This window comes from Malania oleifera, chromosome 8 (assembly GCF_029873635.1).
Source record: "Malania oleifera isolate guangnan ecotype guangnan chromosome 8, ASM2987363v1, whole genome shotgun sequence".
NCBI lineage: Eukaryota > Viridiplantae > Streptophyta > Magnoliopsida > Santalales > Ximeniaceae > Malania > Malania oleifera.
The window spans coordinates 31,321,693-31,393,781 of record NC_080424.1 but is presented as its reverse complement, the minus strand read 5'-3'; the positions used below and the strand labels follow the sequence as shown (position 1 = coordinate 31,393,781).

Here is a 72,089-nt window from a genome sequence, read left to right as displayed (position 1 = left end):
TACTGACAATAGGCGATCGTCACCGGTCCAGTCGAGTGTGGATCGATTCGCCCGTTGATGTGTTATATTGCCGACGGGGCACTCAGAGTGTACACGACAGGATAGGCGCGGACCCCCGCATTGTTAATTAGATACGAGAGGCGGGATTTTATAGGATATATCAGATTGGCCATATCCAGTTGGATTGGCATCTCGTGACCGCCTTGGTGGAGCGATGAAAGCCGAAGACACACACGTTCCACTTACTGCACGGGGAGGCGACTATCACCCTATAGGATGTGGCGGTGTTGTTCAGGCTGCCGATTGATGGGATGCCCATCACTAGTCGTACTGTTGGACCAGTACAGGAGGGAGGCGCCGGTCAGGGGGGAGCATTGCGCCGGATGTGCGAGAGATTGTTAGGAGTGGTGCCTTTTAAGGGTGAGCTGGTTGTTGCCCGTATTGGCATGCGATTTCTCGAGGGCGAGATGTTTCGCCAACTCCTGGTAGCTGCTGCCGATGATCACACCGTAGCATGCCACACACATGCCCACTTGCTGCGATTGATATTTGGGACGCTGTTCTGCGACCTCTCAGGGAGTTATGTGCACTTGATGTTCCTTCAACTCTTCGTGGAGCGAGTAAAGATACGACAGTACAGTTGGGGCTCTGCGACGTTAGCATGACTTTACCGAGAGATGTACCGTGTTGCTGACGTTTCCCACTCCTAAATCGAAGGAGCACTCTGCTTATTGTAGGTTTGGGTGTGGGAGAGATTCACGTCCTTAGCTCCTATGTGCCGCGGTCTCCGGTGTCTTATTCAGAGGGACCAGGACGAACGTCCGATTGACCCAGCTCCACTCGCATGGAGGTTAGTAACTCCACTCACAATTCATTCATGGTATGAGCGCTACGAATATTGATTCGTAGTATGTACTAGTCATTACACCTTTTTCACTTACGATTTATTTTGTATAGGTGGATGCGCCGGATGTGCGAGAGATTGTTAGGAGTGGTGCCTTTTGAGGGTGAGCTGGTTGTTGCCTGTATTGGCATGCGATTTCTCGAGGGCGAGATGTTTCGCCAACTCCTGGTAGCTGCTGCCGATGATCACACCGTAGCATGCCACACACATGCCCACTTGCTGCGATTGATATTTGGGACGCTGTTCTGCGACCTCTCAGGGAGTTATGTGCACTTGATGTTCCTTCAACTCTTCGTGGAGCGAGTAAAGATACGACAGTACAGTTGGGGCTCTGCGACGTTAGCATGACTTTACCGAGAGATGTACCGTGTTGCTGACGTTTCCCACTCCTAAATCGAAGGAGCACTCTGCTTATTGTAGGTTTGGGTGTGGGAGAGATTCACGTCCTTAGCTCCTATGTGCCGCGGTCTCCGGTGTCTTATTCAGAGGGACCAGGACGAACGTCCGATTGACCCAGCTCCACTCGCATGGAGGTTAGTAACTCCACTCACAATTCATTCATGGTATGAGCGCTACGAATATTGATTCGTAGTATGTACTAGTCATTACACCTTTTTCACTTACGATTTATTTTGTATAGGTGGAGGGATCATTGCCTTGGTACAGATTTGAGATGGACATGCACTGGGAGCATGAGGTATAGTCTCATTTATGTGTATTGACCGTATTGCATATTTTACAGATATCCCTACCCACCTCTTACATTTACAATATGTTTATGCGCAGTTCATATGAGCGCCATATACGAATGACATTTTAACCGACCTACCGACTGATTATGTAGTTGGGAGGGACATCTGAGTTGCTTGAGTGCCACTCATATGTTTTCATATTATTGAGTGGCATCTCTCAGACCGAGTGATGCGTCAGTTCGGCTTTCAACAGGGTATCTTAGACCGCTTCTCTATGTCGAGGATCGATGTATATGGGAACGACCTACACGAGATTGATGGTCGCAGTCGAGGAAACACGGATTGGACTGCCAAGCACGCGATGTACGTGAGTATGTGGGGACATAGGCGGGACTACATGGTACAGGGAGTGGAGGCGGATGACCCGATGGGTCTGGAGGATTCGTATTACACGTGGTACAGGTCGATCACACGTCGCTTCGTAGATAGGACCGCGACGGTCCACATAAGCCTCATAAGAATACTCAAATGCATACTTAATTTGTTACTGTTTACATTAACAGTTCAATGTCGTAACCACTCTTTTCGTATGCTGCTGGCGGACGTACTACACCAGATTGACGTACTATCATCAGACCCCACTATGAGCGATTTAGCTAGAGTAGGTTTGGACGTGGTCTATGAGGATGGGCGACAGATCCCTACCCCACGTCGGGCCTAGGCACCACAAGGAGGTCTAGCAACTCCAGTACGAGGCAGTCGAGCAGCTTCCTCCAGTCGTCCATCAAGTCTGAACTTCTCGTCGCCCATTGTACAAGCGGAGTATGTATTCAGGCCATTCGCACCGTATGAACCATCAATAGCCGCCAGACGGGTGACAGATCCCTACCCCACGTCGGGCCTCGGCACCATGAGGAGGTCTAGCAACTCCAGTACGAGGCGGTTGAGCAGCTTCCTCCAGTCGTCCATCAAGTCCGAACTTCTCGTCGCCTGTTGTACAAGCGGAGTATGTATTCGGGCCGTTCGCACCGTATGCCCCATCAACAGCCGCCATTGCGGGCACCTCCAGTAGATAGGAGGATTATCCATCTGACTCTGCTGCTAGCCCATCGATGTTGTACCTACTTGACGACCCTCTCGATGCAAAGGTGGACGCACCCACGTAGCCACCTCAGACTTGTCCAGAGACTTCATATGACATAGTTCCCTGTACGCTTCACATAGAGATAGATGATCCAGTACCTATGGGCGGAGACGATGAACATGTAGCACATCGACGTGTTCGGACGCCAGACGCGGATGAGCAGCCAAGTGAGGGCAGACGCAGACGGTAGCCACCCTGATACCGGAGACGACCTCCCTGCGACACCGAGTAGGAGATGATCGTTGTATTATTTCACTTGTATGGGATGTATATGTTCATTTTTTCATTTGTATATCATATATATGTTCATTACTTCATTTGTACATAATGTATTTGTTTATTACTTCATTTGAACATCATGTATTTGTTCATTACTTCATTCGTACATCATGTAATTGTTCATTACTTCATTTGTACATAATGTATTTGTTCTTAATTCTGAATGTGTAGAGGACCCATATGTAAAGTGGCAAGCATGTTAATTTGTTCATTTGAAGAATGTTTTCTTTGCACAGGTGTGTGGATGGATATGCTCAATTTGTAAATAGGACTTTGCTGAAATTATTATAGTATTTTGATAAGTTAAAATGTATATGAAACTTGTGAATGTAACGTTGTGAACATATTGATATCAATTGTATTTGAAGAATGTTTTCCTTGCACAGGTGCGTGGATGGATATGCTCAATTTGTAAATATGACTCTGCTGAAATTATTATAGTATTTTGATAGGTTGAATGTATACGAAACTTGTGAATGTTATGTTGTGAACATACTGGTATCAATTGTATTTGAAGAATGTTTTCTTTGCATAGGTGCATGGATGGATATGCTTAATTTGTAAACAGGACTCTGCCGAAATTATTATAGTATTTTGATAGATTGAATGTATACGAAACTTGTGAATGTAACGTTGTGAACATATTTGTATTAATTGTATTTGAAGAATGTTTTCTTTGCATAGGTGCGTGGATGGATATGCTCAATTGGTAAATAGGACTCTACCAAAATTATTATAGTATTTTGATAGGTTGAATGTATACGAAACTTGTGAATGTAACATTGTGAACATACTGGTATCAATTGTATTTGAAGAATGTTTTCTTTGCACATGTGTGTGGATGGATATGTTCAATTTGTAAATAGGACTCTGCCAAAATTATTATAGTATTTTGATAGGTTTAATGTATAAGCAAATTGTGAATTGAATTTCAATCTTATTAGAAGATATATTACTTTTGTAATAGAACTCCTAAGTATAAAACTAAATTGATTTTTTGAAACCTTAGCTTCTAACCTTAATGCTAGTTCCACTATCCTTTACTGTAGTTCCATTCCATGACTCATAAGCATAATTGCAAAGTAATTAGTACATTTGTAAATATATTTTTTATTTTTGTTTATAGGGATTAAAGTGTTTTTCCTCTATTCGTTTGACATTTTCTTGATTTTTATAATTATGTTAAATTAATTAGTTAACATATAATTTCGTATCATTTAGGCATTTCCAAACTTCGATGTCTTCATAATTAATAATCTTAGGTACCAAGTCCATCTGCTTCCGATGTCTTCATGATTCTAAGCCTTTTCACTGTGTTGAGAAACATCCTATATACAAACCAACAAACATATGTTTAGCATATATATTGTCAGCATTTACATAACATCTAAATTTCCAAAGACAATATTGTCTTTTCCAACGACATAGGCCTCTGCCTGTCCAAAGTACCTAGGAACTTGAATGAAACATGTCTTAAAAGCATGGTTCAAAATGTTTAATATTACGTTACTAGTAGTGCAGCTATTGCTCCTACACCTTAAAATGTTGCTCGAAATAGACCAGCTAGTCTTCCACAAGGCTAGCCTTGTCATTTGATGGGATGCCATTTGGGGCTTATTAGTGCATATACAAACATCAGGCATAAATATGTGCATATATACACACAAAGACTCATTCACAAAAACATATATACATAAGTATAAATATATTGCACTAGTATAATCATTTAAAATGAAATAAAAGGTGCATACTCCCAAGGAACATCTCGTACGAGCATCAAGTCCCCCTCCTTATCTTCATAAGTGAGCAAAAATTTGGATGATCCATTTAAAAGCTTGGTGGCCTTTCTTAATTGCTTACTCTCTCACTCGAACCTAGTTACACAATCATAATTACATTTTAAAACTAGAAAGGAATTATCTGTGCAACTCATTACTGTCCTAGTCCTACTAATTTGACTTTGATTATCAAAATGTTTATGTCATCTTAAACCACTTGGTTCTAAAAGTTAGTTGTTAGATTGAGGTGCAACAATGATTTAACAATAGTTTCACATCAAAACATTTAAGATCGAATTGATAGAAAATAAGTAAATTATACATTACTGATAAAAAATATAAAAAATAACGATTACACTCACGAATGGAAGTGATGCCTGATTCTTCACTCAAACATGTCCTCCCGTGCTTGGGCTAAAGTCTCATATATAGAAGAACCATTTAGATCCACTTTCCTCCCTATTGGCAATCCATCCATGTTAACCTCAACAAACCCAAGATGTTTTTTTCCCATAGCAACAATATTGTTCTTTTTGCTACCATTGTACACTTTTTTCTTTGAAGTTTGCTTCAATTTATCATCCTCGTATGTCTCATCTTCTTTAGAGGTCAGAATCTTTACCTAGTTAGCCAAGTTGTTCATCCTATAAACCATATAGGCGGTGACCTTACCTGGTTAGCCAAACTGTTCATCCTATAAGCCAAATAGGTAGTCATCCCACAACCTGACTGCTTCCAAGGAACAAAATTAATTATTGTAATGACTAATGAGTAATATATTAGTTGACACGTGGAGAGAGATAATAATGGAGGCAACCATAATCCCAATCTTTTAACAATCCAAATTAATGGAGGCAGATCCCAATCTTTTAGTTATCCTCATGATCAACATTTTATTCTCTACTCTTTATCATTCCAATTTTCTCTGTAATTTAAAAAAAAAAAAAACGGTTAACCCTTAACAGAAGAAAATCGAAACACCCATATCAGAAAAATAAAAATGACGGTATAATTTATAGGGAAAATGGTGGAACAGAAACAGAGAGAGAGAGAGAGAGAGAGAGAGAGAGAGAGAGAGAGAGAGAGAGAGAGAGAGAGAGAGGATAATAGAGGAACAAACTAAAATACAAAATGCTCGAAATGCGAATATTAAAATCCTAACTCCATCAAAAGGAACAGTATGATAAATTGATGGATCAGCAGCTCTCTTTGTGCCAGAGATAGCGGCAACAAGTGGAACATGTTTATATTTAAATATTTCATACTCAATAAAATATATGAAGATTTCCCTATTTAATTAGATATAATTAGTGTATATTTATAGTGTATGATTGTTATATTAATTTTTGATAAAAAAATATTTTTAACTAAATTACAAACTGTAAATTATTATAAGTGAAAATTTAAATTAATAATTGATTCTTCACTCAAATAATTCAGAAAATAATTTAATTAATAATGAAAACTTGGTGCACAGAAAATCTCGCTACTCCAAGTAGCGAGATTTAAATGCCAAGCCCATTTTGGCAAAGACGCATGACAACGAAATCTTGCTACTTGGAGTAGCGAGATTTGCTTAAGGTTAACACATGGAAAATCTCGTTACTTGGAGTAGCGAGATTACGCCAAAGTCATTCTGGGAAATACTTCCCCAAAAGGGGTATTATTTAATATATATATATTTTTAAAAAAGTTAATGCGGGAAAAAACTCTTAAGGTTAGAGTTTTTTTCTATTTGAATTATATTTTTTATGATACTATCCAAACAAAAACGTGCATGAAATTTATTTGTTTGGATTATATAATCGTTTTTGTATTTCTATGTTCTTTAGCATATTTATGGAATCATGTTGGTTTGATATATTTGCATTTTTATTTCTAAATGCATGTTGTTTATTATCTTAATTTATTTCATCTAAATTGAGTGGAAGAGTATCATTTTATTAAGTTTAATAGTTTAGTGAACGTAATTGTTGACTAACTGAAATTTCATGTTATCAATAAAATTAAACATCAGCTGGGTTTTGTGATTTGATTTTGCGTTAAGTATTTTAAATTTAGTAGCATACGAATTTTAAATTAATTTTTATGCTGAAGTGTAATTAGCATGCAATTGAACTTGCTTATTAGGCAGCCAAACTAATCTCACATAATGAAATCACTACAAAATAAATTTATTTTGCTTTCCCTTATCTCTCTTTTAATATTATATGTATGTAATGTCATTGCCTACACACATTATTTTGATATATATATATAAAATATAGGGATTCTCTAGTACTTTTAGATTTAACTAAAGTGACAATAATAATTGAATAAAATCAGTAAATAGAAATCCTTAATTTTACTAATTAAAAATATATGGATTAAAATATATTTGGATTAGTAGTATTAAAACTATCAAATAATTTCAGTTTATATATATTAGAGAGCTCGGTTAGCTTTGAGGCCCTTTAATTTTGAATTTGAATTCTAATATTACATTTTGGTAACATTCATTTTTAGTAGAATCATGAATATTAAATATGAATGTTTATTTTAAATTTTTTTTAAGACCAATTTCCTTTAAAATGATGATTTAATCATATGTGTTATTGTATTTTGCATAACCAAAACTATATTTTGTATAGCATTTATCGATTTACTAATTGAAATATGAAACTAAACATTATCTTAAAAGTGCATGTTATCAATAAAATTAAACCTTGTTGATTGAATGGTGGAAAATTAACTATTATGATTGGGCGTTATGGGCTTTTGAATTGAGATTAAAACCTTTATATTTATGTGGAGAAGGGGTAGAGGGACAAACTTGTTAACTTGGTGTATTAGTCAAACGAATTTGGGCACCACTTTATTAAGTTTTCAAATATATAATTTTTCATTTAAGATGTTAATAATTTATTATAATTTTTTTAAAAGGTAATATTTAAATTGTATATATATTTGTAATTATTTTTTTAAATACATTTAAAAGAATAAAAAAAAGTAGACTACTATGTAAAAGAAAAAAGTAATGATAATGCTGAGAATCATGTATGCATGCAACTGTACCTAGACATATAATATTGTTAATTAAATATAATAATGTTATTGTTGCGGGGTGAAAATTTGCAAGGATGCTCCTTCGACTTTCGCTAACCTGAAAGGAGAAAAAAAGAAAGGCTTGGAAGACCCGGGGTGTACTCCGGGGGATCACTTTGATGCTTAAGTAAGAGGAATGCTTTTAGAGAGGCTAAATGCAACAGTATAATAGTGCTGAATGACTTACCTTGGCCTCTTCTCCAGATCCCTTCTTATAGGGGCTCGAGTTGACCGTAGGTTGGTTCGTATTCATTGCGCGGGGGCGTGAATCGCTCCCCAGTCATAAAGTGCTTACGCTTATTACTCGGCTATTTAAGCCGCTGGCGTGGATCTCTCCTCCTTTTTATTGGGTTGGAGCTGATCACTAGTCAGAATGTCTGAATCGGAGAAGGCGCGAGACAGGTGTTGACCTGCCCTCACTGGCTAGATTATTTTGGGTGTATTAGTTGTCCCCCGCCTTAGTTTCAAATTTTTGGATGGAACTTTGAATAATTGCTTTGTCAGCATCTTTCCCCTTAGAAGGTTTAATGCTCCCTCTTTTTTTTTTGGGCATGGTTTACCAAACGAGTTGCCATGCAGCTCGTGTCGAGCTATTTTGTCGAGTTGTACGAGCTGCTCCATGAAGGAAATTTTTGCCGACCTGTCAAACCTGCTTCATGAAGGGAAGTTGGCAGACCTGTCAGACTTGCTCTATGAAGGGGAGTTGGCCGACCTATCCGACCTGTTCCATGGAGGGAAATTGGCCGACCTGTCAGACCTGCTCCATGAATGGAAGTTGGCCGACCTATCAGACTTGCTCCATGAAGGGGAGTTGGCCGACCTGTCTGACCTGTTCCATGAAGGGAATTTTCGCCGACCTGTCAGACTTGCTTCATGAAGGGAAGTTGGCTGACCTGTCAGACCTACTCCATGAAGGGGAGTTGGCCGACCTGTTCCATGAAGGGAAATTGGCCGAGCTGTCTGAGCTGCTCCATGAAGGAAATTTGTGCAGACCTATTAGACCTGCTCCATGAAGGGAAGTTGGCCGACCTGTCCGACCTGTTCCATGGAGGGAAATTCATCGACCTGTCCGAGCTGCTCCATGAAGGAAATTTTTTTCGACTTGTCAGACCTGCTCCGTGAAGGGAAGTTGGCCGACTTGTCCGACCTGTTCCATGGAGGGAAATTGGCCGAGCTGATGTTCTAAGCTAATATTTCGAGCTGGGCAGAATTTTTCGAACTAATGTTCTGAACTAATATTCTGACTTGGGGAGAATTTTCCAAGCTGGTGTTCCGAGCTGATTTTGCCGAATTGATCTTACTGAACAGCTTCGTGGAGCAATTTCTTATAATAGGGCTTTCCGAATAAGTTCTCCGAGCAGTTCGTGCCGAGCTGTTTCTTGGAGCAAATTTTGTCGAACTAATTTTACTGAGCAGCCTCATGGTCTTTTATGCCTACTGAGTCGTGCTCATCTGTCGATATGTTTTTGGCCTTCTGAGTCGTGCTCGTTAGTTTGACATCTACGCCTAATGAGTCGTGCTCATTTGCTGGGCTGCTTTTGGCCTTCCGAGTCGTGCTCATCAGTTTGGCCTCTGTGCCTAATGAGTCGTGCTTATCCGTTGGGCTGTTTTTGGCCTTCCGAGTCATGCTCGTCAGTTTGGCCTCTTTGCCTAATGAGTCGTGCTCATTTGCTGGGCTGTTTTTGGCCTTACGAGTCATGCTCGTCAGTTTGGCCTCTGCGCCTAATGAGTCGTGCTCATCTAATGGGCTGTTTTTGGCCTTATGAGTCATGCTTGTCATCTGGGCCTTTGATGCTTAATGAGTCGTGCTCATCTGCTAGGCTATTTTTTGGCCTTCTGAGTCATCCTCGTCAGTTTGACCTCTTTGCTTAATGAGTCGTGCTCATCTGTTGGGCTGTTTTTGGCCTTATGAGTCATGCTCGTCATCTGGGCCTTTGATGCTTAATGAGTTGTGCTCATCTGCTGGGCCGTTTTTGGCCTTCCGAGTCGAGCTCACCATTTGGCCTCTATGTCTAATGAGTCGTGCTCATCTGTTGGGCTGTTTTTGGCTTTCTGAGTTGCAGTGAAGGAGAGTCTAAGGACTCCACACAGTTCGTTATGAACACCTCCAAAGCTTATAGGGTGGGGTTCAGGAGGTGCCGGGAACAGGTCAAAACTAAGCACCCTAACCTTCCCCTGGATGGTGTGAGCTCACACGGATATGGCAACGAGAGTCCCGAATCTAGGGAAGATCTGGGCGAGGAAGAAGATGGGGAGGAAGAGGAAGCTGGAGAGGGGAGCAAGGCAAGCTAGTCGGTTGAAACTTCATTTGTAATATATATATTCTTAAACTTTATTGATGTAATACAATTGCTGTAATCGGAACTTTTATTATCATGTTGCAAGAAACACTCAAGAACTTTTATTTCGTTTGCTACTTGTTTCCCCCTTCTCCATCGCGAGCACCTGTTTAGCATATCTTTTTGCGAGTACCCCCACTATCTCCTCCGCTAGCGGATCCTTCAAAGATCACCGCAATTTCCCCTACGACCTGCTCTTCCTTCTCTTGTATGTTGAGCCTCCTCTGCTTGAGAGGTTCCCTTTGTAGATTTTCTTTCTTTATAAACTTTGATAGGTATCCCATTCTTATTAGGGCCTCGATTTCTTTCTTCGACTGGATGCATTCCTCTATTTCATGGCCATGATCCCTATGGAATGCGCAGAACTTGGACATGTTTCGCTCGTGAAGAGGTGTTCGCATGGGTTCAAGTCACAAGACATAATCCTTCTTTCTGATTTGCATCAGTAATTCAGAGTGCGGTACATTCAGGGGTGTGTAGGTGGAGAACTTACTGGGTTGCCCTCTTATCTTTGGGCTTGCATGTAGTGCACTAGTCTCGTGTCTTTTCGCGGATCTATAGGATTCTCCCATCTCCCTACTACTACTTTTCCTTTTCCGTTCTATGCGACTTCCTCTTGTGCCCATTATCTCCTCCAGGTTGATGTATTTCTGTGCTCGAGCCATCAGCTCCCCCATATCCATGGGCGGCTTTTTCCCTAGAGAGTATAAGAAACTTTCAGGCTGAAGAGCCATTGTCAAGGCTGCTAAGCCACCCCCATGTCTAGGTTGTGGATTTCTAGGGTTGCTTTGTTGAAGCGGTGCATGAATTTCTTTAGAGTCTTCTGCTCTCCTTGTGCCATACTTATGAGATGGCTCATTGTTTTAGAAAATTTTTGGCTACTAAGGAAGTGGTCGGTGAATAGTTGTTCCATCTCTAAGAAGGAATCGATGGATCCGGGTCGCAAAGTTCGGTACCAATCTCTGGCAGTACCCTTCTGGGTAGTTGCAAAAGCTCGACACATGGTGGCGTTTGGAGCCCCTTGCAACTGCATCAACATTTTAAAGTTATCCAGGTGATCAATTGGGTCAGACAAACCTTCATACCTTTCAAAGGTGGGCATCTTGAATCTACTTGGCAATGGAGCCTCCATGATTTCTTTATTGAATGGCGGCTCTGAGGACCTCAGGGAAGCTTCCCCGTAGTTGGGTTTGGTTTTGTCCTCTTTCATCATCTTCTCTATGATCTATCTTCTTGATTCTTTCTTCGAGTTTTGTGGATCATTGTTGGTTGACGTCCACGCTGTTTACATCTTCTACCTTTTTGTTGAGGTAGGTTTTCTCCTTGTTCTCCATTGGTTTGTTAGCTTTCTTGTCTGCATTGGGGTTCTCTTGCGGTTGGTGGAGGATGTGCCCTTCTTGACTCTTTTTTTGTAAGAGTTGGTTGAGCATATCCTTCATTTCCTTTTGGAAAGCGAGGAACTCCTTCCTGCTGACACCTAATGGTTGCGCGGGTGTGGAGTGGATGGACCGGGACGATTCTTTTTTCGCGGCAGGGATGGAAGTAGAACTGTGTGAGGTCGGCATTGCCTGAATGTCGAATGTCGAGAGCAAGATATGATCGCCTCTCAAAAGCAGGTTCCCACAGACGGCGCCAACTGTTGCGGGGTGAAAATTTGCAAGGATGCTCCTTTGACTTCCACTGACCTGAAAAGAGAAGAAAAGAAAGGCTTGGAGGACCCGAGGTGTACTCCGGGGGATCACTTTGATGCCTAAGTAAGAGGAATGCTTTTAGAGAGGCTAAATGCAACAGTAGAATAGTGCTGAATGACTTACCTTGGCCTCTTCTCCAGATCCCTTCTTATAGGGGCTCGAGTTGACCGTAGGTTGGTTCGTATTCATTGCGCGGGGGCATGAATCGCTCCCCAGTCATAAAGTGCTTACGCCAATTACTCGGCTATTTAAGCCGCTGGCGTGGATCTCTCCTCCTTTTTATTGGGTTGGAGCTGATCACTCGTTAGAATGTCTAACCCGAAGAAGGCGCGAGACAGGTGTTGACCTGCCCTCATTGGCTAGATTATTTTGGGCGTATTAGTTATATTATTTAGTAACATATTAATTATTAATAAAATATAATTAAATTATGGAACGAATAAAAAGAACCATCTATAAATTTAAATTTACATTTAATAAATGAAAAAAATTAATTTAGTTATAGATACTATTTTTAACATAAATTAATGTCATAATAAAATGTTATAAGTATATATTAATAATAAGATTATTGTTAATTAATAAAATCTATATACTAAAAAATTTAAAAGCTATAAGAGAGTTTAATGAGCATAATAGGGTTATAAGATGACTAAACGTGGTTTTGGTTAATCTCCAAGAAGGATTTATATAATTTTTCTTTAAAAGAAAATATTACCAAAAAAAAAAACACACACAAATCTCTTGCAATGTTAAAAAATATAACACTAACCTCTCATTGACCTTACATATATCGACACTAATCCTATGATCTCCTTATTTAAATGTTGAGTATTCATATTGTTAACCTAAAAATCACCACAACTTATGAAGTTAAAAAAAATTTCAGGTATATTTTAAAAGTTCAAAAATTTTCCTAACCTATGAAGTGATTTGTACTTAATTAAATAACATTCTGATATGCATATATAAATTATATATTTTTATGATAAAAAATATTATTACCTTATCTTTGGAGAGACCTCGTATTTGAATGTGAATTTTCATTGGATTTAAATAAAATGTAATGGAAAATTATATTAAAAATTATTCAAATACATCCAAATCCAAATTAAAGGTCTAAATTTTTTTTAACAAAATAAAGACACTCTAAAATCTATATACTCAAAAATTTAAAAGCTATAAGAGAATTTAATGATCATAATAGAGTTATAAGATGACTAAACTTAGTGAAATTAATTATTGATTACTATAAGTAACACATATAACTTATACATACAATTTTGTTTTGCATAGATCTTTTTTATTTCTTAAGCGCCGATCCAAATAGCAGGAAGCTCAAGCAATGTTTCGGTGACGGTATTGTTGTATATAGGGGGGACATCATAACCGGAGTAGATGGTGTTAGTTATAGTAGTCCGCTAGTACGACCAATTCGAATTGGCCATAGGTGTAAATTAAATAAATTATATACAAAGATATATAAATATTTGCATGTTGATCTAGATCAATATACATTGTGGGTGACCGCAAGATACCGTTTGCGAGGGTTCAATAATACAGTCCTCTACGAGGCTGTTCCCATATCTGATGATTATGGTCTACGCATTGTGTTGGATGCATACTGCGCAGGTTCGACATATTTAACTGTGCAATTATATGTCGAATCATTCCTCACTTTGGTGTAATTGTGGCTAGACAACCAGAGGCGCCTGCCGAGCATTTGAATGAAGTCGAGGAAGGCACCCAACAAACTCGTCATCTCGATGTGAGTGCGGAGGTTGGTGGTATGTCTACTGTTGATTTTAATGAATATCTAGGATCGTTATTCGAGTTGTCGGCATACGAAGCACGTGTTCCTGACACGTATCCATGGGGAAGTTGTGAAGAAGTCCCGACAGAGGGTCCAACATTGTTGTTCGCCATTGCGAACGACGCATTGGATGAGGGCATGAACATTAGGAATGATGTTCATCTTGAAAATGAAGACCCGTACGAGCAGGAAATGGGTGAAAGGTTAAATGAGCTCCCCAATGATTTGAACCCACCTCCCGTGACATGGATGATGCAACGTTCGACGCCCAATTGATGGATGAGCGTCTGATGTACGATTATATTGACCTAGATGCTGCAGATTTAATTGCGGTGGATGAGCTTCCTATACGTATGACTCATTGAGATGAATCCTCTGAGCTGAGTAGGGGGATGCTCTCAGGTCAAAGGATTAGTTGTTCACGGCAGTACGAATGTATCACACTCGAACCCACCATGACTTCCACGTCGTGTGATCTACCCCAGATTTATGGGTTGTTAGGTGTAAGGACCACGATTGTAGATGGAGATTGTGTGCAATATATCAGATGAAACACCGATTATTTGAAATCACCCAATATGGTGATCCGCACATGTGTCTGAACGAATTTCTCTTGTAGGACCATAACCAAATCACAACGTCTCTCATTATTAGGGAGATAGTGAATATGATAAGGAGAGATGTGTTGACGTCGATCGCCACATTGAAGGAGTTCATAGATCGTTGTTTTGGCTATTCGATCTCGTATAAGAAGGTTTGGTTGGGCAAACATAAGGGAATGACCCAAGTATTCGGTGATTGGGAGAAATCTTGTCAAACGTTGTCGAAGTGGATGGAAACGATGTGCGTGTACAATCCTGAGACAATATTTATGTGGGGGTGGACTCCTGTTCCAGGTAGCAAGAACACTGCAACCTTTGTATTCGTATTTTGATCATTTACAGCATCTATTCAGGGTTTTCGTCACTGCCCTCCCGTAATATGTGTGGACGGGACACACTTGTATGGTAAGTACAAGGGCAAACTCCTAATTACGACGAGTCGGATGCAAATAGGAAAATATTTCCCCTTGCATTCTTTATTGTGCAAGAGGAAACCCTGGACACATGGAATTGGTTTCTGTGTTGCCTTCATTCCATTATTGATAGAGATGACATTTGCCTTATATCAGATCGGCATCTAGGAATTCTTGTTGCAGTGCAACGCAATCCTGATTGGCAACCACCACGTGCCCACCACTGATTCTACGTGGTGAGCAACTTTAATACGAAAATACGGAGTGTCAATCTTAAGCGAATGGCAAAGCGAGCGGGAAGGGAGCATCGGTGAGAAAATTTGACGTGTGGATGGAGAGGATATTCGATGAGGGTGGGGAGCTAGTGAAGTCGTTCTTCGATTAGATCCCTTCTCATATGTGGATTCAGTGCCTCAATGGTAGAAAAAGGTATGGGAACATGACCACTAACTTTGTCGAATATTTCAACGCCGTCTTGAAAGGCGCTCGTAGTTTTCCCATAATAGCTCTTGTGCAATTAACATTTTATTGCGTTGCACATTATTTCAATAGCCGATGATGGGAGACTTCCCGTAACTCAATATCTGGAGGAAATGCATTCACTTCGCATATATTGCTAGCGAGGGATAGTTTTAGCATCACAATTGCACAGTTGGGGCGACATAAAGGGAATAACGTCCAAACTTTGAGCATCCAGAGATGTGAATGCTCGTGCGGGAAGTGGCAAGTTTTACACTTTCCCTACTCCCACCTTCTCGCCGCCCGTGCGGAGACATGACTAAACGCAAACCACTATGTTGAGCCATGTTGGAGCACTGCCGAACACTATGCGACATATGTTGCAGATTTTCATCTAATTATGCACAAGGCATATTGGCCAGCATCCTCATTGCCGAATTTGCAGGCAGATCCTGCATATGCTCAACATAAAGGTCGGTCTAGGAGCTCACGTATACACAACGAGATGGACGCACGGGAAGGTATGAGGAATATCACGTGCAACATATGTCATCAAGAAGGATATAATCGCATGAGGTGTTCGAGAAGGAAACAACCCGGGGTTGCAGTTGGACCTTCGCACTGACCTATCACTTATAGGTTAATGTAGAGTCCTATTATTACCTTTAATTTCCATAAAAAGGGCAAAGGAATGATTCGGGGTGCTACCACACGTCCACACTTCATGCCTTGTTGCGTCCCACATATTGAGCCCATTCAGAAAAAAAATAAATAAAGATTCTGAATCTTTCAAAGACCCCTTGTGATTAAGGCTATGTTCAAAGGATAATAATTTCCTTTATTCGACCAATTCGATGTGGCCAAAGGGAAGTTTTAGCATCACAATATGGACAGTCCATAATCTGAAACTTAGTAATCTCTCTGAGTTCCCTCATGTCCCTATTATTATTATAGTGACTATTTAACACCGCTGCCTTTTTATATTATCGATCCAGGGCCATCCGACTCTAGTGTATTGATGATGGGCGATCGTCACTGGTCCAGTCGTGCGTGGACTGATTCGCACACTAACGTCTTATATTGCCAAAGGGGCACACAGGTCGTACACAATAGGATAGGCGCGGACCCCCACATTATTGATTGGATAGGAGAGGCGAGCTTTTATACGATATACCAGATTGGCCATATCCACTTAGATTGGCATCTGGTGACCGCCTTGGTGGAGCGATGGAGGTCGGAGACACACATTCCACCTACCGCACGGGGATGCGACTATCACCATCTAGGATGTGGCAGTGTTGTTTGGGTTGCCGATTGATGGGAATGCCATCACTAGTCGTACTACTAAACTAGTATAGGAGGGGGGCGCCGGTCAGGGGGCAGCATTGTGCCATATGTGCGAGAGATTGTTAGGGGTGGTGCCTCCTGAGGGTGAGTTGGTTGGTGCCAGCATCTATATGCGGTTTCTTGAGGGCGAGATGTTTCTCCAACTCTTGGTAGCTGCAGATGATGATGCAGTAGCATGCCACGCACATGCTCACTTGCTGTGGTTGATATGTGGGACGCTGTTCTGTGACCTCTTGGGGAGTTATGCACATTTGATATTCCTTCCACTCCTTGTGGAGTGAGCAGAGATACGCTAGTACAGTTGGGGCTCCGTGACGTTAGCGTGGCTTTACCGGGAGATGTGTCGCACTGCTGACATGTCCCACTTATAGATCAGAGGAGCACTCCACTTATTATAGGTTTGGGTGTGGGAGAGATTCATGTCCTTAGCTCCTATGCACTGGGGTGTCTGGCATCTTATTGAGAGGGACTAGGACAGTCGCCTGATTGACCCAGTCCCACTCGCATGAAGGTTAGTAACTTCATTCACAATACATTCTTCATATGAGTACTACGAATTTTAATTCGTAATATTTATTAGTCATTACACCTGTTCACTTACGTATTATTTTGTACAGGTAGAGAGATCAGTTGTTGGTGCCAAATTTTGCGCAACATACGCTACCCTAGTACAGGTTCGAATTGGACCTGCACTGGGAACATGAGGTATAGTCTCATTCAAGTTTATTCACCGTATTGTATATTTATTAGACATCCCTACACACCTCTTACATTTTGCATACGTTTATGCACAGTTCATATGGGCGCCCTACACGGATGACATTCTAGCCGACCTACTGGCTGATTATGCAGTTGGGAGGGAACTCTGGGTAGCCTGAGTGCACTCATATGTTTTCATATTATCGAGTGGCATATTTTTGACTGAGTGATGCGTCAGTTCAGCTTTCGATAGGGCATTTCAGACCGCTTTTCGACGTTGGGGGTCGATGTACGTGGGGACGACCTACACGAGATTGATGGCCGTAGTCATGGGAACACGGATTGGGCTGCCAAGCACACGATGTACGTGACAATGTGGGGGCATTGGTGGGAGTATATCATATAGGGAGTGGAGGCAGACGGTCCGATGGGTCCAGAGGACCCTCATTATAGGTGGTATAGGTCCGTCAAACGATGCTTCGTAGATAGGACCGCGACGGTCTACATGAGCCTCGTAAGAATACTCTAATACATACCTATTTTTTTACCGTTTACGTTAGGTTGTTAATGTGGTAACCACTTTTTTCGTATGCTACAGGCGAACGTACTACACAGGTCGACCTACTCTCTTCGAATCCCGCTGTGAGCGATTTAGCGAGAGCAGGTTTGGACATTGTCTACTACGATGGGTGACGGATCACTACACCACGCCGGGCCCTAGCACCATGAGGAGGTCGAGCAGCTCCAATACGAGGAGGTCGAGCAACTTTCTCCAGTCGTCTTTCGAGTCCGGCCTTCTCGCCACCCATTGTACAGGCGGAGTACATATTTGGGCTGTCAGCACCGTATGCCCTATCGATAGCCACCGATATTGCGGGCCCGTCTAGTAGATAAGAGGATGCCCCGTATGACTCTGCCGCCACCCTATCGATGTCATACTTGCTAGACGATCCTCTTGATGCAGAGGAGGTGGATGCACGCACATTGCCACCTCAAACTCGTCCAGAGACTTCATACGACTTAGCTCCCCGTCTGCTTCGCTTGGAGATAGATGATACAATACCTATGGGTGGAGATGACGAACATGTAACACATCGACAAGCCCAGAAGCCAGATATGGAGGAGCAACCAGGAGAGGGTAGACGCAGACAACAACCACCCTGACACTGGAGACAACCTCCCTATGGTACTGAGTAGGAGATCGTCGTCGTATTATTTCACTTGTAGAACATGTGTTTGTTCATTCTTTCATTTGTACATGAAGTATTTGTTCATTATTTCATTTGTACATCATGTATTTGTTCATTATTTCAATTGTATAAATGACCCATATGTAAAGTGGCAAGCATCTATTTGTTCATTTTTTAACTTGTATAGATCATTGTATTAATTCTTCTGTACAACATCAGGATGTCCATTATTTTAAATGTATAGATGATCGTTCTTTTATTTCATTTGTACAACATTATATTTTCTCCTTTTCTTCCAATTTAAAAAGCATCGTTGTATTATTTATCTATAATTACAAATACTTATTCATTTCCCACAGTATGAATATGTGAATGAAAATTGGTTATGACTGGTGTGAATGAGTGTTTCGTATTGTTTCCCACGGATGTATTCATGAAACTGGTGATGTAATGTTGTGAACATACTGGTATCAATTGTGTTTGATGAATGTTTTCTTTGAACAACTGCGTGGATGGATATGCACAATTTTTAAAGGGGACTCTGCCCAAATTTTTTATAGTAATTTGATAGGTTGGATTTGTACAAAACTGGTGAATGTAACATTGTGAACATACTAATATCAATTGTGTTTGATGAATGTTTTCTTTGAACAGGTGCGTGGATGGATATGCTCAATTTTTAAAGGGGACTCTATCGAAATTTTCATAGTAATTTTGATAGGTTGGATGTATACATGAAATTGATGAATGTAACGTTGTGAACATATTGGTATTAATTGTGTTTGATGAATGTTTTCTTTGAACAGGTGCATGGATGGATATGCTCAATTTTTAAAGGGGATTTTGTTGAAATTTTTATAGTAATTTGATAGGTTGGATGCATACATGAAACTGTTGAATGTAACATTGTGAACATACTGGTATCAATTATGTTTGATGAATATTTTCTTTGAACAGGTGCGTGGATGGATATGCTCAATAATGTGGGTAACAATTGTAAAAAAAAAAGGACTTGGATAAGTATAAACACCTCTATAATTTGATTCAGCTCAATGTTCAAAATATGGTTGAACTGAGACTTGCTAACCCTATCCCTAAAGCAAATAGTTAAGTAAGTAATCAGTGAAAATTATCCTAAGTTAATTAACTAATGGATCCAAAGGATATGGATACTTGATGTTATCAAATATTAAAAACCATATTTTAGTTTCCATTTAGGTGAATGATTCAAGCAAGAAAAAGGGATTTTTTGGGGGGGGGGGGGGTTTGAACATGATAGTAAGGCCAAAATATTATGTCATACACACATGGAGTACAAATCTAGAAGACCACCTCAAATGAGAGATGTCGTTTCGCGACATGTGGAAAATCTCGCTAGACCAAGTAGCGATATTACGTCAGAGTCATTTTGGGAATTATTTATCCAAAAAAGGTATTATTTAATATATTTTCTTAAAAAAAAAGATAAACCGGGAAACAAGTCCTGCAAGATGGGCATTTGTATTACTTAATACTTTCAACCTTAGCGGGGGTAATCTTCACACACTTTACATGGAACCACTTCTCACAAATGTTGCAATCAATCCAAAATTCATCAGCATTATAGTTTCCACCAAAGTTTCGACAAAGGGTTTCACTATGTTCATTTTCATCTTCCTCGTAATTTTCATCTGCAAGTCTCGAGTTGCCTTTAACTTGTCCATCATTAATCCTAAGTGCAGGTTTAGGAAGTGGAACTTCCTCTACCAGAAGAGTAACTTCCCAAGTTTCATTTGGTTGTATATACAGACACAAGTTCTCCTCCTTTAGATCACAGAGGCCATAACAATCATCAACAACATAGGTTAAGGCATAAACAAGCCAGCTCGACTACTGTTGTAATTCTTAAAGATCTCTTCTGAAGTTCAAGGACTGGAAGCCATTTCCATGGCATATGAGATTAAAGTGATTCAATAGAGCTTGAATTTAGACAGAATGCCGAAACCTTTTGGGCATATTCAATGAATAGAGAGCGGCTTGTCAAGGTCCCGACCATGGTCATAGATCGAACTCTGCCAAAGAGGTTTGGGATTGATACCCTCCCCGTAACACTAACAAAGCACACCTATAAATAGGGCAACAGACAAGCCCATCTTCTCCATTCTTCAATTCAATCTCACTTCCCAATCTCTCCCTGAGCCCTTTGCATCACTTCCCATTCTCTCTCTTTTGCCGGTAATTTCATTTCTTTATCTGTCGATTTCTTTTGAGCTTCGATCTTTGCTTTTTCTTTTTGTTGGGAGGGTTTTGTGGTTCTAATTTATGTTCTGATCAGTGTCTGCATGGCTCTGCTGTTTTTGTTTTGTTATTTTGGGGAACTCGAATACCTGTTCCGTAATGCGAATCGGTGTTCATTTCTTGGTGGGTTTTTTTTTTTTTTTTGTGGAAAAGGTGGTGAAATGGCTTGCAAGAAGATTCCCTCCCTAGAAGGTTGCTGAAGGAGCATTTCAAAAGGTTGTCTTGTGCCTATTTGACTATCAAATCAACCTAAGTAATTGTGATTTACTGTGGAATCGGGTTTTACTTCTTTGGATTGAGCTCGTTGATCTCCAGTACATGGGTATGCTTTCATATTCATTTCAATGAAAGATTTGGTATTAAAAAAGAAAACTCATGTAAAAAATGATAACTTATTTTATACGATTAATAATGCAGAAAACTCAAATGTTGATCATTTCTAAAATTATATTTTCATGCATTCTTTTGCAATATTTTTTTTCCCTCAATTTTCTTGATATGAAATATGAAAATTAAATTCTCTTATATTTCTTTACTTTTTTGCCCAATTTTTCATTTTCAAAATAGGACCTAAACAGAAGGTTGCTGTTATCAATTAATTAGTTTATCTAATTGATTAACAATTTCAATAATAATTATTTTCAATTAATATTTGAATATATCTTAGTCAATAAAATAATAGAAGATTTTCCTATTTAATTGAATATAATTAGTGTATATTTATATAGTGTATGACTGTTATATTAATTTATGATAAAAAAATATTTTTAACTAAATTACGAAATGTAATTTATTATATGTGAAAATTTAAATTAATAAATGATTTTTCACTCTAATAATTCAGAAAATAATTTAATTAATCATTATTATAATAAATTAATAATAAAGGGAAAACACAATTGCCTTCTTGGTGTACAGAAAATCTCGCTACTCCAAGTAGCGAGATTTAAATAAATGTCGTTACTTGGAGTAGCAAGATTTAAGCAAATCTCGCTACACGAAGTAGTGAGATTTAAATGACATCCCCAATCTGGTATAGACGCATGGCAACCAAATCTCGCTACTCCAAGTAGCGAGATTTGCATAACATCATACGCATGGGAAATTTCGCTACTCCAACTAGCGAGATTTATTTAAATCTCGCTACTCCAAGTAGCGAGATTTGCATAACATCATACACATGGGAAATTTCGTTACTTCGACTAGCGAGATTTATTTAAATGTCGCTACTTGGAGTAGCAAGATAACGTCAGAGTCAATCTGGGAAATACTTCTCAGAATGGGGTATTATTTAATATATTTTTTTTAAAAAAAGTTAAACCGGGAAAAAACTCCCTTCACGTGTTTGTTGTCTATTTCTGACATGTGCTAAATTGTTTCTATATTCATTAAAACCTATTTTTAGTAATTGTATAGTTAAAGAAACAAACATACAAACATGCGAACTCATGAAGGGAGAGGTTTCTTATATAATTTTTCACCGATCTTCCCCCTATCCATTTTTTTCTCTCTTTACTTTTTTTTTTTTTATCCTTTATATTGATCAAAAGGATATGTACAAAAAAATTCAGGGCATACCCTGAGCAAGGAGGACCAAAGTAAGACAGTTTTCTGAAAAATTGCTTAGACATTTTTCTAAAAAATTACATGTTTTGTTTTCACTAAGCGTTTGTCAGCCAGTGAAAATCCGATGGTCAGCCCGTTTTTCCAGGACAACATGTAGGGTGGTCCCGATTAGGAGAAATAAAACTTGCAAGACTAAGAAAAATTAAGAAAGATTATGGATATATTGGTTCAAAATATCAAGAAAACTAGAAAGTTTTTGAAGTAAAAATGGAACACAAAGAATCCTCATCAAGCAAAAGACCAGATAAAAAAGAAATTCAAATTTCATTAGGAAAGATCGAGAAAAGATTAGCAAATTGGAATAGAAAAGATTCACCAAAACAAGATTCAAAAGAAATCTAGAAAATGTCTAGGACATAATCTCAAGTAATTAAACAAGAAGGTTCATTAGAAGTAAATGAAGAATATTTGGTCAAAATTGTTAATAAGTCAGCCTCCTTAGTTACGAATGAAGCCAGACAACAAAAAAGACTTTTAAGTATGGAGGATCTAGAAGCCTTTAGAACAAAATATGATAGGATTCATATTGGAATGGTTCAAGTAGGACTGTTTCCTTTAACAAGAGCAGGACTTATCAAGTCAGTCTGTGTCTTAGAGACGCAAGACATCATGAGTTCAATGATTCCTTGTTAGGAATGTTAGAATCAAACATAGCTGAAGGATCAATTTACTTTGAGTGTTATCCAAATATTAGGGCAAACCTTCATGATGAATCAATTAACAAATTGTTAACATTAGACATTTAAACAAAAAATTATAATATGGATTCAAGATCATCAAACTTAGAAATGATTTATAGAATTTATTACGAAGTTACAACTTCAACAGTTTTTCCAAATGCGATAAAAGAAAGTCCAAAAGGTGAAACTCTTTTACTTCAAGCTAACAATGAAAGAACCTCGTTGGTATCTCAACCAAAGAAACTTCTTTGGCATGAGATTCAAATTGGGGGATAATGTGAATTCAATAATCTTAATGAAAATAGTGATGAAAAGATTTGAAGCGTTCAAAAGACAATGGCTACAAGCATTATTCAAGATCAAGATGGTAATGTCAAAATTAATTTTCAATCTTTACAAACAAGAAGCAGAAGTATAGGAAAATCCTCAAAATCAAACTTAACAGAAGATTTAGGAAGAAAAAGCATTTCAAGTGTGTACACCAAACCTAATAGGTATTACAAACTTAAAGGAATTAATTTTGAACCAGAAGTTCCTCAAGGTTATTATTCTGAAGAATCCAATTCACCAACAATATCTCAAGCTTTGGATGAAGAACAAAGAGAAGCCTTAAAAGAAGAAAGTCAAAGAAAAAATTTATTAACCATTAACAAAAGGTTTGAACCAAATATGGAAGTCTTAAGAGAAGATTATAAGCACAAACTAAATAAGAAAATAGAGATGATTTTTTTTTGAAAAATATAATAAAGAAGAAAGAGAACAAATAAGAGAAAAATGGTTAGAAGAAATGCAAAAGACTCAAAGGAATATTTTATTTTTCAAATACGTAGAAGATAGGCAAACAAATAATGTTGTTCATAATAATAAGTGGAAATTATTAGATAATAATTACGTATCTTCAACACATCCACCAAAAGACTCTTTTAAAATTCCATACAAAGGAAAAAAAGTAATTGCATCACCTTATAAAGAAGTTAAGAATACCAACAATGAATTTGATCAATTAGTAAGTCAGAAAAATTACGCCAATCAAATGCTGCAATCATTTGCAAATCAAACAACAAGAATGGAAAATCTCTTAGAAGAAAAGTTAGAAATTAAAACAAACAATATTTACGAAAAAGGAGAATTAAGTAGAGTCAATAAACAAGAACCTTTATTCAAATCTTTCTCAATACCTGATATAGATTTTAAATTCGAATCTAAGAAAGAAAAAATTATGGAAAAAATTGAAGAAATGTTTAAAAAGTGTAATTTAAACATTTTAACTAAAGAAGAAGCTATTCATAATTTAGAAAAGAATTTTAGAGAAGAGGAAAATTACGAAGTTAATAAAATAAATAATAATTCCTGGAGAAACAAAAGTACAAGAACTTATTACAAAAGACCAACTTTTCCAAGCTTATTATTCGAAGACAACCTATAAAAGAGGAAAGAAGTTTTAGTGGAGGATCATTATATGAGTGGAATCTCGATGGTTTCCCTGAATGTGACGACATACTTAATTTCCCCATATATATATATTCAAAATATAATGAAATCAATATCACAAATCTTGGCAGATCATAATCCACCGGGACCCGTGGGTACCAGGACTACATCAGAACACATAACGGAAGCCTAAGTAGCACAAAACACACACTCACAATATCATAAATATGAAAACATCCATCACATTACCATAAATACCAGAGTCATTATATCCACTGTATTTCAGTATATACATCCCAAAAATAGAATCTAGGGACATTTCTCACAAAATCCAACTGTCCCTACTAAAACTTACCCTTTAAAGAGGGCAGAGAAATAACACTAGATCAGCGAGGCTTTTTTCGCTTTCCTATTTGGGGCTCCTGAAAAGTTTATAAAATTTTAGGGTGAGACATCCCTCAGTAAGGGAAATAAACTAATACCAGTGTGTAGCAACATGAGTATTCCGTGTTATACATATATCATATAGAACATATTCAGTAACTGTTTTGTCAAATCTGGGAAAACATTTATATCCTCAAAAACATGACAAAACATATTGCATTTTCATAGACATATTTCATATCATATAATAATAATACAAAAAAACATTCCTGGTAGGTTAGCTGGCTGTTGTCATATATGAGCCCCACATGACTTGGGTTATGTGGCCTAAAGGTGGGACCTGACAATGGTTGACTGACCACTCCCAAGTCAAAAGTATAGTCTATAAGTCTGATGGGTCTGTCAGACCTGGTCCGTACACCAGGGGCGCTTACACACTTCTTAAAAACCACATCGACCATCCAATCTCACACTACTCTGTACAGCAGCGTTAACACAAATATCTCGATCATGATGACCATGGACACAGAGCAACGGTACCATACAAGTGCTAGCTTAGACCAAGCCAACTAGGTTCTGATATCATATAACGTACACTGAAACTATGATACATGGATATTTCATATCATTAATTATCAAATCAATCATATCATTTTGCATATATACGTATATCATAAAAAATCATCGGCCCGTACGCCTGTATTTCGCATTTTACCATAGCTCGGCCTGTACGCCGACAAATAATATCATAGCACAGCCCGTACGCTGGCAAATCACATCCATAGCTCGGCCAGTACGCTGGAAAATCATATCATAGCATAGCTCGTATGCTGGAAAATCACATCCATAGTTTGGCCTGTGCGCCGACAAATCATATACATAGCTTAGCCCGTATGCTAGCAAATCATACACATAGCACGACCCGTATGTTGGCAAAACATATAAAAATCTTGGCCCATACGCCAGTTTTCCATTATAAAAATACGTATCATTAACACATTCCTAGAAAACAGTATTTCATAACATTTCTACTCATGCCACACTAACAGGTTTTTCGCATATTCAACATACCATCATTTTCAACAATATTTTCCCAATTATAAATCATATATAAATATATTCATTTTCCTAAAATCAAATGCTATAACAATATACATATTTTTCATAAAATACTAACTTAGTTTATCCCTTTACTTGATTCCTGACAAGCCCCTAAGAAAAACTGTCCCGCACCCGTAGGGTTCCCCGTTCAACACCTTGGAAACAGCATTCCCCAGAACTAAAGTTGAGTATTTCTATGCGTATATCACTTCCTACAACTGTCAATCAACCAAATACTGAGTAGAAAGCCTTACCTTGGATTTGGGATGGTTTCCAACTCAGCCCCACTAACAATCCGCTCCGGCATACTTGCAGAGAACTTTCCCAGGAGCATCGTGGTGGCTTTAGATCGTCGAACCGGTGGAAATTCGGCCCAAAATCGAAGAGAGAAGGAGAGGGAACCGAATGGGAGAGAAAAAGAGGGTTTTGCCCTAAATTTTCACCAAAAATCCAAGTTTTCACTAACTATAGGGCTGGGTTCGTTGACGAGCCACGTCATCTCATCGAAGAGTCCTTTAATAATTTCGTCGACAAAACCCACTCCTCGTCGACAAAATTTAGACTGCTCAAAACCTCTCTCGGTATTTCCTCGTCGACGAAACTTGGCTTCGTCGACGAGGCCATCTTATACCTCCGTCGACGAATCCCCTGTGTTCGTTGACGAGGTCCTGATAATTTCTATCGGTTTATTCCTTCCAAAGTGCAATGTCATCAACCTCCTCCTTCTCTTACTGTTTCCATTTCTTTCTTTTTATTATTATTTAAATACCATTATTCTTCGGGTCGTTACATTCTCTCCTCTTTATAAAATTTCATCCTCAAAATTTACTATTCACGTAACTCGTCATCCTTAACAAGAAAAGGGTCTACTTATTTTATTACTTACCCTCACTAATGGCGGAGGAATACCATGGTTACATTTCGGGTCCTGAGAGATTACATATACAAAAGAAAAATTCTCCCAAAACTAAAATGCTACACTAATTAAACCATTACATGTACTTGCAAAAAAATTATTACCTAACTACTTACATTTTACCCAATCAAACTTCTTGGAATAAATGTCGATACCTCTGCCTCATCTACTCATCGGATTCCCAAGAAGCCTCTTCAATTGCATGATTCCTCCACAAAAATTTTACCTGAGGAATCTTTTTGTTATGTAGCTCCTATGCTTTCCTATACAGAATTTGTATTTGTACCTCCTCATACACCAGTGAATCACTAAGCTCTAATTCATCATAACTAATGATATGAGAAGGATTGGTGACATTTTTCCTTAACATAGCAATATGGAATACGTCATGGATCCTGGACAACACAGGTGGTAAAGCTAGCCTGTAGGCTACCGGCCCCACTTTATCTAGAATCTCAAATGGACCTATAAACCTAGGACTAAGTTTACCCTTCTTCCCAAATCGCATAACCCCTTTCATTGGGGCTATCTTCAAAAACACATGATTACCCATATCAAATTCTAGATTCCTGTGGCAATTATCAGCATAACTTTTCTGTTGGCTCTGAGCTGCACTAATCCTGTCCTTGATAAGCCGAACCTTATCACACGCTTACTGCACAAGCTTCGGCCCCACTACTCACTGCTCACCCATTTCATCCCAAAATAAAGGAGAACGACATCTCCTACCGTACAAAGCCTCAAACGGTGTCATGCCAATACTAGACTGGTAACTGTTATTATACGCAAACTCTACTAGTGGCATGAACTGAGTCCAACTACCCCCAAAATCCAATACGCACGCACGAAGCATATTCTCTAATGTATGTATCGTTCTCTCAGTTTGCCTATCTGACTGAGGATGGAATGCCGTGCTAAATGACAATTAAGACCCTAGTGCTTCCTGCAGACTCTTCCAAAAACGTGACATAAAATGCGGGTCTCGATCTGACACAATCGATATTGGCACCCCATGAGAACGAACAATCTCTTGAATGTAGATCTCCGCTAAATGGTTGAGGGAGTAGCTGATCTTGATAGGTATAAAATGGGCGGTCTTAGTCAAATGGTCAACAATCACCCAAATCGCATTCTGACCATGCGATGTCGATGGCAGCCCTGAAACGAAATCCATGGATATATGATCTCACTTCCACTTTGGGATAAATAACGGCTGCAATTGACCTGTTGGCCTCTGGTGCTCAGCTTTTACCTACTGGCACGTCAAGCACTGGGCTACATACTCGACAATCTCTCTCTTCATACCACTCTACCAATAAAACTCTCGCAGATCTCTGTACATTTTCATGCTGCCGGGATGAACTGTATACAAGGATCTGTGAGCCTCCTCTAAAATAGTCTTCCTGATCTCAATATTGATAGGAACACATAATCTGGAACGGAACTGCAAAGTTTCGTCATCTGCAATACTGAATTCCTCCCCCTGACCACTCTGTACTCTGTCTATCACCTCTACTAATTATGGGTCTTCCTTTTGAGTGACTTTAATTCTTTCTTGCAGAGTAGGCTGTACTACTAGGCTGACAATACATACTGGAGGATCACTCTCTACCAACTCTATGTCGAGTCTCTTCAGATCCATTATGATCGGATACTGGATCTCCATAGTTGCCAACACTGGTTCCCTGGATTTCCTGCTTAACGGATCAGCTACCACGTTTGCTTTCCCTGGGTGATAAATGATGGTACAATCAAAATCGTTAATTAGCTCCAACCACCTTCTTTGCCTCATATTCAGTTCCTTCTGTGTGAAAAAAATACTTTAAGCTCTTGTGGTCGGAGAAAATCTCACCCTGCTCACTGTATAGGTAATGCCTCCAAATTTTTAATGCGTGTACCACTGCAACCAATTCAAGATCATGTGTAGGGTAATTCTTTTCATATTCTTTCAACTGCCTGGACGCATACGCCACTACCCTGCCATGTTGCATTAATACACAACCAAGTCCATTTAAGGACGCATCACTGTAAATGACATACCCCTCACCCCCTGATGAGATAACCAATATTGGTGCTGTGACTAATCTTTGCTTCAGTTCTTGAAAACTCTGCTCACAGCTGTCGTCCCACTCATAAATGACATTCTTCCTCGTCAGTCGTATCAAAGGTCCTGACAAAGCTAAGAATCCCTCAACGAAACGACAGTAATAGCCAGCTAACCCCAAGAAACTCCTGATCTCCTGGACATTTCTTGGTCTAACCCAATTCACTACAGCCTCAATATTGCTAGGATCCACATAAATACCATCTCCAGATACAACATGCCCCAAGAACACAACCTTCTCAATCCAGAATTCACATTTACTGAACTTGGCGTACACTTCTTTTCCCGAAGTGTCTGCAAAACCTGCCTCAAGTGCATCTCATGCTCCTCATAGCTCGTTGAATAGACCAATACATTAGTAATAAAAACAACAACAAACTGGTCTAAGTATTGGTGGAAGACTCTGTTCATCAAGTCCATAAATACCGTAGGAGCATTCATTAAACCAAACGGCATAATAAGAAACTCATAATACCCGTACCTAATCCTAAAGGCTATCTTCGAGACATCTTCTGCTTTCACTTTTACCTGATCATAGCCGGATCTGTGGTCAATCTTTGAATACACCCATGTACCTTGGAGCTGGTCAAACAAATTGTCGATACGGGTTAGAGGATACTTGTTCTTGATTGTCACTTTATTAATCTCCCTATAGTCTATACACATCCTCATAGTCCCATCTTTCTTCTTCACAAATAAAACTAGAGCTCCCTACGGGGATACACTGGGTCGTATGAAGCCCTTATCAAGCAGATCTTGTAGCTGATTCTTCAATTCTACCAATTCTGCTAGCGCCATCCGATAAAGTACTTTAGTAATCGGTGTTATATCGAAAGGTAGATCAATAGGGAAATCTATCTCACGATCAGGTGGTAAGCCTGATAACTCGTCTGGGAAAACATCTGTAAACTCCTTTACAACAAGCGTGCTAGCAAGTTTCAATTCATTCTCTGACATCTCCTTCACAACCACCACAAACCCCTGACAACCACTCAGCAGTAGTCTTATGGCCTGAATAACTGAAACTAATTGAGGCGGGGATTGCACTCGCGACCCTACGAACTTGAATTCTGCTTCCCTCAGAGATCTAAATATCACTTCTCGTGCTTGGTAATCTATGCTGGCAAAATTAGCTGCTAGCCAATCCATGCCAAATATAACGTCAAACCCGTGCATGTCTAGCACTATCAGATTAGCAGACAAAGTATTTCCTTGATTATTAACCGGACAACCTCGGAGCACCCTACTACACCTCACTGCTGACCCAGTCGATGTAGATACCAACAATTCAACATCTAATGATTGTGTTTCAGCCCCACATAATTTAACACACCTTGAAGACACGAACTAGTGTGTAGCTCCTAAATCAAACAATGCAATAACTTTAAAATAAAACATAATAACCATACCTGTCACCACGTCACCTACTGTGTCAGCCTCACCCGGCGTCAGAGTAAACACCTTGGCTGAAGCCGTATTCCTTTGCTAGCCCCTACGTGGTGCTTGATAACCTCCCCGGTATGGTCTGGGAGCTGGAACTGCATCTGGTGGGGTAAAGCAGTCTCGCACCATGTGCCCTGATCTACCGCAGCTATAGTACACCACACTACCAGCTCGACACTCTCCCCAGTGCCTCCTCCCACAAGTCTAGCAGACTGGAGGACCCTGCACTACTTGAACCTCACATCCTCCAGTCTCCTATCTCCGCCCTCTGCCATGATTTTCTCTCCTCCACTGACCCGATCTATGACCCTGCTGGTAGCCGGTAGATGCAGATCTCTTCCTCTGTCCCTGCTCCTCTGCATCAAGACGCTCACCAATCTCTGCAAGGGCTGCCTGTCGACCAACTTAGCAAAGTCCTGAATCTGTAGCACCACCACTTGCTTGAATATACTCCGCCTCAAGCCTCTCTCAAACTGCCTCACCTTCTTTACTTCATTAGGAACAATATACAAGACGAAGCAAGAGAGCTCGATGAAACGCGCCGCATACTACTGAACAGATAGCTATCCCTGCTTCAGACTCAGGAACTCTTCTACCTTAGCCTCCCTCACAGTAGCTAGAAAATATCTATCAAAGAATAATTCTTTAAACCGATCCCATGTTATAGCTATCAGAGTCACCTTCTGCTGCTCCAGCAGTCTCACCGCAGTCCACCACCTCTCGGCCTCTCCTGTCAGTCTATAGGTGGCAAAGAGAACCCTTTGTTCCTCAGTATACTGCAACACAGCCAAGATTTTCTTAGTCTCCTGCATCCAGTTCTCAGCGGCTGTAGGATTAACTCCACTTGAGAACGCTGGAGGATTCATCTTTGTAAACTTTTCTATAGTGCACCCATGACCTGCAAATGGATCACTCTGCTCCTTTGAACTCCTAGCGATCTCAGCCATAACCTACTGAGCCATGCTACGTAATACCGGGTTAGAGTCGGTCCTAGCTGCATTTGATGGTACTACTCCATCGCTGCCACTTACATGGGCACTATTTCCTCCTGGATCCATCCTGAAAAATAGCAGTTGCAACTTAGTAATCCTACCTTCATAATTTACCCACCTATCCTCACCACTTATCTTAACATTTATAACTCATTTCTAATCCCTAGTCTTACATTCTAGGAACATAACCCGATAATAGCTTACTACGGTTTTCCTGAAATCGTCACCCTAGGAAAAACACAAAAACTACCATGGAAGTTCTACTTCTAGACTGTAGAACAAAATCTTAAATCATTTCCTAAACTCTGATATTGTTTTCACTGCATTCTAAAGTCTACAGAACCTAATAACCTAGGCTCTGATACCAAACTGTGGTGACCTGCTTAATTTCCCTATATATTTTTTTTTTTTCAAAATATAATGAAATCAATATCACAAATCTTGGCAAATCATAATCCACCTGGACCAGTGGGTACCAGGGCTACATCAGAACACATAACGGAAGCCTAAGCAGCACGAAACATACACTCACAATATCATAAATACAAAAGCATCCATCACATTACCATAGATACCAGAGTCACTTTATCCATTGTATTTCAGTATATACATCCCAAAAACAAAATCTAGGGACATTTACCACAAAATCTAACTATCCCTACTAAAACTTACCCTTTAAAGAGGGCAGACAAACAACACTAAATCAGTGGGGCTTTTCCAACTCTCCTATCTGGGGCTCCTGAAAAGTTTATAAAATTTTGGGGTGAGACACCTCTCAGTAAGGGAAATAAACTAATATTAGTGTGTGGTAACATTAGTATTCCGTGTTATACATATATCATACAAAACATATTCAGTAATTGTTTTGTCAAATCTGGGAAAACATTTATATCCTCAAAACATGACAAAACATACTGCATTTTCATAAACATATTTCATATCATATAATAATAATACAAAAAAACATTCCTGGTAGGTGAGCTGACTGTTGTCATGTATTAGCCCCACATGACTGGGTTGTATAACCCGAAGGCGGGACCTGACAATGGTTGGTCGACCACTCCCAAGTCAAAAGTACAGTCTGTAAGTCTGATGGGTCTGCCAAACCTGGTCTGTACACTAGGGGCGCTCACACACTTCTTAAAAACCACATCGACATCCAATCTCACACCACTCCGTATAGCGGCGTTAACACAAAAATCATGATCATGATGATCATGGATACATAGCAATGGTACTGTGCAAGTGCTAGCCTAGACCAAGCCAACTAGGTTCTGATATTATATAACGTATACTGAAACTATGATACATGGATATTTCATATCATTAATTATCAAATCAATCATATCATTTTGCATATATACGTATATCATGAAAAATCATTAGCCTGTACGCCGGTATTTCACATTTTACCATAGCTCGGCCTGTACGCCGGCAAATAATATCATAGCACAGCTTGTACGCTGGAAAATCACATCCATAGCTCGGTCCATACGCCGGAAAATCATATCATAGCATAGCCTATACGCTGGCAAATCACATCCATAGCTTGGCCCGTACGCCGGCAAATCATATACATAGCTCAACCCGTACGCTGGCAAATCATACACATAGCACGACCCGTTCGCCGGCAAAACATATAAAAATCTCGGCCCATACGCTGGTTTTTCATTTTAAAAATCTGTATCATTAACACATTGCCAGAAAATAGTATTTCATAACATTTCTACTCATGCCACACTAACAGGTTTTTCGCATATTCAACATACCATCATTTTCAACAGTATTTTCCCAAATATAAATCATATATAAATATATTCATTTTTGAAATCAAATGCTATAACAATATACATATGTTTCATAAAATACTAGCTTAGTTTATCCCCTTGATTCCTGAAAAGCCCCTAATAAAATCTGTCCCGCACCCGCAGGGTTCCCCGTTCAACACCCTGGAAACAGCATTCCCCAGAACTAAAGTTTAGTATTTCTACACGTATATCACTTCCTAGAACTTTCAATTAACCAAATACCGAGTAGAAAGCCTTACACTGGATTTGGGATGGTTTCCAACTTAGCCCCATTAACGATCCGCTCCGGAAGACTTGCAAAGAACTTTCTCAAGAGCGTCGTAGTGGCTTCAGATTGTCGAACCGGTGGAAATCCAACCCGAAATAGAAGAGAGAAGGAGAGGGAACCGAATGGGAGCGAAAAAGAGGGTTCTGAGCTGAATTTTCACCAAAAATATGAGTTTTTCACTATTTATAGGGCTGGGTTCATCGACAAGTCACGTCATCTCGTCAACGAGTCCTTTAATAATTTCGTCGACGAAACCCACTCCTCGTCGACGAAATTCAGACAGCTCAAAGGCCCTTTTATACCCTTGTCGAGAAATACCCTGTGTTCGTTGGCAAGATCCTGATAATTTCTCTCGGTTTATTCCTTCCAAAGTGCAATGTCATTGATCTCCTCCTTCTGTTACTGTTTCCATTTCCTTTTCTTTTTGTTATTTAAATACCATTATTTTTTGGGTCGTTACAATGAATATCAAGTTATTAAGATAGTTGAACAAATGACTTTGGCAGCTGCTGCTTACAAATATAATAATGCAAAAACCTCAGAACTCACTATTGTTGAATTATTAGTTCAAGGTTTCAATGGATCATTAAGGTATTGGTGGGACAATTATCTTACTCCAAATGAAAAAGAGGGCATTTTTAGAGCAGTCAAAATAAAAGAAGAAAACAGTCAACCAACTCAAGTTAGTGATGCTGTTTCAGCATTACTTTGGACAATATTAAAAACTTTTGTTGGAGAACCAAATGATCTAACTAAAAAAAATAGTGTAATTCTAGTCAATCTAACTTGTCCAAAATTATCAGGCTTTTCATGGTACAAAGACATTTTTCTTGCAAAAGTTTTAAGTAGACCAGATGGAAGAAGTGGATTTTGGAAAGAACAATTCATAGGAAGATTACCAAAATTATTTGCTCAAAGAGTCTGTGATAGACTTAAAGATACTTTAGGAACAGATTACGAAAGAATTACGTATGGTCAAATAATTAGTGTAATTAATCATGAAGGATTAAGACTTTGCAATGAGTTGAAAATTCAATCTCAAATGAAAAGTGAATTTAAAAGAAATAAAGGAGAATTAGGATATTTTTGTACTTAGTACGGGTATGAGAAAATCCAAGCTCCATCAAAAGGACATAAGCATCATAAAAAGTTTCAAAAAAGAACCTCTAAAAAATATTACAAAAATCATGACAAAGATTATTATAAGAAGAAGAAGAAAAGATACTCAAATCCTTCTAAACCTTCAAAAGGAAAAACAAGATACAAAGACAAAAAGGAAATAACTTGTTACAAATGTGGAAAAAGAGAACATTATACAAAAGATTGTAGAGTTAAGCAAGAAATAAAAGAACTAAATTGTGGTGAAGAACTCAAAAGAAAAATGATCTCGTTAATTATAAGCAGTTCATCAGAATCTGAATCAGTTGAATCATCCTCTAAATCAGAAGAAATTATTCATAATATGCAAGAAACATCATCAAATTATTCAAAATCTTCATCAGAAATTGAAGAATGTAATGAAGAAATTGGGTTATGCTTTTGTGACACATGTTTAAAGAAAATTAATGTGATTTTAAAAGAAAGTGAAGACATGCTTGAAATGATTGAATATATTGAAGATCCGAAAATTAAGAATATTTATTTAACAAAATTAAAGGAAAGATTAACCGAACAAAAGACACCTAAATTTGAAGAAGGATATGATCTTACCAAGATAATCAAAAGGTATAGTGAAAAACGAAAAGAATCATTAGGTAATAATAAATATAATCAACCCACTATTCAAGATCTACAAAAAGAAGTTAACCATACAAAAGAAGAGATCAATAAGATTAAAATTGAGATGCAAAAATTACAAATGAAAGTTAAAACTTTAGAAAAAGGTAAGCCAAAAGTTGAGTTAATTGAATCAGAAGATGAAGGTGAAGATGAAAGTTTTTATGCCCAACCAGATTATGAAAAAGAAATTTTCCTTGGATATTTGTCAAAAGTTAATATACATAAGTGGTAAACAGAAGTAAAAATTGTTATTAATAAGACATTTGTATTAGTAGCCCGTGCTCTATTAGACATAGCTGTCAATATGAATTGGTTCAAGAGGGAATAATACCAACCCAACATTATGAAAAAACGAATACTCAACTTTATGGTGCCAGTGATTCAAGATCACACATAAGTCACAAGATATCAGAAGTTCATATATGTAACAAAGAAATTTGTTTAAAAACAACATTCATACTTGTTAAAAATATAAAACAAGAAATTATTTTGGGTACACCATTCTTTACGTAGATATATCCATTTCAAGTTGATGAGAAGGATATACATACAGAAATTAGTGGTCAATAAATTACATTTGAATTCATAGAAAAGATGAAAGAAAAAGAAGTTAATACTTTAAAAGATTTGGCAATCAAAAGAGTTAATTTGATTAAACAAAAGAGAAAACATATTAAACAATTATCCAGAGAAATTTATCATAAGAAAATAGAAGAAAGAATTCAAACACCAGAAATCAAAAGTAAGGCGGACCATTTCAAAGAAAAATTAGAAAAAGAAGTTTGCTCAAATTTACCTAATGCGTTTTGGTTAAGGAAGAAGCATATGGCACGACTACCATGTATTAAAGATTTTACAGAAGACAAAATACTTACAAAAGCAAGGCCTATTCAAATGAATCATGAGTTACTCGAATACTGCAAAAAGGAAATTAAGGATTTGTTAAACAATAAATTTAATAAGAAAAAGCAAATCTCCTTAGAGTTGTTCTTCATTTTATGTACAAAATCAGGCTGAAATTGAAAGAGGAGCTCCTAGACTTGTTATAAACTACAAACCCTTAAACAAAGCTCTTCAATGGATCAGGTATCCAATACCTAATAAAAAGGATTTGCTAAATAGATTATGTTCAGCCATAGTTTACTCAAAATTTGATATGAAGTCAGGATTTTGGTAGATACTAATTGCTGAAGGAGATAAGTACAAAACTGCATTTGTAGTTCCATTTGGTCATTACGAATGGAATGTAATGCCTTTTGGGTTAAAGAATGCTCCATCAGAATTTCAAAATATTATGAATGAAATTTTTAATCCTTGGACAAAATTTACAATTGTATACATCGATGATGTTCTTGTATACTCTAAATCAATATAACAACATTTCAAACATTTAAATATTTTTTATGAAGTTATCAAAAGAAATGGTTTAGTTATTTGACAGCCAAAGATCAAATTATTCAAAGTTAATGTTAGATTTTTAGGCCACAATATTTATCAAAATATTGTTACTCCAATTCAACGATCGTTAGAATTTGCAAACCTATTTCTTAATGAGATTAAAGATAAGAATCAACTTTAAAGATTCTTAGGATGTCTTAATTATGTTGCAGACTATATTCCTAATATTAGAATTATACTAAAACCATTATTCAAAAGATTAAAAAAGAATCCACTTGCGTGGTTAGAAGAACACACTCAAATTGTAATTAAAGTCAAAAATTTAGTCAAGAGTTTACCATACCTTAGTCTTCCCGATCCAAAGGCCTTTATGCTTGTAGAAACAGATGCCTTTGATGCTGGATTTGGAGGTATTCTTAAACAAAGGATAGATTCAAAAGAAACTTTGGTTAGGTTTCACTTTGGTGTCTGGTCAGGTCCCCAAGTTAATTAATCAACAGTCAAAAAAGAAATTTTATCAATTCTTTTATGCATTCAAAAATTTTAGGATGATCTATTTAACATAGAATTTTTACTTATAGTTGATTGCAAAAGTGCAAAAGACGTTTTGGAAAAAGATGTAAAAAATTTGGTTTCAAAACATATTTTTACTCGTTGGCAAGCTATACTTTCTGTTTTTGATTTTCAAATCGAATTTATTAAGGGTACTTCAAATTCAATTCCAATTTTTTTAACATGAGATTTTTACAGGGTAAAAATGGCTAGACGACGGAAGCCCAGTGACTATTACTCAAAAGAAACCACTCATTCAAAAGCCCCACCTTCAGAACCTTCAAAATAAATACCTATATATAAAAGGTATTCTCCCCTTATAAGGCCACCAAACCTTCAAGCACCATCATTCAAAGAGATTATGGAAGGACAACTATCTTCTCCTCAGCAATCTCCTTCCCAGAAGTTGTAAAAAGGATATTATAAAAAAGATATCTTCGAAAATTTGTTTCTCATTGAACCTGAATGGGATTCATCTTCCCCCCTTTAAAGTTATCAAAAAATGCTTTTTTCAAGGTTGTCCTTTTCCCATTGAACCTGAATTGGTGCAAGTTGTAAAAAAAATGAAAGTCTCTTATTTAAAAATTCTAAGGCTCGGACTTCAAACCATTTGGAATCAGGGGTGAAATTAGTGCGGGTGCTCATTGGGCCCTATTGACCACCAAAGTCATCATGGGATCCTTACAAGATGAGTGAGCTGACACAACAAAACAAAAGACTTTACTTAAAGGTGACAACACATGGATGGCTACATTTGTGTGGGAACCCACCACCTTTAAATAAAATAGTAAATTACAAAAATAAAAATATAACCTTGGCCGAAAGGTGGACAGGTGTAAAACAATCATCTGACCTCAAAATATAATGAGTAATTTTGCAGATAGCTGGAATCTTCCTTTTGGTAAAAGTATTTTGAGTAAGGATAAAGGGAGCCACAACTTTTGACAATCGGGTGCTGTTGCTTGTCTTCTTTGGATAAAACAACGATATGACAAAGTCTTTAGAAACAGTTTGGTTACCAACTTTTAATAATTCAGATCTTTTTTGAAACAGGCTTCCTCGAGGTTGCTTCCTTTTGATCATCTTGAAAAAATTTATACCACATGTTGATATCAGACCCTAGGAGGTTGAAATCAACAGCTCTTGGAGAATCATGATCTTTTGACAAATCAAAATCGTCTTATTCAAGTTGAGCAAGCATTTTGAGTAATTTTGACTTCGCACTTGATTTTGACTTTCTTGATGATACCGTTGACTTTATATCATCGTCTTCAAACTCCTTCTTTTTATCTTTTGATGCAAGATATAAATTTTCATGTCCAAGAGACTAAGCAAGCCATGCTCGTACCTTTCCTTCTAGCATAGAAAATTTATCCCACCATTGGACTTTGAAGATTCTTCGTAAAGTTCTTATATAACATAATGAGCTTTCTTCACGAGGGACAACAATGTAATCCCAACATGAAATCCAGGTGATTATGAAGATCAAACAAAAGAATAATAAACTTGAAGACTGATTAATTTGCTGAATAAGTCATGATCGAACTTGTCCTTCTGGTAAAGTAAATTTCTCCCACCAACGGACCTTGAAAATTCTTCTTATTGTTTTTGAAAAACACAATGTGCTTTCTTCTGGAGAAACAAAGATGTAATCCCAGCAGAAAATCCAAGTGATTCCAAAGTTTGAACAAAATTGTAGGAGCTTGAAAGAATGGTATCAGAGCCAAGTTTTATTCATTGATCTTTCAAAAATTTTCTTGCAAATTGCATGTTTAATTTCACTAGACGTTGGTAAACCAATGTGTTGACTCTACAAGTCCAATCCTGTTTTGATAAAGACAAATCACTTGGTATTTGATCTGTGCATTGAGTTTGTGAACAGGATCTATATTAAGCATGTACAGAAGGATAACGAGTTATGGAAGTCACAAAATAAAGTTAACAAATCTTGGCAAGATCCATGGAACTCAAAGAGTACAAGAATCAAGATGCAAGAGGAAAAGTTCAAGAACATCTTGGGAATGGGTATTTAGAACTCATGTACTTACATTTTCGTATGAATTAATTTGAGGCTTAACATAACTTAGAATGATTTTAGGATTCATGCATTTCATGTGTATCATTAGGGAACTTTCATGGACTTAGAAATATTCTTAAAACCTTGGAAAGTACCTTTGAAAAAGAGCCAAGAAAGAAAATAAAATAGATTTTTAAATTAAAAAAAAAGGAAAATTGAGAAAAAGGGGACTTCGGTAGCCTGACCTCACCCTCAGTAGCCTGAAGAATTTCTTCAAGAGCCTGAAGATTAAGTTCGGTAGCCTGAAGAATTAATGGGAAAACACAGCAAGAAGACCGAGGTACTTTGGTGTCTGACCTTGGAACTTCAGTCGCTTGAAGTCACTTTTGGAGTCTGAACTTCAACATTTGTAGCCTGAAGTCACGGGAAATTTTAAAAATCATATTTTTATTAAACGAACTTGCGAGCTTTTTCTTTGATCCAACGGTTGAGATCAATCCTAAGGGTAAGACACTATAAATACTAAATATATAAACCTCAGAACAAAGCTAAAACACTCTAGAAAAAGAAGAACACATCTTATTGAAAGAATATTGAGAAACTTGCTCTTATTGATATACGATTGCCTACACTTCAATTTCTATTCATCGAGCTTGGGCAAATCAAATCAGAATCTCAAAGGGATCTCTCTTATAAATCTTGATTGTCAACTTGGTATTGAGGTTTGATCATTCAAGTTAATATTTTCAAGAGTTTCTCATCCCATCACTTGTTCTTGATTTTCATTAGAAAAGTTTGATCTTGAGTGTGCATAAACATATAAAAATTGTTTTTGAAAAGATCATTACTTGAGAAAGTTGTTTAGAAATTGGTTGATTGGTTTTTGATTCAATAGTATATATATATTGTTCATAGAGCTTATTATTGAAAAATTTATTTTGATTAAAAGATTGATCTAGAAAGTGCCTATACATATACATAGTTATTTTAAACAAGATCATTACTTGACTAAGGTTGTGTTGTTGATTGAATGATTTGATTCAAGTGTGTGTTTGTTAAAGGATCTATATTTTAGATATATTAACACTTGATTAAATATCCTTGGTATTTATAAATATACATTTTATTGAGGGATATTTTCTGAAAAACAATATATTCAATTTTGATCGTTGAAAATCATTATCTCTCTCTCTCTCTCTCTCTCTCTCTCTCTCTCTCTCTATATATATATATATATATATATGTATGTATGTATTGGCTTATTACAAAGATCATTGTGTGATTGAATACTTGAAAGAAAATTTTGTGATTTTGATTGGTTTAATATTCAAGACAAAGTTTTTATTAATAAGTTCACATCAAATATATTTGTGTATTTTTGCAAAGTGAACTAAGAACCCTAAAATTCTCCAAAGCGTTTTAAATGTATCATTACTTGGGAGTTTTGGTTAAAGAGAGAAATTGTGTATCGAATCATTTCATTCATAAAACGATGTTATCGTTTCATTCATACTAAGCTTCAAGTTTTATCATATGATTATGTACTAGGACTTTGAATTGTACTCATTAGCTTTGTTAGAAGCAACATTGAATGTTTTGTAGATTAAATTGTATTCAAGGTTCAATTTGTGAACCGGGGTTGAGGAGAGAGTTGTATCTCTTGTAAGCAGCAGATTAGGAGGAAGGTGTACCTCTCGTAAGCAGTGGATTAGGAGGGAGCTGTGCCTCTTGCAAGCAGCGGATTAGGAGGGAGCTCTACCTCTTGTAAGCAGCGGAGTGTAAGGGAAGCTCCATCTCAATCTAAGGAGCAGAGATTATAGTGGAATTCTTGAGTGGGTTGCTCAAGGCGAGGACGTAGGCCGGGTTGGCTGAACCTCGTAAAATCGTGGTTGCATTCTCTCTTCCCTTATCCTTTTTATTTTCCGCATCGTATTTCAATTTCCTACTTGCTTGTGTATGTTAAATAACTTTCACACATTTAAATGGGTAAAAGGGAATTCATTGATTTAGAAATTCAAATCAACATCAAATTCCAGCCATAAATTAGTTAAACATAAAAATAGAGATTGATTGGTAATTAAGTTTCAAATAATTTTTAAAATGCCCAATTCACCCCCCCTCTTGGGATTACACCTTAATCAACAATTGGTATCAGAGCGGTTGTACATAGACATAATTGTTAATTTGTAAAAAGATCACATGGATTATTTTGGTGTATCCCCAATTGGTGTGGAACAAATCTCTGCAAGACCTCCAATGTTTTATGGTGAAAATTTTATCGAATGGAAAATGAGAATGACTATTTTTATCAAATCCATGGATTGGAGAACTTGGAAAATAATTGATCAAGGAAACCTAGTTCCTATGAAAATTATTGATAGTGTTGAAATTGCAAAATCTGAATATGAGATGAATGAGAATGACATGAAAATAATGCAAATAAATTTTGGTGCTATGAACATTCTATTGCTTAGTTTAGATACTAATGTTTTTCATGAAATCAAGTCATGTCAAAGTGCTAAGGAGATATGGGAAGAACTCGATAGGAGATTTGGAGAGACCAAAGGAAAGAAGTCCTCTACTTGGGAAGGTCCATACTCAAATGATAAGGTAGTAGAAAACTATGGCCTTGTTGCATTAGTTGATGAAGAAGTACACTCTACTCATTCTACTTCTTATTAAAATTCTCAAAATGATTCATACAATGACTGTGATACATCTTGTGATCCTTCTGATAGTGAATATTATGATGAATCTGATAATGATGAGATGCCATCTTATGAGGAATTACAAAAGAGACTAGCTAAGGCTCTTAAAATGTTAACAAATATGTCCAAAAAGAAAATAATGTTGGAAAGTGAAAATAAAGACTTAACAAAACAATTAGAAGATTTTTGAGATTCTCATACTTCTTGGGAAAAAGAAAAGAATGAAAAGGATTTAGAAATTAAGAGATTAGTAACCAAGAATGAGGCAACACTGAAAGATTTAAAATAAAAAATTAGTATTGAAAAAGAAAAGGATTTGAAAATTTTGAAATTAGAAAACAAGAATGATATGAGGGCAAAAGAGCTGAAAAAGTTAAGATCCAAGATTTTGAGTGATAATGCAAAAGATCTTAAAATCTATGAACTTGAATGCAAAGAAAACAAAGTGACCGATGAATTGGTAAAGTTACAAGTTGTTTGCAAAGGCTTAAAGAATTTAAAAATCCAAGACCTAAAAACAAAGATAGAGGATCAAGCTAAGATCATCCACACACTAAGGGAAAAGAAAATTTTGACAAGCTCTTAGGTTCCCAAAAGATGACCTTAGACAAAGAAGGTATAGGTTAGAATGGAATTGAAAATAGGAGAAGAAAGAACCTATACATGGGGTATTTTGTTAAAGAGTCAAAATTCTATGCTAGTACCTCCTCTAGTCCGTATGCACACACCACCTACGTATTATGTAAAAATAAAGGACACATTAAATGTGATTGTCCATTTAAAAGGAAAGGTGTGAAGTTCAAACAGGTTTGACAAGTCAAAGAAAAATGAGGACCAAACAAACCCCTAAAATTCCTCTTTTAGATTTTAGGATTGAGAATTTAGTGAAATCAGTCACATAAACAAAAGAGGGTGGTGATAACTAATAGGCTTGGGAATAGTATATGCTTAAAATGTAAAATCTTAGTATGTGCATTTACTACACTATTATTATACTAAGAATCCTCATAGAAAGTTAAGTTAATATGATTCTTGTGAGCAATATATCCAATCTAACTGCCTAATGCTTATATATCATAATGATTGGGTAAAATGTTAAAACATTGAATAGCATGCAAATCTTGAGGTATTCAAAGTAAAGGTTGAAAGTTTAACTAGTTAAAATATCAGGAACCTAATATCCTTGTAATGCGTAACATAAATCATAACATTGAAGAATAAATCCACTTCCAAATGGATTAAAGCATTGCTGTTTAACAAATAATTCTTAGTGCTTAACACATGCTTAAATATTAAAATCCTAAGTTAAGCAGATCATGTCCAATGCATAAGACTAAGCCTTAGGAATAAATCATATATTAAAAATCATTTAATCCTAAACTCACTCTTGGAACCTCAAAGGATTAAAATCAGTCATCACTCTAGCCACAAGCACTAATAATCATAAACTCTATATCTCTCAAAGTGCTTATTAAAAGATATCCCATTATAATCAAATCTGGGTTATTCTCTAAGGGAATAAAATTGTTTACAAAGACATTCTTAATGAATATTCCCGTTGTGCTTAAAACGTAAAAATCCCTAAGTTTGATATGTGATTAAGCAACATCCTCCACAAGAAATCTTTACCATACCATAATCATATCCAGTAAAGATTCATCCATTATAGGGTAGTACCCTTGCTTAAAATTGAAGATATACTTATAAGGTACCGTCCAATAATCGGATAATTAGAAACATCTAATGAGCAGCATTCAAAAATTAATATTCTCCAAATTGCTCTTTGGCCTATGTAGTTGGATATATCTACTTCAACGAAAATATTCTAAATATTGTCCACACACAATGATAATTAAATGGCTAAGAGTATTTGCAAAATCTCACTTCATAAGCTCTCAAACTTCAAGTCAAGTCTATTAGAAGAGTTTGAATGTGTCAAATGGCTAAGTTATATGCTATAGGTTTCAATATATATGAAAATGCAAATGACTAGGAAACCTGTGCATTGAGATGCATAAGAAAAGAAGCAGTATAGGCTTATGACTCTGAAGTAAAATGGTTTATGACTTTTTGGTTTTCTAAGCTAAAGTTGGTAAAGTTAAGTATAAATCATTCAAAAATCTTAGTTCACTTGGCTAAATTGCTGAAGAATGATTATAAGGAAAGACATAAGAATATGATAAGTACATAATTGAAGCGGAGCAAATTAGCTTGAAATACTCTGGCTCTGAAACCTAAGCATAATCACATTGAGTATTATATCTTGTGTTCACATCTGGTATCAAATCATAAATGGTATGTGTAAATTCTTTTGTGTATATGTGATACAACATGTTAACCACATGATTTTCTAAGCTATTCTAAACTAAACTTGTTGCATGATTGAAGATATTTAAGGGAGCTGAGCTCCATTCCTAGAGAAAGAGCATAAAGAACGCATGTGCATCATAGTTTCACTATAGTTGGTCAAAGTATTTTACAATGACTGCTTATATGACTTTGAACTAGTAGTGACATAAATCTTCGATAAGTATAAGCATTTCATTTCATCTATACAAGGATTAAAATTCATAAGGGGAGCATCTCAAAATGATTTCCCATCTTATTATGCTTACTAATATGTCTTGTGCTTAGATGTGCAGTGAACTTTCTGTAGCATGCACTCAATTATGATGATTTTATTGAATATGCAAAATGAAAAATATATTGTTTTGCCGAAAATTGCTTGAGTTAACCACATGATTTGTTTTGAAATGCATTGATATAATTAGGATCTGTATGGTTAGTCTTTCTAGTTATAATTCTTTTGGGAATGTACTTAAAGCAAATATCGATAACACAACGTGGTTTGAAGATCCAAAAGGTGAGAGATATATACCAGAGTAAATTTCTAATGAGAACTAAAGTGGGAGAGATTTTTTGTTTAAACTGCATAATCTATAATGTGTATGAGCTTAAATATGTAAAACATGGGAGAATTTTTCTGAAGTAAAATAAGTGTGGTTGCCTAGAATTATATTAGATGACATAATTCAGGAGGAGCAACGTCACTTAAGATGTAATCACTTGGTATCAAATTAATCAACCTTTGGTTTCGCATTAATCAACATTTGGTATCAACATTTTGTTCTCATTTGATATAACATTAGTCCACATTTGGTATCACATTAATCAATATTTGGTATCCTCACATAATCGTTGAAACTTATGCATTAGCAAGGGGGATAGTTGATGTAAAAAGTGGAGAAGTAAAGTCCGTTAAAAATCTAATGGTTGAACAAGATTAAAAATTTAAGATTTCAAAGGGGAGAAGAACATAAAGGTATGTCCATTCATGTCTTATTATTATACACCTTTTTGTTGATGTCAAAAGGGAGAGAAAAATTGGGAGCAAAAATAATAACACACAAAAATCAGAAGCAAAGAAAAATGAGTAAAAACTGTTATTGATGTTATGCAATGGGTGAGATATATAAAGGGGGATAAACTGTTATTGATGTCATAGTTGAAACATCATGAGCATATTCATTATGAGCATATTTCATATTTCATTTGAATTCAGGCTAAACACTTTGTGTATGAACATGAGCATATTGTCATTCATTGAATATTTGATGCATTAATTGAGGGGAAGCCTTGTTAGGCGTAACCCATTATATATTTTTGCTCGTGTATTTGTCATCATAAAAAAGGGGGAGGTTGTTGGCTTTACGAGTCCAATCTTGTTTTGATAATAACAAATCACTTGATATTTAATCTGTGCATTGAATTTGTGAACATGACCTATATTAAGCATGTACAGAAGGATAACGAGTTATGGAAGTCACAAAGTAAAGCTAACAAATCTTGGCAAAATCCATGGAACTCAAAGAGTACAAGAATCAAGATGCAAGCGGCAAAGTTCAAAAACAACTTGGGAATGGGTATTTAGAACTCATGTACTTACATTTTCGTATGATTTAATTTGAGGTTCAACATAACTTAGAATGATTTTAGGATTCATGCATTTCATGTGTATCATTAGGGGACTTTCATGGACTTAGAAATATTCTTAAAACCTTGGAAAGTACCTTTGAAAAAGAGCCAAGAAATAAAATAAAATAGATTTTTAAATTAAAAAAAAAAGGAAAATTGAGAAAAAGGGGACTTCACTAGCCTGAACTCACCCTCAGTAGCCTGAAGAATTTCTTTAGGAGCCTGAAGATTAAGTTCGGTAGCCTGAAGAATTAATGGAAAAACACAGCAAGAAGGCCGAGGTACTTTGGTTGCCTGACCTTGGAACTTCAGTCGCCTGAAGTCACTTTAGGCATTAGTAGCCTGAAGTCGCAGGAAAGTTTAAAAAACATATTTTTATTAAACGAACTCGTGAGCTTTTTCTTTGATCCAACGGTTGAGATCAATCCTAAGGGTAAGACACTATAAATACTAAATATCTAAACCCTAAAACCACGCTAAGACACTCAAGAAAAAGAAGAACACATCTTATTGAAAGAATATTGAGAAACTTGTTCTTATTGATATACGATTGCCTACACTTCAACTTCTACTCATCGAGCTTGGGCAAATCAACTCAGAATCTCAAAGGGATCTCTCTTATAAATCTTGATTGTCAACTTGGTATTGAGGTTTAATCATTCAAGCTAATATTTTCAAGAGTTTCTCATCCCATCACTTGTTCTTGATTTTCATTAAAAAAGTTTGATCTTGAGTGTGCACAAACATATAAAATTGTTTTTGAAAAGATCATTACTTGAGAAAGTTGTTTAGCAATTGGTTGATTGGTTTTTGATTCAATAGTATATAAATATATATATATATATATATATATATATATATATACACTGTTCATAGAGCTTATTATTGAAAAATCTATTTTGATTAAAAGATTGATCTTGAAAGTTCCTATACATATATGTAGTTATTTTAAATAAGATCATTACTTGATTAAGGTTGTGTTATTGATTGAATGATTTGATTCAAGTGCGTGTTTGTTAAATGATCTATATTTTAGATATATTAACGCTTGATTAAATATCCTTGGTATTTATAAATATACATTTTATTGAGGGATATTTTTTGAAAAATAATATATTCAGTTTGTGATCATTGAAAATCATTATCTATATATATATATATATATATATATATATATGTATGTATGTATTGGCTTATTACAAGGACCACTGTGTGATTGAATACTTAAAAGAAAACTTTGTGATTTTGATTGATTTAGTATTCAAGACAAAGTTTTTATTAATAAGTTCACATCAAATATATTTGTACATTTTTGCAAAGTGAACTAAGAACCCTAAAATTCTCCAAAGCGTTTTAAATATATCATTACTTGGGAGTTTTGGTTAAAGAGAGAAATTGTGTATCGAATCATTTCATTCATACTGAGCTTCAAGTTTTATCATATGATTATGTACTAGGACTTTGAATTGTACTCACTTGCTTTGTTAAAAGCAACATTGAGTGTTTTGCAGATTAAATTGTATTCAAGGTTCGGTTTGTGAATCGGGGTTGAGGAGAGAGCTGTATCTCTTGTAAGCAGCGGATTAGGATGAAACTGTACCTCTTGTAAGTAGCGGATTAGGAGGGAGCTGTACCTCTTGTAAGCAGCATATTAGGAGGGAATTGTACCTCTTGTAAGCAGTGGAGTGTAAGGGAAGCTCCGTCCCAATTTAAGGAGCAGAGATTACAATGGAATCCTTGAGTGGGTTGCTCAAGGCGAGAATGTAGGTCGGGTTGGCTGAACCTCGTAAAATCGTGGTTGCATTCTCTCTTCCCTTATCCTTTTTATTTCCGCATCGTATTTCAATTTCCTACTTGCTTGTGTATGTTGAATAACTTTACACGCATTTAATTGGGTAAAAGGGATTTCATAGATTTAGAAATTCAAATCAACATCAAATTCCAGCCATAAATTAGTTAAACATAGAAATAGGGATTGATTGGTAAATAAGTTTCAAAGAATTTTTAAAATACTCAATTCACCCCCCCTCTTGGGATTACACCTTAATCAACACAATGAAAATCCATTGGTCAGCCCGCCAAGCCAAGAGAGCGTTTAGGGTGGTCCTGGCGGTGTTCCCGGATAGTTGAAAATGAACCTGTAAGACTAGAGAATTTTAGAAAGAAGATGGATAAATTGGTTCGAGGTATTATGCATACAGAAAAGTTATTAAAAGAAGTTAAGGCTAGACAAGATGAAACATCAAATTCAAGTAAAAGATTTGATAAGAAAGAATTAGAAATCTCTCTAGGAAAAATTGAAGAAAGACAGGCAAATTGGAATGGTAAAGATATACCGAATCAAGATTCAAATAAAATTTGGAAAATGTCTAAAACAGAAAGTCAAATTATCAAGCAAAAAGGATCTATGGAAAGCAATGAATAGTATTTAATAAAAGTCATCAACAAATCAATTTCTTTAGTTACAACTGAAGTAAGACAGTAAAAGAGACTTTTAGATTTAGAAGATCTAGAGTCCATTAGGGCTAAATATGATAGAATTCGTATCGGGATGGTTCAAGTAGGGCTATTCCCTCTCACTAGAGCAGGATTAAACAAACCAATCTGTGTTATTCTCCATGATGCTAGGCATCATGAATTCCATGATTCCTTGTTAGGAATATTAGAGTCAAATATAGCTGAAGGACCAATATACTTTGAATGTTATCCAAATATAAGAGCAAATCTTCAAGATAAATCATTATACAAGCTTTTAACTCTTGATATTCAAACTAAAGGATATGATATGGATTCAAGAAGCTCAAATCTTGAAATGATTTATCGAGTTTATTACAAGGCCACAACTTCAACAATTCTTCCAAACTCTCTTCAAACTAGTGACAAAGGCGAAACAATTATGCTTCAAGCGAATTATGATAGACAATCACTTGTATCTCATCCCAAGAAACTTCTATGGCATGAGATTCAAGCTGGGGGAGATTGAGAATTTAATAATCTTAATGAAACCGATCATGAAACAATTCCAAACATTCAAAAGACAGTTGCTATAAAAGTTATTCAAGATGAAAGTGGAAATGCTAAGATCAATTTTCAATCATTATTAACAAAAAGCAGAAGCAACAGTCAATCTTCAAAACAATCAATTGACTTAGGAAGAAAGAGTATCTCAAGTCTTTTTACATACACAGAACCAAATAAAAATCTCAAATTAAAAGGAATTGATTTTGCACTTGAAATACCCCAAGGATATTATCAAGAAATATCTGAATCAACCTCTCCAATAGAATCTCAAATCTTGACTGAAGATCAAAGAGAAATTCTAAAAGAAGAACATCAAAAGAAGAATATTATGACTATAAGTAAAACTTTTGAACCAAATATGGAAATACTTAGAAGAGATTACAAACATAAACTTAATGAAAATAATAGAGATAATTTTTTTTTTAAAATACACTAAAGAAGAAAGAGAAAAAATAAAAGTTGAATGGTTTGAAGAAATGCAAAAGGTCAAAAGAAATATTCCATTTTTCAAATTTGTCAAAGAAAAATAATCAGTTAATGTTATCTATAATTGCAAGAAAAACTGGAAATTAATTTACAATAATTTAGTCGTATCAACTCATCCTCCAGAAAACTCTTTTAAAATTAATTATAAAGAAACAGAAATAATTGCATCACCATACAAAGAAGTAAAAAAGGAAACACAGAAGTCGATCAAATAATTAGTGAGAATAATTATACGAATCAAATACTTCAAACAATGGCTGATCAATCTACAAGAATTGAAAATCATTTGAAACATCTTTCAGAAATCAAGCTTAATAGTTTTTACAAAAAAGTAGAATCTAGTAAGACAAAACCTAAACTAGAAGAACCAATACCAATCAATACTTTACATAAAAGATTAAAGGACTTCAAGTTCGCAGAGCAAAACAAATTACTCACTCAAAAATTTGATGAACTTATCAATAAAACCACGAATCTAAAGATTAATATGCTATCAAAAGAAGAAGCTATAAATACCTTAGAGTCAAACTTTAGAAATGAAGAAAACTTTGAAATTAATAAAATCAAAATTTGGAGAAGTCAAAACCAAAGAACTTATTACAAAAAACCAACACCTCCAAGTCTTCTATTTGAAGAAACAAATGAAATGTCACCACACAAGATTTTTCGAGGCAATGAAATTCATGAATGGAGAATTGATAGTTTAACAAAACACCAAATACATGTTTTACTTCATAAAATGTTTGTTGTGGCAACTGCCTTCAGGCTTCATTCACCAATAGTAAGTGAAGGACAATTGCCCTACTTACACATGGATTTGTAGGAACACTTAAAGAATGGTGGGATCATTATCTCACCTCTCATGAAAAGGATTAGATCATGGAAGCTAAAAAAATTAAAGAAGAAAATGGAGTACAAACTCAAAAAAGTGATGCCGTCGCAGCACTTATTTGGGCAATTTTTAGACAATTTATTGGAGATGCAAGTAGTCAACATGAAAAAACTAGTATTATACTCTTAAATCTTACATGTCCAAAATTATCAGATTTTCAATGGTACAAAGATATCTTTATTGCAAAAATAATGAGTGGACCAGATGGGACATCTGGATTTTGGAAAGGAAAAATTATAAGTGGATTATCAAAATTATTCGCTCAAAGAGTTAGAGATCGAGTCAAAGAAACTTTAGGATCAAATTACGAATCAATTACTTATGGTCAAATTGTTTGTGTGATCAATCATGAAGGATTAAAATTATGTAACGAGTTAAACATCCAATCTCAAATGAAAAAAAGAGTTTAAGAAAAATAAAGGAGAATTAGGTGATTTATATGCTCAGTATTGGTACAAAAGAATCAAAGCACCTTCTAAAAAATATCAGAAAAAACAGCTATACAAAAGACATAAACTATCAAAAGATTATTATAAAAGGTATGATAAAAATTATTATAGAAAGAAAAATAAAAATTATGCAAACACTTCAAAACCTCCAACTAAAGACAAAAATCAGAAAACTTGCTTCAAATGTTGAAAAAGAGGTCACTATGCAAGAGATTGTAGGGTTAAGCAAGAAATCAAAGAAATGAATATTGGAAAAGAACTCAAAAGACAAATGCTAAATCTAATCATCAGTAGTGGATCAGATGTCTCTGAATCTACTTCATTTTCAGAATTAGAGAACGAGTTTATTAGTGAAATTCAAACAAGCTCCGAAACTTCAAAAAGTGATGTGTCTTCTGAAAAATCATGTCAAGAAGACATTGGATTCTGCATGTGTGATAAATGCTAAAAAACAATTAATGTAATTTCAAAATAAAAGGAAATTATTTTTGAAATGATCGAATATATTAATTATCCTGAAATAGAAAATAAATATATAGTTCAACTAAAAAGAAATTTGGAAAAAGATAGAACTCCAAAATCAACAAAGGGATATGATATTAACGAAATCATTGATAGATACAAAAATAAAGAATCCAAATCAAGAAAAGAACTAAGTATTCAAGATTTACAAAGAGAAATAAATCAAACTAAAGAAGAAATTAAAATAATCAAAGAACAAAACGAAAAATTTAAGCAAAATATGATCCAACTGCAATCAAGAATAGATAAAATAGATTCAAAAGGAAAGTAAAAAATTGAAGAAATTATTAATTCAGATGACGAAGAAGATTTTCAATACCAAGCTAACCAAGAAAAAGAAATATTTCTCAGATATTTATCAAAAATTAATATTCATAAATGGTATTCTGAAATCAAAATTGTAATTAATAAATCATTTGTTCTTAAAGCTCGCACCTTGTTAGATACAGGAGCCGATATGAACTGCATTCAAGAAGGCCTTATACCTACCCATTATTATGAAAAGAAAAAAAATGTAATTATATAGTGCAACAAATTCAACCTTAAAAATTCAATATAAAATTTCAAATATTCATATTTGTAATCAAGAAATCTGCCTCAAAACAACATTTGTACTTGTCAAAAATATGCAACAAGAAATCATTCTTGGAATGCCATTCTTCACAATGATCTACCCATTCAAGGTAGATGTAGTTAGAATCCATACTTCAATCGGTGGTCAAAATATTTCATTCGAATTCACAGACAAAAGAAGTCAACACATTAAAAATTTGGCTATAAGTAGAATTAATCTTATTCAAAACAAAAGAAAGCACATAAAATCTTTATCAAGAGAAATTTATCATAATAAAATTGAAGAACAAATCCAAAGCCTGGAGGTTAAATCTCAAATTGATTTATTCAAAGAAAAACTTGAAAAAGAAGTTTGTTCAAATTTACCAAATGCTTTTTGAAATAGAAAGAAGCATTTTGTTAAATTACCTTATACAAAAGATTTTACATAAGATAAAATACCTACAAAAGCAAGGCCTATTCAAATGAACAAAGAATTACTTGAATATTGCAAAAAAGAAATACAAGAATTACTTAATAAAAAATTAATTCGAAAAAAGTAAATCCCCTTAGAGTTGTGCAGCTTTTTACGTTCAAAATCAAACTGAAATAGAAAGAGGGGCACCAAGACTTGTCATTAACTACAAACCATTAAATAAGGCATTACAATGGATTAGGTATCCAATACCTAACAAAAAAGATTTACTCAATAGAATAAATACGGCTTCAATATATTCAAAATTTGACATAAAATTAGGATTCTGGAAAATTCAAATTGCAGAAGAAGACAAGTATAAAATAGCATTTACGGTGCCATTCGGACACTACGAATGGAATGTAATGCCCTTTGGCTTAAAAAATGCACCTTCGGAATTCCAAAGTATTATGAATGAAAATTTCAATGCCTATACAAAATTTACTATCGTATACATTGATGGTGTCTTTGTATACTCCAAGTCAATAAGTCAACACTTCAAACATCTCAGTATTTTTTTATAATATTGTCAAAAGAAATGGATTGGTTGTTTCTCAACCAAAAATCAAATTATTTCAAACTAATATTAGATTTTTAGGTTATTAGATTATCAAAATAAAATCACTCAAATACAAAGATCATTAGAATTTGTAGATAAATTTCCTAATGAAATCAGAGACAAAATCAATTGCAAAGTTTTTAGGATGTCTCAATTATGTTGCAGATTTCATCCCAAATATCATGATTTTAATTAAACCATTTTTTAAAAGACTCAAGAAAAATCCCCCTACACGGTCAAATGAGTGTACCCAAATTGTTATCAAGGTTAAGGCTTTAGTTAAAACCCTTCCCTATCTTAGTCTTCTAGATCCTAAAGCTTTTATGATAGTTGAAACTGATGCCTCTGATGCTGGATTCGGGGGTACTCTTAAACAAAGAATTGATTCAAAAAGAAACTCTGGTAAGATTTCATTCAGGAGCATGATTAGGACCTCAAGTCAATTATTCAACTATCAAGAAAGAAATTTTATCCATAGTTTTATGCATTCAAAAATTTCAATATGATTTATTCTATAAAGAATTTTTTCTTAGAATTGATTGTGCAAGTGCCAAAAGTTTTATTGAAAAGGATGTTAAAAATTTGGTTTCAAAATAGATATTTGCAAGATGGCAAGCAAATTTATCTGTATTTGATTTTCAAATAGAATTTATCAAAGGAACTTCAAATTCAATTCCAGACTTCTTTACAAGAGATTTCCTGACAAGACATCATGCCAAGGACTACAGCTAAAAACCTCTATTCAAAACCCCAATCTTCAAATGCCCAACAAGCTCAATCCTTAAAAGAAATTCCTATTCATAATAGGTTCAACCCCCTTTCAAGGCCTCAAACTACTCAAGTTCCTTCTTTCAAAGAAGTTATGGAAAATCAAGCTCAGACCGCTCTGGTCCAAGCTCAAAAGGTACCTATTACAAAAGGTTATTTTTCAAAATACTTCGAGGATCTCATTCCTATTGAACCCGAATGGGATGATTCCACTCCTTTTGAAGTTATCAAAAACTATTTCTTCACTAGATGCCATTTTGACACTCCAAACCCATTGAAGAATAGAGAATTTTATGAATTAATTCTTGTAAAAACCAACTCGGTTGTAATCAATCATAATTACGATCTTCAAGATTCTACAAAAATTAACTTTTAAAAATTCAAAATTTTTAAAATTATTTCTCCCTTAGAATGGGGAACTCATCCAAGGAATTCAAAATGTTTTAAAGGAGATTTTATTCCACAATCCTATGATTAGAAAGATTACATTGACACTTGGTCACATGTTCTTTTCCTACGTAATTATTCTCATTCTTGGTTTATGCATTTTGATTCAAAAATTTTTAAATCTTTCACAGCCTTGTTTCTCAAATGGTTTAAAAATTTTGGTCCTCAAAAAAAAATTTTCCTAGAACAATTCAAGATGATCATGATTTGTTTCAAAAGAATTCTATCTTCCCTCACGATCAATCTGACCCTTCTTTCAAGCTCCTACAATTTTGTTCGAACTTTGGAATCACCTGAATTTTCTGCTGGGATTACATCTTTGTTTCTCCAGAAGAAAGCACCTTGTGTTTTTCAAAAATAGTAAGAAGAATTTTCAAGATCCGTTGGTAAGAGAAATTTACCTTACCAGAAGGACAAGTTCGATCATGGCTTATTCAGCAAATTAATCAGTCTTCAAATTCTCAAGGTTCGTTATTAAAATCAAAGGAGAGATTAAAGGTTCTTGGATATGATGACACTATTTCAATCTCTTTCTCAAGAAAATCAAAAGCTTCAAAGTTAGGCAAAATGAAGGCTCAATTAGTCAAGATAATCAAATAGTTGGAAGAATCAGATGACTTAGATTCTGCCGACAGTTAAGATTCAAACAAAATCGTTGATCTTGATCTCGGTTTAGACTTTTATCAATTACCCCAAGAAGATCCAAGAACCATCTCATCAAAGGGAAAACCAAAGAAAAATAAATAAATTCTTTGCTCTTAAGTCAAAAATTGCAGCTACTGCTTCAAAGGCTTTGGTCACCCTTCAAGATTTGTCAGATCATCCTGACAATTATTCAAAAGTCCTAGTCATGACTTCTTCAAGAATTTTATAACTGGTTATCGCTTGGCCCAACTTGTAATTATTGTCGATTGGATGTGAGTAGAGTATTTTACACCTATCCACCTTTCGGCCAGGGTTGTATTTTAAATTACTATTTTATTTAAAGGTGGTGGGTTCCCACACAAATGCAGCCATCCATGTGCTGTCACCTTTAAGTAAAGTACTTTGTCTTGTTGCGTCGACTCGTCAGTCCTATAAAATCATAGGTTGAATTTAGTGGTCGATGGGGCCCATTGTGTACCCACACTAATTCACCCCCGGATTCCAAATTATTTGAAGTCCGGGCCATCGAGTCTATAAATAAGAGTCTTTGTTTATGTTTGAGACTCACACCAATTCAGGGGTTTCTCCTAGAGCAAACCTAAGACGCATTGAGCTCCACCTGAATTCTCTCCTCTCCCTCTTCTCTCTCCTTTCTGTCTTAGGGATTCTGTCAAATGTAATATAAAGTAAGCTTTCAATAAAATTTATGTGTTGTTTAAATTCTTGGCATGATTTAAGTATGCTCTGTACTTGCAGTCTATGACTGATCTCGTACATCATAAATATGTTTTGATTATTTGATATTTATTCATTAAAAGATAACTTTACAACTGATACCCGTAACCTAGCCATTGAGGCTTAACTTCAGGTTTAACGAAGTTGTAATGGGGTCAGCCTCGATCGAAACGTTAGTGTCAGCCTTGATCGATCTCTCTCAGCCTTCTCTCTCACTCTCTCAATGTGATTTCTCATCCTAATAAAAAAATGTCATATATGATTTCTCATCCTGATAAGAAATAGAGATAAGAAATTGAGATGGATGGATGGATCATGCATCCAAAACAGATGACACCTCCCCTTCATGTGTTTGTTGTCTATTTTCGACATGTGCTAAATTGTTTCTATATTCATTAAAACCTATTTTCAGTAATTGTATAGTTAAAGAAACAAACATACAAACATATGAATTCATGAAGGGGGAGGTTTCTTATATAATTTTTCACCGATCTTCCCCCTATCCATTTTTTTCTCTCTACCTTTTTTTTTTATCCTTTATATTGATCAAAAGGATATGTACAGAAAAATTCAAGGCATACCTTGAGCAAGGAGGTCAAAGCTCCAATTCAAAACAAAGCAAGCAACAAAGTTACACAAAATCTGGGCATACCCAGGGGCTCAAAGGCCAATCCAAACAAGAAACATCAAAACATGAAAAGCCTGTTGAGCTGTAGTAGGTGGAGATGTCGGTAGCACCAAGCCCTGCCGCTTCCATTGAATGTTGAGCTGCAGTAAGTGGAGACTAGCAGCCATCTCCACCAACCCTGCCCATCTTGGTTGAATTTAAGTCAACTACTCCACCCCCCAATCCATGGCTACATATAAGAGATGTATATGTGTGTGTAATTGTGTGGAGGAAGTGTTGGGAGTAGAGAGAGAAATTGGGTTGAGAGAGAGAAAGAGAGAGAGTTAAGTTGAGCCGGGCCCCCTCGTAATTTTTCTCCCAGTTTATAGTGAGATTGGTGTGTTTCGTGGACGAAGGATAGATTGGACCGAACCACATTAAATTTGGTGTTCCATTTTTGCTTATTTATATTTGTTTGTGTGTGATTGTTGTTCCTAGATCCCCCAAAAATTGACAATTGGTATTAGAGCTAGATTGGAGCAAAATCGCTAGATTGAAGCAAAATCACCAGATTGGAGCCTCTGCCTAGTATCTCAAAAGTGAGTTTTGAGACCACAAATGTGTTCCTCTTGATGATACGAAGCCAACGGTGCAAACCAAAGCTCAAAAGGAGGTCTCACAAGCTCGTACGCGCCTCCAATAGTTCACCGTCATAGCCATGTGCCTCCTAGTAGTCGACGTGTAGCCTCATGCCTTCATGTGCCGGCAAGTTTTGAAGGTTGAAGAAGAGTTGACATCAATGTGACATCAGCATCCGAGTCAACATCTAGTAAGCACCCAGTCAGTAGGGATCCATGACCATGTAAGCTACCACAATAGTAGTTGGCCCCACTGCCACGCCAGGTTCCACGTCGGATATGGGACCCATATATGCCACGTGAGTACTGGGCCCCACATTTGACACATTGGTACTAGGCCCCACATTGCCACGTAAGCATATGGGATCCACATTGCCACGTTGGCATTTGGGCCCCACATTGCCACGTCAGCAACTGATGTCAATTAACGATGCTAGTAACGGTGTCAACTAACGATTTTAGACATTCCGTTAAAAGGGAGAATATTTTGTTAACTTTAATGGAATTTGACCAAGTTTTTGAAGCCATTTGAGGTCCGTTTTTTGAACAACTTGAATCATTTCTAAGATTTTCAGTCGTTTTAGATCCAACCGTACTATTTGTTTAAGCTAATTCCATCTCTAGATTAGCGAATCGAGATGTTGAACAAAAAGAGCTTAAAGATTGAGATTTTTGATGACACTAATTTCGGTTTCTGGAAGATGCAAATTGAAGACTACTTATTTGGTAAGGAGTTGCACTTATCATTGATTGGAAAAGCCAGAATCCATGAAGGAGGGCGAGTGGGAGTTGCTTGACTGAAAAGCTCTCAGAGCTATTAGGATGATGCTGGCAAAGTATTTTGCCTTCAATATCAAATACATAGTAATATCCAAGTCTCTTATGGATGCGCTTTCCAATATATACGAGCAGCCATCAGCTGCCAATAAGGTACACTTAATGAAAAGGTTATTTACTATGAACATGTGTACAGGTGAAAGTTTTAGTAGACACCTGAACATGTTCAACGAGTTGACAGATCAACTTGCCTCAGTTGGAATTACGTTGACAGTGAAATCCATGCCTTACTGGTTCTTAGTCAGTTGCCCGAAAGTTGGAAAGGTTTTGTTAGTACGATCAGTAGCTCCGTAGGAAAATCAAAGCTGAAGTATGACAAAGTCATTAGCATGATTTTGACGAAAGAGATCATGATGCAATCAAACAATGCTTCCACTTCAAGTATGACCCAGTATGTAATAAGGATGCCGGGTCCTTATCCTTGAAGCATAGCCACAAGTTATGCTTTATGTGTCATCGTCGTTTTCTACAAACTGGACATCCTTGGAGGACTTGTGGCTTCAATGGAAAACCTGAACGAAGGTCGCAACCAAAGTGACTAAGTGGGGAAGAGATATTAAACCTGTTAAGGTTGATCGGAGATGTGAAATTTAGGAAACCACCGACTAGTAGAAAAAGAAAACGCGCTGAGTGGGAGTTGAATTGGACAAAAAGAAGCATCTTATTCGAGTTGCCATACTGAAAAGATGTTCCACTACGCCACAACTTTTATGTCATGCACATCGAAAAGAACATTTGTGAGAATGTCATTGGTACATTGCTTTATATAAATGGGAAGACAAAGGACACCGCAAATGCTCACCGAGATATGGAAGATATGGGAATACGACCTGAGTTGCACTTGTTTCGTGATAGGGACAAAATTCTCAGGCCATCAACTTGTTACACATTTTTGAAGGATGAGAAGAATAAAATCTTCGAATGGTTGAAATTAGTGAAGTTCCCTGATGGATATGTATCGAACATAGCTTGATGGATAAACATGAATGAAGGGAAGATGCTAAAAATGAAAAGTCATGACTATTACATCCGTCTACAATGGGTTCTACCTGTTTTCCTTTGTGGACACTTGACTGAAGATGTTTGCTCAGTGCTGATTGAGTTGGGGATATTTTTTCGACAATTGTGCTCCAAAAAATTGATCGTAAACGTACTTGAATGGTTAGAGGATGACATCGTGATCATACTATGCAAGCTGAAGAAAATATTTCTGCCAGCATTCTTCGATGTGATGGTCCACCTAGCCGTTCATTTACCAAGGGAGATTATAATTGGAGGACTGGTTCAATATTGTTGGATGTATCCTATTGGGAGGTAAATTATAAAGTCCTTGTATAATGGTCACATGATTTCCTTATTTTTATTTTTTTCTTTATTGTGTCTACAAGTCTATAATGCTATGTAAAATGCATAGGTTCTTGTCCACTTTGAAGGGGTATGTGCGCAATAAGGCACAACTGGAAGGTTCAATCATTAAGGCATACGTTAACAGTGAATGTCTTGCATTTTGCTCATTCTATCTACATGATATTAACACAAGGTTCACTCGTGAAGAGCAAAATGTAGACGTTCATGCTATTAATGCCAAAGATGAAGAATCAAGGAGATCTATATTTCGATAAAATGTTCGGCCTCTCGGTGCATGATTTTACGATTTTATTGATATGGACGACCTACAAAAGGCTCATTTTTACATCCTCAATAATTGTGATGAAATATATCGAGTACGTGGTTCCAAACTCCTTACTTTGCATTGTATTTACATATGCATATTTATATACTTAGTTGACATTAACATGTACTATTGTTGCATATAGCGAACATAAAGCTAAACTTTTGGCCCAAAATGAACAGAATGTTGACAAAAGACATAAGAAGAAATTTATCAATTGGTTTGGGAGTCGTGTAAGTAACAAATACTGCTTGAGTGAGAAACAATGTATGTTTTCACTATTGACGGTTTATTCTTATAAACTCCGATTTATTTAATAGATGAAAGTAATGTATTACAACAAGGAACCAATGGCAAGTAAAGATTTCTGCGCGTTGGCATCTGGCCTCAATCAACGAGTTAACTGCTACAGCGGTTGCATTGTCAACGGGTTACGATATCACACAAAGTTCCGCGAACTGCATGGAAGAACCCAAAATTGTGGGGTTGCGGTGCTAGGCACAGAAGGAGATGAAGAAATTAACTACTTTGGTGTGTTGGACGACATTAGAGAGCTTAACTATTGAGCCAACAGGCTCGTCCACTTGTTCAAGTGTACTTGGTGGTACATTGGCAATAAAAAGACTGAGATAAACACTGATGCCTACTTTACCAGTGTCAATTTTAGTAAGACCTGGTATCAAAATGTCCCTTTTGTGCTTGCGACGCAGGCAGAACAAGTGTTTTACCTTAAAGACACCAAATTGAAGGGGGAATGGCAAGTGAATCAAAAGATTCCTCCTCGAAGTTTGTATGCTGTTATAGAAGTTATAGATAGGGAGAATAGTGCTACTGAGGCTGCATTCCCAGAAGATGAGCCTTCTGTCAGTGCAGCAGCGTAATTTGCTTTCAATGTTGTTCAAGAAGGAGTCAATCCAATACCATTGAATAGGGATGGTGCCATGGTAGAACACGTAGGGACTGCTGACATTACAATTGAACCTTCTGTAGACGTTCACTTCATCGACGATGAGGAAACTAATGGGGAAGATGAAGCAGGGTTCGAGTATTGTAGTGAAGAGGAAGACACTTTAGAAAGTGAGGATGGTATCGATATTGAGGATGTATAGGGGGAGTAAGCATGTTATGTTTGTCACTATGTATCTGACATGTGTAAATAACTTAAAATATATGTATTATGCCTCCATCTAATATTCGTACTTTTTATATTTACTTGTCTAATAATTTGCAGATATGGCACCAGGAGGTCGACGTGGCCGACTACCTTCTAGGTACTTGACTACATCGCATGAGGATGATCCGACATCCTCGAGACTGGCGGAACCCGTCAGCCCTGATGCGGCGACACCATTGTCTGAGCCATCGACACCTCAACTAGACATGGATAGCACTTATGCGACTAATACGCAGGGTGAGTTGCCTATCATGATGAGCAGTGTTGGTAAGGATATGATTAATTTATTTACATTTCAACTATTTATGTTAGTTATTCACGTGTATGATTATAATGTTGTTCTTAATCTACCTCTGCTTTGAGCATCTACATCCACGGTCAAGTCAGGCCGTGGTGCAGCGAAGAACATGTCGCTGAAGAAGCACCTACAGAGGACAAAGCAGCGGATTCAGATCGACATTCCTTAAGGCTACACTGCCCCGCTTAACGATTGGTGCACCTCGTGGACCCGGGAGCTCGACATTATATGCCGATAGTATGCTCCAGTCACGACCTTTAGCTAGCCACAGGTGACTCAGGAGCAGCGCATGGTTCTTTACATGCGCATTTTGTAAGTAATCCCAAACCTTTTTTTTTTTAAATTAAATATTTTTTTTTCTTTTAATATACTATCCAATTAACAACTGTCTAACATTCTAATTGTATTACCTATATATGCAAGAGGAGTTTGATATGGACATCCTTAAGGATGACCATGTGACGAGGGCGGTCAACGTCCAATTGTGAAATAAATTTAAGAGCTATCACTCGAAAATGCGCGAACATTTTCGAGCGCGCGCATTTTCGAGTTATGGGAGATGAAGTAGAAGTGCGGTTATACGATAAGATATCCCAAGAGGATTGGGAGGTGGTGTGTCACTTTTTTCGTGACCCATGCTATTAGGTGATGTGTTTGTAGTATAATCATTAATTTTTCACAATGATGTCGCTAATAAATCGTTATTACATCTTCCTTGCAGGCTATATGTGAAACAAATGTTGTGAACTGCAGCAAACTCCCTACGACACATTGCGGTAGATCGAGGTTATTTGTAAATCAGCGACAAGTAATTACTATATATAAAACTATCTGACCATTACATTACATAATACTAATGATGTCTTATATGATAATGTAGCGTGATCTCGATATTGGCGCAAAGGAGCCACTACCAGATCTTTATTAGAGAACACACCAACGACGATCAGGGGAGTGGTGCGAGGGTGTGCAGGGAAGACATGTAAGTGAAACAAAATATTTAGTTTATTACTTGATTCAGAACATCAAAGTTGTAGTCTTACTTATTCCTTTTTATCATTTTCATGACTAAAATTAGGAACGGATGGTCCAACTGAGGGATGCACCTGTTTCATAGGGGAGTCAGCAAATGACAGATTTTCAAATAACTTCCCAGGTGCTTGGGGAACGAGCGAGTGGTTGGTTGAAAGGTCTTGGAAGTGGATACATCGTCCCAACAACATCATCATCCATGGGTGCGGTGACTCGTGTAGGCATGGAACGAGTGCATCGAGACGCCAAGTCTCGTGCGGATGAGATGGCTTGACGGATGCAGATGGTGGAAATGGAGAACCAACAATTGAAAGACATGGTCTCCACCTTTCAAGCCCAACTACAAGACATGATGAATAGGCAAGCGCAGCTTAAGCAAATGATGCGCCAATCTCGACCAGATGATGTGGGTGGCTCGTCTCATTAGAAGGTATGTATGGTACTTATAGCTTAACATAGCACTTGTGCAAAAGTATTTTATGATTTTTTTTGTTTTAAAATATAGTGAATTTTTCAATGATTAATGAATACTCATACTAACTCCTCTAAAGAGCTTTATACGTTATTCTAACTTAGACACTAAAAACCATTAAGCTAAGTGTTAGGGGGTGACAGTAATGGGATAAATTTTTTTAGGGAGGTGGGGGAGATAGCATTACATGCATTCTCTAGGATTTATAATAATATCAAATTACTCGTGTCAAAAAATAAAACCAACACTATTATTTACATGACAATTACCCACATGTACACAAGACAAGCAGCTACATGCAAATATAATGTCCTAAACAAGCTTGACTCATGACATTCTCTCCCTTATACAGTTAACATGATTGTAGAGTTTGACTCTAAGTGTTTTAGAATTTATCCATGAATTGTCTCATGTCTTCCACTAATGTTTAATTGATTCTTCTTCTACAAAAAATTTCCACTTCATAAGAACTCATGCAATTTTTTCCTTGATAATGTGAATTCTCTATATGTAAGGATAACTTTAACTTCTCATATGTCCAATTGCGTTGTCTTTAGTGGAGTTTGGTTGAAATATTTTTACCATAGTCTACAATATTGACAATAAATAGGTTAAGTTTGAATTGAGGTGTTTATAAATGATTGAATACGAGTTAATTAATAAGTTGTAAATGATAAGCTTTAATAGAGTATTGTGCTCATCATCTTAGAATGTTAATTTTTTTTATCAAAATAATTTCAATTTTATATATTAAAAAATAATATCTTGAAAAACAACTTTAGGAAATATTCCTCTTTTTTTTTAAGAAGTATGGGTCGCAACATTCAATTTAACCCACCCATTGCAAAAGTACAAATTCAGGGAAGAACTAAAGTCTCATATTTGGGGCAATTTTTATATTATGTAGTTATAGATAGTTTGCATGAATACTACAAAAAATTAATATTACAAACAGATATGACTTGAGAAAATTACTATAATAAAAAAAATAACACATAAAAGTTTGATGTGAGAATGATAGATGTCTTTCACATCCAATAATAATGTGTGTGTGTGAATATATATATATATATATATATAGAGAGAGAGAGAGAGAGAGTGAGAGTGTACAGGTGCAACTATCATCCTTGAATTGCATTGACAGAGAAAAATGCTTTCTTTTAGCCAAGTGTTTCATAACTGCTGGAAGTGCTTTCAAGAATCAAGATTATTAAGAACAACCATTGTATATAATTTTTTCAAGTTGTATACAAATTCACAAGATGCAAATCACACTGCAAGTAACTTATGTTCATTTTTACACCAAGCCAAATGAACATATTTTAGCCAAGTGTTAGAGACTGATTTATTGTTTAGTTCCTACAATGACTAGTCAAGAATCATAGAGGCTATGCAAAAATAATACTCATGGGAGATATAAAACTCCCATTGAAATTGAAATGGCTATAATACATTTTACAATAAGGACACTTATGGTTTGGAGAATGTGATTTCTCCCCTATACTGTATGTGTTTTTTTGAAATTGAAGGCAATGAAAAATCTAAAGAACAGTCATTATGTGATTTCATTAAATAGTCTCCTTTCTAAACATCTTTAGTCAAAGTAATCTTAGCAACTGTACTCAAACTTCAGATGGTATGAAAAATTTAAGGTAGTGCACTAATCAAGGGGCAATGTGCAAACACCCATGGTTCACAATCTTTGAATCCCATATTTACAAGTGAAAAGCCAAGCAGTAGGTATAATGCATAAAAAAGGTAGGATGCAAACAAGTCAGTACTATGAGCAAATAATTAAATGAAAAAGAAAAAAAAAAGAAAAAGAGAAACAACTGATAATAAATTTCAACTCACGTTACTTCTCCCACAAAATCATCTTGAGTAGCACTATTGTTCTCCATGATCTTCATCTTGAATTCGGAGACCTCACCAGTTATGGTGAATACAAAATTCTCATTCCATTATGGCTGAGAGTCTTGCTTTGTATCAACCATTTATACATAACAATGACCAAACTTGTATAATATACATTACAATGATCACTTTTACCATTAAGCACATAGCTTAAATGCCCATTGTAAGTATACTAATCCAGCTATCAAAAAATTTTGTTTTCACTTTCTTTCTATAATTTCTTAGGCATAATTTCAAACTAATTGAAGACCCACTTGATGCAATGCTGCATTTCTGCTCCTGAGTACGACAAAGGAGGATGACATAAGGATCCATGTTACCTGCTCGTAAGCACCTAAGCTTATCAAAAGGGCAACAGAGGACTCAAATATTAGACATAAATTTATTTAATTGGAGATTAGGGTAGAAGGACAGACTAACCTCATGTCCTAAAAAATTAATCAACTATTTGAAATGTCTTAAACACCATCATAGAAAAAAAATAATAAAATAATTTTCATGACTAAACATGCCTAAAATATTTTAAACACTATCACAAAATAAATAAATAAATAAATAAAACAACCTCCATAACTAAGGTGTCTCAATCTTAAGATAATAATTACACGTATGGTTAATGAACAGTATCAAATCTCGGTGGCTAATTTAGCTGCTTTGGCATTTTCTATTATTGGTGTTCTCTTTAGTTTTTTTTTTGTTGATTGTTGGTTGTTCACTGTTTTTATTGCCTTGTTGGTTTCCTATTTTGGGTCTTCCTGTACTTTTGTATCCTCAGGCCTTTGACTTGAGCTTTGTTTATTAATGAATTCACTCGGTTTTACCTTTCAAAAAAATTAAAAGGTAATTACGCATAATATATATAAGTAGTTGCAAGTATAGTTGTGTGTGTATCTTCTCATGGTTATTCAAAGACCCTTTCATCCCTTTGACTTTATAGGCTACCTTTCAAGTGTGCAACTCAATGGAAATATGTGAACTCAGTGTTTAGCTTTAAATGCTGACATTATTTTTTTCATTATTGATATTACTACCATACAAATTGTGTAATATGCATGATTATGAAATCTTTGCAAATTTATTATATCATATAATTATTTTTCCTAATTATAATGAGCGCCAGCTCTCCATTTGTATACTAAATTTTTTTTAATGACTCTTAATTTGTAGGGTTCACGGTTGTCATAACATCAGCATGATACCATGTATGCATGCACTATAGTCGTCAGATGCAACTTTTGATTATTTCTTTGTAAATTTTATTGTTATTTGAACAAATGGAATTTTTGTATTTTAATTTGAATTTGTACTAGTATTTTTATTTGAATTTTGAATTTTTTGAATTTTTTTTTTTGTTATTTGAACAGATGTTATTTCTTTATTTTAATTGAATTTATATTTGAATTCAAAATTTTGAATAATTTACAAATTTTATAGTAATTATGGTTTCAGGTTATGTATGCGAAAATGTAATTACAGATTTTTATATAGGAATTGATGATTAAAAAAAATTAGTATTAAAGGTTTTTTAATTTTTCTAATTATTAGTGAATGATTCAAATTCGTCACTAATAGTAGGTATTAGTGACGACTCCTAATATTAGTGAAGGATTCAAATCCTTCACTAATACCCTACTATTAGTAACGAATTTGAATCCTTCACTAATACCCTACTATTAGTGACGAATTTGAGCTGAGCCAATCTAGAATTTATAGTGACGGTATTAGGGTTTTAGTGATGATCATAATCCGTCATTAATACTCCATTATTAGTGTCAAAATTTTGAATTCATCACTAAAAGTTAGTAGTAACGGTAGATATAGCAACTAATTTAAAACCGTCACTAATACCTTGATTTTTTGTAGTGACAACAAAAATCAATGCTGATCCCAAAAGAATGAACCAGAAAATAAAATCGAAGCAAATCTCGCCTCTTCTTCAAGAGAAGGAGATGCACTGTTATGCTTTTTGGAGAGCAAGCAGGAGTCTTGGGTCTTAGATTCCCGAGCCTTATTTCATGCCACTTGCAATAAAGATTGTCTAAAGGAGTATACACTAGGTGACTTTGGTAAGGTATACCTTGACAATAATCAACCTTGCGACATAGCCAATAAGGGAATTGTGAAAATCAAGATGAACGGGTCCGTATGGAAACCGAAGGATGTCACATATATTCTAGACTTGAGAAAGAACTTGTTCTTAGTAGGACAACTAGTAGATGAGGGATATGCCACAACATTCATTGGCAATGAATGGAAGATATCAAATGGTGCAATAACGATTGCACTAGGTAAAAAAAGTGGAACACTTATTTTGACCTCTAATGTATGCATGTCTATTTTAGTTGCTACAGGAAATGATGATAGGAACTTTTGGAATCAATGACTCTGTCACATGAGTGAGAAGGGACTCAGCGTGATGCACTTAAAAGAAAAGTTGAGTAATCTAAGGTTAGTAGAGATTGACATGTGTGAGGATTGCATACTCGGGAAACAGAAGAGGGTCAGTTTCCAAACATACACCCATACCCCAAAGAAAGGGAGGCTTGAACTAGTCCATTCAGATGTATGGGGACTGATGACCGTCTCATCCATAGGCGGAAGGAATTACTTCATGACATTTATTGATGATCATTCTCAGAAGGTATGATTTTACTTTCTAAAACATAAAACGGATGTCTTTGATGCTTTCAAGATATGAAAAACAATGGTTGAAAATAAATTGGTTTACAAATCAAGAAGCTAAGAACCGACAATGGTGGTGAGAATGAAGACACCAGGTTTAAGAAACTATACTATGAGCATGGTATCAGGATGGAAAGAACTATGCCAGGTACGCCCCTGCACAACGATGTAGCTGAGCAGATAAACTGTTCATTGACTGAAAGAGCCAGAAGCATGCATATACAGTCAAGCTTACCAAACCAGTTATGGGCAGAAGCAGTTAACACAACAACATACTTGATTAATAGGAATCCATCGGTACCATTAGACCACCATTTATTAGAAGAAGTATGTGGTGGAAAAGAGGTGAGACTTTCACATTTGAAAGTTTTTGGTTATGTTGCATATGTACATATCAGCTATCATGTTAGAAACAAGCTTGATCCAAAGTCCTAGAAATGCACATTTGTCGGTTACGGTGAAGATAAGTATGGGTATCACATTTGGGATGATGAAAACAAGAAGGTGATCAGAAGCAGAGACGTGATCTTCAACGAAAAAGTGATGTACAAAGACATACATACAATTGAATCCATGGAATCAGTTCAGAAAAAAACAACCTATGCAGACATGAATGATGTCCTATAAAGTGTCGGGACAAAACAACAAAATGCCAAGAATCCTTAGGCGGAAGAACTTGTGGAGCAAATCATCACACCACCACCTCCTACTCCAGGTTTGGAGCTTAGGAGTTCTTCTCGGCCCCATGTATCAAATAAAAGGTATATGAATTATTCACTTCTTACAAATGGAGAAAAGCCCAAATGCTATGATGAAACATGTCAAGCGGGAGATTCGAGCAAGTGGGAGCTTGTGATGAAGGATGAGATGAAGTCTCTCACCTCCAAAAAAACATGGGAACTAGCTCAGTTGTCCAAAGGTAAGAAGACTCTTCACAATAAGTGGGTGTACAGGATAAAAGAGGAGCATAATGGCTCCAGGTGATAGAAGGCCCGGTTGGTAGTCAAAGGCTTCGAGCAGAAGGAAGGAATCGACTACACCGACATCTTTGAACCAATTGTGAAGCTAACAACCATCAAATTAGTCTTAAGATTTGTTGCCTCGGAGGGCTTACATTTCGAGCAATTGGATGTGAATACGACATTTCTTCATAGTGATCTAGATAAGGAGATTTACATGCACAAGCTAAAAGGATTTTCAATGAAAGGTAAAGAGAATCTTGTGTGCAGGTTGAAGAAGAGCTTGTGTGGTCTCAAACAAGCTCTCAAGCAATGGTACCAATAATTTGACGACCTTATGCATATAAAAGATTTTCAAAAGTGGAACGTCAACTATTGTTGCTACTTCAAGAGGTATTAGTCTAACTATATCATTCTATTGCTATGTGTCGATGACATGTTAGTTGCAGGACCAGATATAGAAGAGATCAGAAAATTTAAGCAGCAATTGTCAAAGGAGTTTGACATGAAGGATTTGGGTTCAGTAAAGCAGATACTTGGAATGTAGATCTCCAGAAATAAGCAACAGGGAACGTTGCAGTTATCTCAGTCGGAGTATATTAGCTGTGTTTTATTGAGATTCAGCATGAGTAGTGCCAAAGCGGTAAATACACCTTTGACTGGAAACTTCTGCCTCTCCAAGGATCATGCTCCCTAGATAGATGAAGAGGACTTCATGACTAAGGTACCTTACGCCTCAGCCATTGGAAGTCTCATGTACGCCTTGGTTTGTACCAGACCAAACATTGGCCAAGCAGTGGAAGCTGTCAGCAGATTCATGTCAAATCCAGGAACAACTCACTGGGAAGTAGTGAAGTGGATCTTGAGGTACCTAAGTGGCACTATTGATAAGTGCTTATGTTTTGGCAAAGGAGACTTGAAAATTAAAGGGTATGTAGATCCTGATTTTTCTGGTGAAGTTGATCACCGTAGAAGCACCACTGAGTATGTGTTCATTGTTGGCACAACAACTGTTAGTTGGATGTCATTGATACAAAAGATTGTTGCCCTATCCACTACAAAATCTAAGTACGTAATAGTGACAGAAGTCATCAAAGAGATGATTTGACTTCAAGGTTTGTTGACAGAGCTCGAAACAAAGCAGGAGAGGAATACTTTGCACAGTGACAGTCAGAGTGCAATACATCTAGAAAAGAACTCTACATTTTATCCCAGAACCAAACACATTGGACTTCGTTATCACTTCGTCAGATCTTTATTAGAGGACTGAGTGCTAGTACTTGAAAAAATTCAAGGTAGTAGGAATCTAGCAGACATATTGACAAAGGTGATGATTATAGTGAAACTGAAGTTATGCTTAACATCAGTTGGTCTTTATTCTTAAAGATAGATGTAAGAACATCATTTACCTATACACTGGTTGAGATAGTGTCTCCGTCTCCAAGTGGGAGATTATTAAACTGCTGTAGGTGGAGACTTTGGCAGCACCAACCCCAGCCACTTCTGTTGAATGTTGAGCTGCTGCAAGTGGTGATCCGTAGCCACCTCCACCAACCCTGGCCACCTTGGTTGAAATTAAGTCAACTATTCGACCCCCCAATCCATGACTATATATAGGAGATGTATATGTGTGTGTAATTGTGTGGTAGAAGTGTGAGGAACAAAAAGAGAAATTGTGTTTAGAGAGAGAGAGAGAGAGAGAGAGTTGAGTTAAGTGGTGCCTTCTCCCTCATAATTTTTCTCCTAGTTTATAGTGAGAATGGTGTGCTTTGTGGATGTGGGTCAAATTGGACCAAACCATGTTAAATTTGGTTTTCCATTTTTGCTTGTTTATTTTTCTTGTGTGTGATTGTAGTTTCTAGATCCCCCAACAAATTCAAGTTGCAAATACAATCAACACTAGGCATACCTAGAAGCAAAAAATTCATCAAAAGCAATCTATCACAAACCGTCAACGGAATTGGTATGCAATCGTTGACCATTAGCCCAGGCAGTCACTCAAACTCAAGGGGGCCAAGATCCTTTGCTCTTTTTCTTACTCTTTGCTGGTATGTAACAATCACTCTACATTTTTCCCTTCTCTTTTATACTCTTTAACTATGTTAGAGGAGCCTTACCCTTATCAATGGAAGCCCCTTTGCTCCTATCTACAGAAGTAAGGGCTTGATTATCCTTAGTTGAGGCAGTGCCTTTAGACTTGATAGAATCTTTATTCCGTGCTTTGCTTGGATCTACTTTACTCTTATTTATTTATTTGTTTGTTTGTTTGTTTCTTGAGCTGGTCGGTGGCTTTAGAAACTTAGAAGGATGGGTAGAGTGACAGACACGAGCATTGCTTCAAAATGAAACTTCGCTAGACACTAGTTTAATCTTCTATAATAATAATAAAAAACTAATACGGCAAAGGATATATTAGGACTTTTCCTGTTTGGATAGTTCTAGTGTTACTCTTGTGTGAAGAGAAAAGAGAAGGTGGAGCATTGTGTTAATAATTAAATCTGCGCACCTCCAAATTGCCGCTCACTGCTTGAATTCTGAAACCTCCCATGATAATATTTTCACACTTAGAAAAATCCTATAAATTTCAAAATTTTGAGAGTGTATTTTGTAACATATCTTCTCATTTTTCCGATCCCAATGATCTAAAAGGTAGGCATGAGCTCTTTGGAGTATGATATGGCCTGATTTTGAGGGAATACTTATAGTATTCATTTTGCGCATTTTCTTCACATGTTTCAAAGGGAGTAAAATAAGAAGGCTTGTTAAATTTATTTTGGGATAATGTTCAATTAATCAGGTACTGTTCGTAAGAACGGGCGTGTAGGGGGTGCTAATACCTTCCCCTCGCATAAACGAACTCTTGATCTCGACTCTGGTAATGCAGACTGATTCTACCCTTAATTAGGTAGTAATCAAGCATTTTAACCACATTCCAAAAGGTTAGTGGTAACTCCATACACATTGTTTTCCATGAAAATTACATTTTCAAACTCCACACGCTTCAATTCATTTTTGGTCATCCCAAGTTCGCGTCCGGGAACGTCGCGACGGCTTGGCGACTCCATTGGGGAAGTTAGAGAGTCGAACCAGTAATTAATTAGGAATTATCCCAAATTCAAATTTAATAATTCTTTTAAATTACTCCTTATTTTGTGAATATTTATTTTGTGAATATTGTGGTGAATATTTAATCATATATATGTGTATATATATATATATATATATATATATATATACACACACATACGTGAATATCTTTAATTAAAATGTGAATATTTGTTTCTATATTTTTGAATGAACAATGTAAACATCTCTGATTAAATTAAAATATTTGTTTCCATATTTTTGAATATATATGTGAATATCTTTGATTAAATGTGAATATTCGTTTCTATATTTTTGAGTATATATGTGAATATCTTTGATTAAATGTGAATATTTGTTTCCATATTTTGTGAATTAATCGCGAATATTTGTTTCTATATTTGTATGAATAAGCATGCAAATATATTTCATTAACTATGAATATTTGTTTGAATAAGCATGTGATTTATTGTAAATATTTTGTTTCCATAGTTGTATGAATATGTCTATGAATATCTTTGCTTAATTGTAAATATTTCGTTTCCATTGTTGTTTGAATAAGTATGTGATTAGTTGTGAATATTTTGTTTGAATAAAGCATGTGGATGAATGTGGGGTAGAGAGATTAGGCTAAAAGGATGAGTTCACACACTCTCACGCTCTATACCTAGGCCTTACCTACTAAGATTAGATAGGAGTGTAATATCGTTCGTCCCTTCATAGCTAAAGCTTGATGGGACACACGAACCACTCTGCTCAGTGCAGGCTTTGTCTGAACCTCTGTGAGGGAAGATGAAGTTTCAATCTGGGGACCTTTTGTAGTAGAGATTAGAGTCTAACCACACATAATCATCCAAAGTTCTTTGCCTAAGATAAAACCCCAGAGAATCCTATGTATGAACTCACCCCAAGTTGGGACAGAAGCTCCATCGTTCTTAGTGTGGTCTCATGCTTGTACTTTGAGTTGTATGATATTATCACCGACATATTGCATCCATGTAGGCATTCCATTCACTTTACCAAGGTTTGGGAATCATGGAGGATACAGTAGTTTACCGGGAGACTGAGTACACAATATGGTCATACTCCAAAAGTCAACAGGAACAGTGTGGTGACGGCATGAACAAAGAGTCAGTGGTGGAGCTGCCAACCAAAGTCTATATACACACCCGATTAAACCCTTTGGATGAGCTGAAAATTATTTGGAAGGGATTGACACCATAGTGTCGTTTGGAATTCTCTCAATTATACGACCATATCAGTTTCCTATTACATA

The 72,089-nt window shown here is 36.2% G+C and overlaps 1 protein-coding gene across 1 annotated transcript; it reads right to left on the bottom strand.

The window, feature by feature from the left end:
• Nucleotides 1-19,937: 19,937 nt before the first annotated feature.
• LOC131162632 (PHD finger protein ALFIN-LIKE 2-like) lies at nucleotides 19,938-70,794 on the bottom strand. Its single transcript, XM_058119241.1, has 3 exons — nucleotides 70,711-70,794; nucleotides 70,567-70,620; nucleotides 19,938-20,237 (listed from the first exon to the last, which is right to left on the bottom strand). The coding sequence occupies exons 1-3, from the start codon at nucleotides 70,792-70,794 to the stop codon at nucleotides 19,938-19,940; spliced, it is 438 nt and encodes a 145-aa protein (XP_057975224.1).
• Nucleotides 70,795-72,089: the final 1,295 nt, after the last annotated feature.

Coding starts and splice junctions, on each gene's coding strand:
- LOC131162632 (XM_058119241.1), bottom strand. CDS start 70,794: ATGGAGTCGCCAAGCCGTCGCGACGTTCCCGGACGCGAACTTGGGATG. Junction 70,621..70,710: donor AGCGTGTGGAGTTTGAAAAT/GTAATTTTCATG, acceptor AATTAAGGGTAG/AATCAGTCTGCATTACCAGA. Junction 20,238..70,566: donor TTCGTTTATGCGAGGGGAAG/GTATTAGCACCC, acceptor TGTGATCTAAAG/GAGGAGAACTTGTGTCTGTA.